The 65,305-nt window shown below is 58.9% G+C and overlaps 2 protein-coding genes, 1 non-coding gene and 1 pseudogene across 3 annotated transcripts; 3 read left to right on the plus strand and 1 right to left on the minus strand.

The window, feature by feature from the left end:
• Window positions 1-1,725: 1,725 nt before the first annotated feature.
• Window positions 1,726-1,827, plus strand: LOC122199087 (annotated as a pseudogene).
• A 12,446-nt stretch (window positions 1,828-14,273) lies between these two features.
• DNMT3L (DNA methyltransferase 3 like) lies at window positions 14,274-27,758 on the plus strand. The gene is made up of 12 exons (XM_042902943.1): window positions 14,274-14,352; window positions 14,797-14,895; window positions 15,070-15,114; window positions 15,648-15,727; window positions 15,961-16,073; window positions 16,708-16,879; window positions 19,004-19,091; window positions 20,187-20,275; window positions 22,760-22,835; window positions 23,189-23,328; window positions 25,587-25,678; window positions 27,552-27,758. Exons 1-12 carry the CDS (start codon window positions 14,274-14,276, stop codon window positions 27,715-27,717), a joined length of 1,239 nt encoding a protein of 412 aa, XP_042758877.1. The 3' UTR covers window positions 27,718-27,758.
• On the minus strand, window positions 24,370-24,454 carry TRNAR-UCG. Its single transcript has one exon. It is a non-coding gene; the product is annotated as a tRNA-Arg (tRNA).
• Window positions 27,759-32,713: 4,955 nt separating the features above from the next.
• On the plus strand, window positions 32,714-41,215 carry ICOSLG (inducible T cell costimulator ligand). Its single transcript, XM_042903281.1, has 7 exons — window positions 32,714-32,854; window positions 34,857-34,897; window positions 35,765-36,127; window positions 36,778-37,074; window positions 39,174-39,339; window positions 40,194-40,230; window positions 41,133-41,215. Exons 1-7 carry the CDS (start codon window positions 32,841-32,843, stop codon window positions 41,181-41,183), a joined length of 969 nt encoding a protein of 322 aa, XP_042759215.1. The 5' UTR covers window positions 32,714-32,840; the 3' UTR covers window positions 41,184-41,215.
• Window positions 41,216-65,305: the final 24,090 nt, after the last annotated feature.

Here is a 65,305-nt window from a genome sequence, read left to right on the forward strand (position 1 = left end):
TGGGCCCATGCTCTCAGCACGCAGGACACTCCTCACGTGCCCAGGCCATGTTGGGTATGTCAGCTGCAGAGAGGGGGGAACGCTTCCTGTGTGAAGTGCCCACAGATTGGGGATGAGCGAGGTCCCTGCGGCAGGGTAGGGTGGGGCCTGGAGGGACCTGCTCCTTGGCCGCTTGGCCTCGGCTCCCTCAAAGAAGCCCGGACACAGTGATCTTCTCTCCTGCCGCAGAGGGACGCTTCAGTCCAAGTGGTTCCCTGGAAAGGGCTAGGCTCCCAGCGGTAAGGAGGTATGAGGTCCCTCAGGAGCCTTAGAACACCAGCCCAGGCCTCGGCTCGGGGACCAGGGCAGGAGGGGCCCTGGGACCTGTCCCCTGGGGACTTCCCAGCTGGTGGGGTATCAGGGCAGGTTCAGTCTCCTGGTGACACTCTGTCTCTCGGCCACCAGCTAGCTGTGTGACCCTTTCTGGGTCTCAGTTTGCCCATGAAAGATGCTCCACATCATTACTCATTAGGGGGTGCAAATTAAAGCCAAATGAGATACCACCGCACCCCCAGTAGGAGAGCCATTATCAAAAAAAAGACAGAAAAGAAAGTGTTGGCGAAACCCTGGAGAAATCAGAGTGCTCCTGTACTGATGGCAGAATGCAAAATGGTGCCTCCACTGAGAAGAAGGTTGGCTGATTCAAGAAGTTTCTTAATAAGTTAATTTTTTTTAAGATTTGATTTTATATTATTTTTAATTAATTAATTTGTTTTATTTTTAGAGAAAGAGAGAGAGAGAGAGAGAGGCAGAGAGAGAGGGAGACACAGAATCTGAAGCAGGTCCAGGCTCTGAGCTGTCAGCACAGAGCCCGACGTGGGGCTCGAACCCACAAAATGAGAGATCATGACCTGAGCCAAAGTCGGATGCTTAACCAACTGAGCCACCCAAGAGCCCCTTAAGATTTTATTTTTAAGTAATCACATCCAGTGTGAGGCTGGAACCCACAACCCCGAGATCAAGAGTTGCATGCTCCATTGACTGAGCCAGCTGGGGGCCCCAATATGCTAAGTTCTTAAATAAGAATTACCATATGACCCAACCGGCCCCCTCCCAGATATACCCCCCAAGAACGGAAAGGAGTTGTTCAAACAAAAATGGGTACACAAATGCTCACAGCAGCATTACTCACCACAGCTAAAGGGTGGAAATAACCCAGATATTCATCTACAGAAGAATGGATCAATCAAATGTGGTCTGTCCACAACAGAATTATTCAGCCATGAAAAAAGATGAAGTGTTGACATGCATTACAATGTGGATACACCTCAAAAACATTATGCTAAGTGAAATAAGGCAGACATCAAAGGCCACTTATTGTATGATTTCATTTATATGAAATACCCAGAGGAGGCAAATCCACAGAGGGGATTGGGGCTGGGGGGAAGGGGTAAGGAGATTGCTGATGGGTATGGAGTTACCATCTGGAGTGACGGAAAGTTCTGCAAATAGACAGTGACGGTTACACAACATTACAAGATACTAATCACCGTTGCATTATCAACTTCCATAAAAATTATTAATTTTATGCGTATCTTACTACAAATAAAAATGCTAAAAATCAATCAGACATATTTGTGTGGGTCTATTCCTGGGTTCTCTACTCTGTTGCATTGATCTGTGTGTCTATCCCTCCACCAGTACCACACGGTCTTGACTACTGTAACTATATAATAAATCCAGTAGATTGCTTCTCGGCCTTTTGGCTAAGATCAAGTGTAGTATGATAAATCCAGTAGACCATCTCCTCCCATTTTATCCTTTGTTTTCAAAATTGTTTCAGTTTCTCTAGTTCCTTTGATTTACCATATACATTTTAGAATAATTCTATTTATAAAAGATCTTTCCAGGATTTTGATAGGAATTGCATTAAATCTATACATCAATTTGAAAAAACAGGAAAAAAGGGGGTGCCGGGGTGGCTCAGTAGGTTAAGTGTCTGACTTCAGCTCAGTTCATGATCTCACAGTTTGTGGGTTCGAGCCCCGTGTCAGGCTCTGTGCTGACAGCTCGGAGTCTAGAGCCTCCCTCCCATTCTGTCTCCCTCTCTGCAGCCCTCCACACTCTGTCTCTCTCTCAAAAATAAATAAACATTAAGAAATTAAAAAAAAACTCTATATATCAATTTGAGGGCAATTGACATCTGGGTATTGCAATCCATGAACATGGTATGTCTCTCCATTTATACAGAGCTTCATTGATTTCTTTCATCAGGGTTTTGTAGTTTTCAGCAAACAAGTCTTAAACATGTTTTGTTAGACTTACACCTAAGCACTTACTTTTGAGCAAGTGTAAATAGTTTTGTGATTCTACTTCTGGTGTCCACCTGTTTGCTCATTATTAGCATACAAATGCTTTTTTTGCATATTCATCTTGTATCCTACAACCTTGCCGAACTCCCTCTATTGGTTCTAGAAGTTTTAGGGTTTTGTTTTGTTTTGTTATAGAATCTTTGGGATTTTCTACAAACAAAATCGTGTCATCTGGAAACAGAACACTTTTACCTCTTCCTTCCCAATCTATATGCCTGTTAAATTCCTTGCCTTGCCTTACTGCACTGCCTAGAACTTCCAGCACTATGTTGAATAAAAAATGGTGAGAGGGGCGCCTGGGTGGCTCAGTCAGTTAGGCATCTGACTCTTGATTTCGGCTCAGGTCATGATCTCATAGTTCATGAGTTCGACCGTAGCATTGGGTTCTCTGCAGTCAGCACAGAAACCACTTCGGATCTTCTGTCCCCTTCTCTCTCTGCCCTTCCCTCCTTTGCTCATGCTTTTTCTCTCTAAAATAAGTAAACATTAAAACAAAACAAACAGACAAAAAAGTGGTGAGAATGGACATCCTTGCCTTGTTCCTGATCTCAGAGAGAATGTCCCCAGTCTAGCACATTAAGTATAATGTTAGCTGCAGGTTTTTTGGTAAGTTTTCTTTATCAATTTTAGAAAGCCCCTTTCTATTCCTATATTTATGAGAGTTTTTATCATGAATGTGTGTCAAAATTGTCAGATGCTTTTTCTGCATTGATCAATATGATCATGTGATTTTTCTCTTTTTTTTAGGACTTTTAAAAAAGATTAATTTATTTTTGAGAGAGAGGGAAATAAACAGAGCATAAGCAGAGGAGGGGCAGAGAGAGAGAAACAGAGAGAGAGAGAATCCAAAGCAGGCTCCAGGCTCTGAGCTGTCAGCACAGAGCCCAACGAGAGGCTCAAACTCACAAGTTGTGAGTTCATGACCTGAGCCAAAGTTGGATGTTCAACTGACTGAGCCACCCAGGCACCCCTTCTCCCTTTTTTGTCTTTGTCAGTCTTGCTAGATGTGTATTGATTTTTCAAAAAAATTTCTCAGAGAATCAGCTCTATTTCATGGATTTTTTTCTATTATTTTCTGTTTTCACTTTTATTGATTTTTGCTCTTATTTTGACTATTTCTTTTTTTCTGCTTGCTTTGGTTTTATTTTTCTCTTTTCCTTATTATTTTTAGAGAGAGAGAGAGCACACAAGTGTGGGAGAGGGACAGAGGGAGAGAGAGAATCTTAAGCAGGCTCCACACTCAGCACAGAGCCCGATGTGGGGCTCGATCCCTCCCACAACCCTGGGATCGTGACTTGAATTGAAATCAAGAGTCAGGCATTCAACCAACTGAGCCACCCAGGCACCCCTGCTCCTTTTCTTCTAAGTCCTTGATGTGGGTGCATAGACTTTTGGTTTGAGAGGTTTCCTCTTTCCGAGGTCTGCATGAGTGCCACAACATTCTCTTAGCTCTGTTTACCTGCATCTCACAATACTGGGTATGTTGCTGTGTTCGTTTTCATTCAGTTCAATGTGTTTCTCTTTAGCTCAGGGATTATTTAGAAGCGTGGTGTTTAGTTTTCACGTGATTGGCGACTTTTCTGTCAGCCCTCTGCTATTAATTTCTAGTTTGACTCCAGTGTGATCGGAAAACACATTTTATACGATTCCACTTTTTTTTAAGTTTGTTGGGGTTTGTTTTATGACCCAGGATACAGTCTGTCTTGGTACACAACTGTGGACACTTGAAAAGAAAGTGTGTGTGCTGCTGTTGGGTGGAGTGTTCTGTAAATGTTGATTAGATGTTGGCTATTAGCTGATGGTGATGTAGGGTTTCTCTACGCCTTTGCTGAGAGAGGGATGCTGATGTCTCCAGTTACCTTGTGGATTTCTCTCTTCCTTTCAGTTCTATTTGGGTTGCCATATATGTTTTTCAGCTCCATTGTTTGTTGCATACATGTCTAGGCTTTCATGAATTCCTGCTGGATTAACTGTTTCATCACTATAAATGGTGAAAGGGTCCATTTTCATTGTTCTGGTCATTTTCTTTGCTTTGAAATGTACTTTAATATAAGATGGCCATGCTGTTTTCTTCTGATCAATGTTTGCATGATACATCTTTTCCCATCCATCCTGTGACTTCCCATCTACCTACATTGTTATAGTTGAGGTGAAGTTCTTGTACACAGCATATAGTTGGTCATTTAAAAAACTCTACTCTGCCAAACCAGGCTTTTAACTGGTATACTTAGAAAATCGACATTTAATGTAATTATTGATGCATTGGGACTTAAATCCTCTGCTTTACGTTTGTTTTCTGTGCCTTCTCTCTGCTTTTTATTTCACTGTTTTCTTTTTCCTGCCTTCCTGTAGGTCATCTGAACTTTTTGGAGTCCCATTGTGATTTGTCTATTGTATCTTCTTGTATAGATTGTTTGTGGTTGCTTCAGGTATGATATTCTCTATACATAAATTATCACAGTCTACCGGTGTCGACATTTTACCAATTTGAGTAAAGTGTAGAAACCTCACCTGACTCTATCCTTTTAGTATCCCCATTTATAATGTAATTGTCTTAAATATTTCTTCTGAGTACATTTAGAACCAGTGTGATAATCTTTGCTTCCACTGTCAGACATAAATCTGTAAAACTCAAAAGAAGAAGGAAAATGGATTTACCCACATTTTTACTCTCTTCATTGTTCCTCTTTCCTTATTGATGTCCAGAATTCCTTCTTTAATCATTTCCTTACTGGTTGGGTGGGTTTTGTTTTTTTTGGTTTTGTTTTGTTTTTTCCTGTTTGGGTATTCTTTTAGGGTCAGTCTGCTGGTGACAAATCCTTTTCGTTTTCCTTTATCGGAGAACGTCTTGGCTCCTCCTTCATTTCTGAAGGAACTTGTCGCCGGATACAGAACTCTGGGTTAGCAGTTCTCCTTTCTCAACGCCTGAAAAATGGTTCTGAAATTTGGTGTCATTTGAACTGTTTTTCCTATTATAGGTATGATGTCAGATCTCACTGCTTTCAAGACTTCCTCATCTTCAGTTTTCACAAGTTTTACTGTGATGTGTCTCGGTGTGAATTTCTTTGGGTTTGTCCTATTTGGGATTTGTTCGGCTTCCTGAATCTCTAGGGCTTTTTGACTTTTGCCAAAATTTGAGACCTTTCCAGACATCGTTTCTTCAAGCACTTTTCAGGCCCGTGCTCTTTCTCTCCTCCTTCTGGGGTGGCAATGATGAATCCTGTGCAGGTCCCTTGAGCTCCATTCACTCTCCTCAATATATTGTGTCTGTGTTGTTCAGACTGGGTACCTCTGTTCTGTCTTCCAGTTCACCGATTCTTTCCTCCAATCCCTCCATGGAGTTATACATTTTTTTTAAATTTTTAGTTATTTAGTTGTTATATATGTAGCTATTATATTTTCATTTCATTTTCACTGGTCTCTTCTTTGTATTTTCTGTTTCTTGTCAAGACTTTTTCTCGACTGAAACTTGCTATTTTTCCATTTGTTTCTCACGTGTTTGTAATTGTTCACTGAAGCATTAAAATTTTTTTTAATGTTTATTTATTTTTGAGAGAGACAGAATGCAAGTGGGGGAGGGGCGGTGAGAGAAGGAAACACAGAATCCGGAGCAGGATCCAGGTTCCGAGCTGTCAGCACAGAGCCTGACATGGGGCTCGAACTCACGAACCTCGAGATCATGACCTGAGCCGAAGTCGGACGCTTAACCGGCTGAGCCACCCAGGTGCCCCAACATTGCTATTTTAAAAGCATGTATTAAATACACACTCGTCCGTCCTGTGCGTGGCTGCCTAGGTGGCGTTTGCTTTGACAGAAGGTTCTGAGCTTTCTTCGCTTCCATTTTCGAGCAAGAGGCATCGGTGGGGGGACACCAGCGTGCTCCCTGCTGCAGACCCCAGGTGAGCCAGGTGCGCGTGCAGCGTGAAGTGCATGAGCATTTCTTTAGCACCTGCTCTGTGCCAGGCAGTGGTCCAGGAGAGCAAAACTGACCAAACTCCCTGCCCAGGAAGCTCCTACTCTGGCAGGAGACTATAAGCAAGTGACCCACACTGCACCCGGGGGTGGTGGGTGCAGAGGAGGAAAACAGAGCAGGACAGAAGAGACAAAGGGGCCCGGGGCAGGCGGGGCCAGTGTCTACAGAAGTGAAGCAGCCTGAGCAGACAACTCTGAATAAAGATCCTGAGTAGGGGTGCCTGGGCGGGGGCGGGGGGGGGTCCGAGTGGGGAGTTCTCTCTGTGGCTCCCCACTCACAGCCCCCCACCACCTCCGCCCCTCCCTGACATTCCACTCCCAGGACCAAGGTCAAGCTTGGGCGTCCATCGAACACGCCGGGAGCAGGAGCCCACCGCTTTGAGGCCCCTCAGCCCCTGGAGGGAACCCAGCGTGGGTGTGGGTTTCCAAGGGTTTAGCGAGCAGAGCCCCCCTGTCCCCTCGGCACCTTCCCTGTGCCAGGCCAGTGGAGGCGCAGGACTTTCCCGTGTAGCCCCGGCCCTCGGCGGCCTCCCCTCTGCCAGGCCTTCTACCCAGAGCCGAGGGGTGGGCGGTGGGGCATCAGAAGGATCCCGGCTCTGAGCCTCGCCCCTGGACGTGGACCCGGTCAGCCGCGGGTGTGTACCCGGAGCCCTCACTCCTGGGGGGTGGAAAGCACACCACAAGCGGCTGGCACCACAGAAAAGCCCAGAAGGAGACACGCCGGGCGCTGAACAAAGGGGGAAGCACGTTGGGGCAGCTGGGGTCTCGGCAGGGGCTTCCCACGGACAGCCCCACATGGCGGGGCCGTGACAGACGACGGCACGGCAGGACCCCTGATGTGGACTCAGATGGGAAGTGATGCCTGAGCCCTGACGGCAGATGGGGCCAGTGGAGCCGGCACAGGGGGCCCCGGAGAAACGTGTCGTCCTGACCCAGTGGGGGTCATGGTCTCTCATGTGAAGATTCCCCTTTGCCAAGACGCGCCTTCCCTGCTGGCCGCCCCGGGCAGCCCTCATGGCCCTTCCTCTGAGCCCCGGCTCAGCCTAACCTCCCCTCGCCCCCCACCCCTGTCCTCGGGCCCCTGCCCGCCTGGCCACCGGCTCCCGCCCTCCCGGCCTCTGCCAGGGCCCGTCCCGGAGCAGGGCCACGCCGTGCTCGCCGAGAGGACAAGGGGATGAGCCTCCCACCCAGCCAGGTATGGGGGATGGGGGAGCCAGCCCAGGAAGTGCTTGTGGCCCAGTGCTGGGGAGAGCGGAACCCTTCTGGAAGGAGGGGGGCAGGGTGCTCCACAGCATGAACGGGAAAACACAGAAGGCGCCCCCGAACCAGCGTCCCAGCCTCCCCCCACCCCCGCCCCCCAGGGCAGACCCTGGCCACTCGCTGGCCCTGCCAGGTGTCTGGTGGCGGGGACCCTGAGCCACGCAGTTGTGGACACACTGAGACCAGTGTCCCCCGGGGACATCACTCCCAAAGCACATGTCGGGAGCTGGCCCGTCCCTACCTGCCTCTGTCCTGCCGAGTCTGCGGAGAACAAAGGACAGATGTGACCCGCTTCACGGTTGCAGGGGAGGCCCCTGCTGATTATGAGGAGGAAGGGTCGGAAACCACCAAAGTGTCCCTCGACAGAAGCAGGTTAGCGGCCAGAGCTCTCCACAGACGCTGGACAAGCCGGCAGGGGAGACAGGGCGTGAGCACCTGCCCGTGAGCATTAACTAACTGCTGTGCGTGGTGACCCAGCATGTGCGGGGCGACTGATGATTGTGGAGAACACAGAAGGAAGGACGCTTCTGCATCTGGAAGGATCCATAGCCCATGTGAGCCCTGGGTCACTGGTGGGGTGGGGTTCACTGTGCAATCAGGATACTTCAGTATGGCTGGAGCTTTGTAACATGCATCTATATTCATTTTTCTGTAAAAGGTAGAGGATAAAAGGTAATGGAAAATATTCACAAGACCAATCAAAACATCAAACAATTAGAAATAAAGATAAGAAACGTGCAGCACCCACTTTATTTAAAACGCAGCAAGAGGGGCCCCTGGGTGGCTCAGCTGGTTGAGCGTCTGACCCTTGATTTCAGCTCAGGTCATGGTCCCAGGGTCGTGGGATTGAGCCCCAAGCTGGGCTCCATGCTGAGTGTGGAGTCTGCTTAAGATTCTCTGTCCCTCTGCCCCTTCCTTGTGCACGCGCGCGCACACACACACACACACACACACGCTGTCTGTCAAATAAAAAATTAAATAAAATAAAAAGAAGAAAGAAACAGAAAGGTAGACCATTTTCCTGGATTTAATTTCTTTAAATATTTTTTTAACGTTTCATTTTTTTCTTGAGAGAGAGAGAACATGAGTGGGGAGGGGCAGAGAGAGAGGGAGACATAGAATCAGAAACAGGCTCCAGGCCCTGAGCTGTCAGCCTGGAGCCCGACGCGGGGCTCGAACTCACGGACCGCGAGATCAGACCGGAGCCGAAGTCGGACGCTCAACCGCCTGAGCCACCCAGGCGTCCCCTTAATTTTCTTGACTGTGGATCCACAGCCCAGCGAACCCAGGACCAGCACGTGGCACCGGGATTCCGAGGTCCCCTTTGGGATTCCTGAACACTGGACGGTGCAGATACATCGCCTGTGCACAGGTAGCAGGCGCCTCGCACTTGATGCCCGTAAATGTGCCGTAAGGACGCTGCCTCTGCATAATGCAGGTTAGCAGAGTGAGTGGAGGTGTCATCGTGGCGCGTGTCCCCCCCAGTCGCCCGGCAGCCCCATTCCCAAGGCCCCCACCCCCCGCGGCAGCCCCGGATGGGGTGCTGTTGAGAAGGGGCGCAGTTCTGGGGCTGGCTGTCTCCAGGAACCTCATCCGCAGGCGGGGGCTGGGGGGCGGCCAGTGGAATCCCCACTTCAGCCAGGAGAGGGGGATGTCTGGTCACTTTTGCGGGTGGCGTGTGCTTACGCTTACGCACAGCTTGGAAGGGCATTTTTCACTCCCAGTCACAGAGTGGCCTTGTCTGGGGTCGTCGGTGTGCAGCAGGAGCACACGGGGCCCGGCCAGCTCTAAGGTGTCCGGGCCGCCTTCTCTCCCTTACGCGCATCCGTCACTGAAGCTCTGAACCCACAGTTGTTCGTCCCGGTGGCCGCCGTGCCCAGCCTGGGGCCAGCGGCCAGCAGCTTCTCCCTGCTTTCGGAAATACGGTCACACGGAGCCTTGGGAACAAGGTCTGGTGGCCAGATTGGCCCAGGACATGCTTGTGCCTGTCCTCTGCTTGGGGATTCGTGACTCCCTGCAATGTATAAAGTCTCTGAGAAGTCCTGCGGGAGACGTGCCAAGCCCTCCATCTGCCCAAACGTACTTAGCAGAGAATGTTCCCCTCACAGTGCATTTAAAAGCACTACACGTGAAATTGTGTTCACAGAGCTCCGGGGAATCAGCTCCAGAGCGTCGGGTGGTGACTGGGCTCAGCCTCTCCCCCGCCCCCCAACCCCACTTGCCATCTAGGGAGGTGTCAAGTCTGCGAGCTCCCGTACCCAGGGGCCGTTTCTGTGTCGCCTCCTTCTGAATGATCTGCAGGCAGCCAGGAGTTCCCCACTGACATCTGGAGAAAAAGTTGGACACTCACACCCTGTTGCTTCCCAGACGCTGCTTCAGGGGACTCCTGCCACCACCTGCCCCCGGCCCCCGGCCAACAGGCGAATCAGGTGAGTCTCATGCCAGGCCCCCCTCTCTCGGCTTCATTCGCCCCAGGTTCCCCTCCGGTTGCCTGGCGTGGGGCCCCGAGCCCCTCCTGCTACTCCCAAGGCCACGGCAGCAACACAGGACAGCGTGAAGGCTGGTGTGGGGTGGGGGCGTCTCTCACCGTTGCCAGGATCCAAGTGTCAAACCTGGTCGGCGCCCTGGAACCGGGGTGGGATCCACCCCCAGACCCAGCTGGGCCGGGGGCCACCTGGAGTCTGCTGGAGGCCCCCAGGCCCCAAAGCATCTGAACCCACTGAGGATCAAGCGGCGGGTGACCCTGCCAGGCCGGAAGAGGGTGTCAGCGGCCATGTGAGAGTCACCATCCGGCCAAGCGGGGCCTAATCACATAGCTCCTGTGGCTCAGAGGGTGGAGGGGCTCCCAACAAGAGTGTCAGTGGGCACCAAACCTGTGGGTGCCCTGGCCATGGAAAGGCAGGGGTAGCAGGCAGCCTGGTCTGGGTTGGGCGGGGCTAGAGAGGTTCGGGCTCAGCGAGTAATTCCCGTGGAGCTGGAGAAGGCCTGTGTTAGGTCCTGCCCTTTGCTCCCACATGGAACCTTCCACATGTGGGATCCTAGGCTTCCTGGGGTTTCCCTGGGTGAGCACAGGTGTCCGGAGGTCCACCCAGGCCTGGCACCCGTGGCCAGCAGAATGAGCCTGCGCACCTCAGGGTCTGATCTCAGGGGGTGGCCTTGGGGACTGAGCCGGTCACCAAGAAGCCAGCACCTCTGAGGCCTGTTTCCATTCCAGCAGGGTGTCCTCTCTCTGTTCCCCGCTCCGGACAGCCACCACGGGGCACACGGGGACCCCAAGACTGACAGGAAGGCACCTGCCGTGGGGGCATCCCGGGCCACATCCGTGCTTGTCCTCCCACCCCGGGCAGAACCTTCCGTGAGCCTCTGCCTCACTGCTGCCCCTGCCTGCCAGGGTGCTCCTCCTGCTGGTTGGGCCCAACAGTGAGCACACCGTCCCTCCATGGAGCCCCCAGCCCCTTCTGGGAGCAGGAACAGTGTGGACGGGTCAGGGGCTCAGGCGCGATGCTGGGCCAGGCGGTAACTGCTCCTGGCCCTGTGATGATTTTCACTCTGGCATCTTTGTTAAAAAACGAAACTACGGTAAATAAAAGGAGGGAAAAGCGACAAAGACAATTTCCATTTAAAAAACTTAGAATTATATAAGTTATAATGTCTGTATTGCCCAAAGCAACCTACAGGCTCAAAGTAATCTCTAGCAAAACTCTGACGGCCTCTTTCACAGAAATAGAGAAAATGATCTAAAATGTGAATGGAATCACAAAGGACCCCAAACAGCCAAAGCAATCTTGAAGAACAAAGCTGGAGGCATCACCCGTCTTGATTTTAAACTATATCACAGAGCTGTAGTCGTTAAAACAGCTTGATATCGGCCTAAAAACAAATACACAGATCAGTAGACAGACACAGAAAAGAGAACGCAGAAATAAAGCCACACATACATGGCCAATTAGCTTATGACAAAGGAGCCAAGAATACACACTGGGGAAGGGACGGTCTTCAATCAGCGGTGCTGGGAAAACCCGGCTGCCACATGCAGAAGAATGAAACCGGACCCCTATCTTATACCATCCACAAAAATCAAGTCAAAATGGATTAAAGACTTGAATGTGGGGCGCCTGGGTGGCTCAGTTGGTTAAGCATCCGGCTTGCTCAGGTCATGATCTCACGGTTCGTGGGTTCAAGCCCCGTGTCGGGCTGTGTGCTGACAGCTCGGAGCCTGGAGCCAGCTTCTGATTCTGTGTCTCCCTCTCTCCCTGCCCCTCCCCTGCTCATGCTCGGTCTTTCTCTCTCAAAAATAAATAAACATTTAAAAAAGTTAAAAAATATCTTTTAAAAGACTTAAATTTAAGACCTGAAACCATAAAACCCCACATTTGTGAATTCCGTGTCGATAAGGTGTTAATATTCCAAATATATAAGGAACGCATATAATTCAATAGCAATAAAACAATCTTATTTTAAAAATGGGCAGCAGATCTGAACAGTACATCTTTTTTCACCGAAAACCTACAGATGTCCAACAGGTACATAAAAAGATGCTCAACATCACTCATCAGGGAAACGCAAACCAAAACCACAACGAGCTCACCCTACATCTTCAGAATGGCTAGAATCAAAAAGACAAGAGACGTAGGTGTCGGTGAGGATGTGGAGAAAAGGGAACCCTTGTGCACTTCTGACGGGAACGCAAACTGGTGCAGCCGCTGTGGAGAACAGTGTGGAGGTTCCTCAAAAAGTTAAAGACAGAACCCTACGAGCCAGCAGTCCCACTTCTGGAGGTGCATCCAAAGAAAACGAAAATTCGAAAACATATCCGCACCGTCCCCACCCCCGTGCTCACCGCAGCTTTGGTTGCAACAGCCAAGACATGGAAACACCCTAAGTGCCCAGCGATGGATGAATGGATAGAGAAAACATTGTGTAGATGCACCGTGGAATATTACCGTAAAAAAGAAGGAAATCTTGTCATTTGCAGCAATGTGGATGGACCTTGAGGACGTTATGCTCACTGAAATAAGACAGAGAAAGACAGGTACCATACGATCTCTCTTCTCTATGTGGAATCTGAAACACACACACACACACACACACACACACACACACACCCTGAGCACGTAGATACAGAGAACAGGTTAAAGGTTGTCAAAAGGCACAAACTTACAAAGTAAGCAAGTCATGGGAATGTAACACGCAGCATGACGGCTATAGTTAACGACACTATATTGCAAAAAAAAAAAAAGTCATAATTTTAGAACAGTTTTATATTTACAGAAAATTCGCAGACCTGGTGATACACGGTTCCCATAAACCCCGGAGCTTCCGCATTAACTCCTTGTGTTTGTGTTCGTGCGACAGCTTGGTTACAATTAATGAGCCAATACTGATAGAGTGTTAACTAAACGAATACACCACAGTTTAGTCCCATTTTCTTAGTTTTCCCCCCGATTCCCTTCTCTGTCCCGAGATCCCGCGTGACATTTCCCCATCAGGTCCCCTGAGGCTCCTCTCGGCCGTGATGGTGTTTTGGACTTTCTTTGCTTTTGATGACTATGACAGTTTTCGGAACTTCTAGGCAGGTATTTTTTTAATACATAATTTTCTTTTTTTTTTAAGTTTATTTATTTTGAGAGACACAGAGAGAGAGAGAGAGAGAGAATCCCAAGCAGGCTCTACACCATCAGCAGAACCCCATGTGGGGCTCAGACTCACAAACTGTGAGATCATGACCTGAGCTGAAATCAAGAATGGGACGCTTAACTGACAGAGCCCCCCAGGCGCCCCCGTGGGCAGGTATTTTGTAGGGTGTCCCTCAACTGGAATCTTCCGGTGATTTTCTCATGGGTAGAGGTAGGGGTCATGGGCTGTTGGCAGGAAGGCCACGGAGGTCACGTCGTGTCCAGGGGACATGCAGTCAAGGCAGGCCGTCACTGTTGAAGTCAACCCTGGGCACCCGGCAGAGCCCTGCAGAGTTACACCCCAGCCTCCCTGATTCTGCGACTTTTCACGGGGAAGTCGTCACCAGGCCCACACCCAAACTGGGAGAAAGGGAGTTATGCCCCCTCCCCAGGTGTTTCCCCAACTTCTGCCCAGCACCATAACCGTCCCGAGGGGCAGCCGCTGCCGGGTGGTCCCCTGCCTCTGGGCACAGCCCCTGCGCAATCCCCAGAAGGGCCCAAATGAGCCCCTCCGACCACGGCCTCCCATCGGGTGTCCCCGGGCCTGTCCCACCTGCAGTAAATGCCCTCTGCCTCCTTTTGCCTCACCCCTACTCTGGATGCCACTCCGCCCACGGGCTACATAGCCTCCACAGATCTTCCTCGCCCTGAGCTTTGCCTGTCCTGCATCCTCCTGCTGGAGCCCTGCCTCCACCCCGGCCTGGGAGCACCAAGCCCTCTAAACCCCGCCCCTGAGTCCCTCCCCCCACCCTCCCCCCCTGGGCCCCCAACCCCCATCCATCAGGAACAACCCCACTGTCCCCCCCATGAGCCCGCACCCTTCACCCCCTGACAATGAGGGTTTTCTCGCCCCTCCCCCGCGCCTCCCCGCCCCCGCACGTCACGTCACGTGGCAACCTTGCGCGCCCCCGCTCCCCCCGACAGTGCTCCTCTGCGGGTCCTGTACCTGTGGCCCCCAGTCCTTCCACCCCACCTGTCTCCTGCTGCTTTCTGGGGAGCCCCTTTCCCTGCGTTCATGGCCCTGTCCCCGCAAGGGACCGTGAGCGTGGAGACCCTGGACGTCTCAGACCCTGACCCGCCAGAGGCGAGCTCCTGTAAGCCCTCTCTGCTCCTCCCAGCCTCAGGCCGGGTGGCCTCCGGGGAGACCACCAGCTGTGGTCTGGGGGACTCCGTGGGAGGAGAGAGCATGGGGGTGTCCAAGGGACCCACGGGGGGCCTCCATCGCCCCACCCCTCCCAAGGCCCCCTGTCCTCCCCTTTGTGGGGAGAAGCCCACCTAGCCCACACTGTGGCGGGGGCCTGGGCAGGGAGGGACGCCGCGGGGAACACACTGAGCCCCCGTCCAGATCGGCGCTCACCGTAGGTCCTCCTGGCCCTGTGTCCTGGGTCTCCTGGGTCCAGAGGGAAAGGTGTCACCAAAGGAGGCGGGCGGGGCCTGAGCTGGGGCCAGGGGCTCCCAGGCAGCAGCCGACAGGCCGTTTTCCCCCTCTGTTTGTACGCGTCCCGTTTGCCCATGGGTCTCCACGGCGGTGGCCCCAGTCCCGGAGCCAGAGGCAGAGCACCACACGGACATCATCCTGCTGGGCTCCAGCGAGCCTTCAGAGCTGTCATCCCCCGCTTCCCCAGGGCCCAGCAGAGGTGAGGTGTCTTCCCTTAGGAGGTCAGCCCCAGGCCTGGTGGCGTCTGAGGCCCCAGGCTTCTGGAATAGTCACACCTCATTCACGAGCCCCCTCCACTCCTCTGACATCACATCTGGGCCAGGTTTACATTAGAAAAAGGAGAGGGAAGGATCCCCTTTTGTTTCCTTTTCAGAGCTCATTGCATATGAAGTCAAGGTCAACGAGAGGAACATAGAAGGTGAGCCCTTGCCCAGCCGAGGGGGAGCAGCTCTGGAAAGACTCAGGCGCGGGGAGCCCACCCTGGTGTCTCCCAGATACTTAGAGTTGTGCAGCCAGTTTTAGGGCCTTTTCAACACCCTTGAGAGAGACACTGTTCCCATTAACAGTCCCTCCCCGCCCCTGCTGCTGCCTCCCCTTTTCAACCACTTTCTTTCCCTATGGATTTGCCTGTTGTGGATTCCTTGGGTTTCCACACGCAGTTCAGGATCAGTTCGTCAATTTTTGCCAAAAAAACACACAAAACATTGGGGATTTTGAGAGGGGTCTGGGGGCCCTCTGGGGAGGCCTGGCCTTCAACTGCGGTGTCTTCTGACCCGTTACCCAAGGTACCCAAGGTACCTGCCCACGTCTTTAGATCTTTCAATTCTGTCCACGGCGTTCTGTGGTTTTCATTGTACGGGGCCTGCTCTCCCCTTGTTACATTTATTCCTAAACCTGTTGCTCTGCTTGCTGGTGTCGTGACACATGTTGCACTGTGGGTGCCCACCTTAGACATCTGCATCTGCTGTGGAAGTTTCCAGGTGCACACGCAGCACCCTTTGTTTGAGGGAGGGATGTGCGCTCCGTGCAAGGTAAGCGGGGTGGTGGGGCGGCTGGGAGGCAGGGAGCCTGGGGAGGCTGGGGTGGCAGGACAGGGGGGAGGCCGGGAGGCAGGGAGCCTGGGGAGGTGGGGAGGCTGGGAGGCTGGGCAGCAGGGAGGTGGGGAGGGGGGAGGCTGGGGCAGGGGGGAGGCAGGCAGGGAGGCTGGGAGGCGGGGAGCCCGGGGAACCGAGGAGGCACCGGCCAGGCTCTGCCCCTTGCCAAGGACAAGTTCCTGGGCCGCCTGTTCCTGTATGACGATGACGGGTACCAGTCCTACTGCTCTGTCTGCTGCTCCGGGGACACGCTGCTCATCTGTGAGAACCCCGACTGTACCCGGTGAGCCTGGGGGCAGCCCCGGGGCAGGTGCCACCACCCACCGCCCCGGCATCTCCGTCCTCGGGCTCCTCGTCCCAGAGTGTGGAGGACGTCCCCTCAAGACGAGTTCCCCCCGAGCTTCCCGTTTCCATCCCAAATATTTTGTTCGGTGTAGAGCCTTCACACGCGGGAGGCGGGGCATCGAGAGATTTGTGTTCCTGAGTTTTCTCTTTATTATCGTCACCGCCAGGATGGGCGGCACCCTCAGCGGGGACGGGGAAGCGAGGGCTGGTGGTCACAGGCAGGGGCCGGGCAGGGCCAGTTCCCCGTGGAGCTCCAGCACCCGTGGTACTTAATCTCCCTCCTCCCAAATCTGTCCCCCCCCCCCCCCGGCCCCCAGCTGGCGTCCTTGACCCCGACTTCCTGCAGGCTCTGGAGGTGGGGAAGACGGGCGGCCCCCCACCTCACCGACGGCAGATGGCTCCTTCCTGCCCCTCGAGGTCCCTGAGACGGACTGGACCCCCTTTCGGGGTGACGGCTCCCCCTCGCCCCCGCCCGGTGCCCGTCAGCCTGAGGGCGGCTCCCGCCCCTCGTCCCCCTGCCTGGCGGCCAGCGGATGCCCCTTCGGTCGCTGTGATGTTCTGTTTGGCTCCAGGTGCTACTGCTTCGAGTGCGTGGACACCCTGGTGGGCCCCGGGACCTCGGGGAGAGTCCAGGCCGTGAGCAACTGGGTGTGCTTCCTGTGTCTGCCCTTTCCCCGCAGCGGCCTCCTGCGGCGGCGCAAGAAGTGGCGGGGCTGGCTGAAGGCCTTCTGCGACGGCGAGTCGGTGAGGGGCGGCGGGGGGGGGGGGGGGGTTGGCGACCGTCAATTTCCTCACGACGCCCACCTGCGCTGACACCGGCGATGACGGAGCCCAGGCTTCCAAGCAGACGTGCTCTTCTCGGTTTCCTCTCCGGTCCCGGCTCCGCGGGGTCTAGTTTGTGGAAACGACTCTGGCCTGGCAGTTTTGCTGCTTCCGAGCAGGGGACGGGGGACCTGGCAGGAGACGGACCCAGCACGGGTTGCCTCCAGGTCCGGCACGTGGGGACAAACACCCAGTCAGAGGGCAGGATGGGCGTGGAGTTGAGGCACAGATGTGGGGCACGGGCTCGGGGCACAGGTGTGGAGCTCAGACTTGGGGCACAGACTCAGGGCACAGGTGTGGAGCTCAGACTCGGGGCACAGACTCGGGGCACAGGCTCGGGGCACAGGCTCGGGGCATGGAACGGAGCACAGCTGCGGGACCTCCTGTGGGAGGCCAGGAGCCGTGAGCCAGGCGGGACCTATGGGCTCATCAAAGCAGGTTGCAGTATGTCCCCCAAGACCTAACACCTGGTACCCGTGAATGTGGCTGATGCTGGAACCAGGGTCTTTGCAGATGAGGTCTTCCTGGATGGGGTGAGGCAGGAGGACAGGTGTCAGAGGGAAAGCGGAGGGGGATGGAGACATCCGGGGGGAGGCTGGCCACACGACACTGCGAGAGGGGCTGGAGTCCAGCCCAGGACTGCGGCCAGTACAGGGGATGCTCAGGGGAGGCAGGAGGACCCTCCCTGCGAGCCCCCAGAGGGAGCCAGACCCGCCACACCTGGACCTGGGACTTCTGGTGTCCACATAGAAATGCGGTAGTGGTTTTGTGCCACTGTTTATATTCACTGTTAGGGCAGCTCCGGGAAACTAAGGCTCGAGAGGGACCACCCCGGGTAAGCGGGTGCCGCGTGGGGCCCACACATAGGTCTGCAGAACTAGGGATCCCCCTGGGCCTCTCAGCCTCCTGCCCCCGCCTCTGCCTCTCCCTCCCCCTCAGCCTCACTCTCTCCCTCAGCCTCTGGCTGCTGTTTGGTGGGAGCAGGTCGGGGGAGAGGGCCGTCCAGGCCCTGGGTGTGCCCGTGCCGGCTCTCACTGGAGGGGCGGGGGGCGCTGGAAGGGGGTGTGTGCTGACCCTGGGGCACCTCCCCACCTCCATGGGCGCCCCTCTCTCCTGGAGCCAGGACTGCCCTCCCACCCCCCCGACCCTTCCCGGGTTCTCTGCCACCAGAGTTCTGGGGACTTGCTGGCCTCCAGGCACAGGCCCTGAGGCTGGACGGCGTGGGCCCCGTGGCTGAAGTGTGTTTATAGTGCTTTTCAGAAAAGGAGACGCAGCCCGGTAGTGCTTTTTTTCCGCTCTATGGGTGGGGTGCGTCCCAGGAGGGGCCATGCTCCCCAGTTGTAGGAAGTTTCCTTTCATGTTCACAAGTGTCCTTAATGCCCCAGTGCTGGGGGGAGAGAGGGAGGAAGGAGCCCCCCGCCGACAGTCACAGCAGAGGGGACCGGGACGCCCCCCCGGCGCCCATCAGAGCCGCGCCTGTGCTGGACCAGCTGCCCTCCTCACGCCCACCTGCAAACTCACCAGCCCCCCAGCCCGTGGGCTCTAGCCACAGACAGGCCCTTCCCCACGTGGCTCGGGGTCTCCCACTCCGGCCCGGCCAGCGCACGCTCCTGGGGGCGGGGAGTCTGGGGTGCTTGTTTTACAAGTGGGCGTCCTGGGAGGGGTGGGGGGGTTTACCCATGGGCTTTCGGGTCCTTTGTCCTCAGCGGGCAGCCGTGAGGGCCACCAGGCGCCTCGGGGCCCACACTGAGGAAGGACAGTCGGGCGATCCCCCTGCTGTCCATATGCAGGATCCCCCAAGAGATCCAGAGGAAGTGCTTCCTCTTGGGATAGAATTTTCTTCCTCTGCGATCAGGAAAAGCCCCTTGCACCTGCCTTCCCTGTGTTAGAAATGGCCCGGCCTGGGGGGGCCAGCCTGCCCTGAAGGCGCGTTCAGGGGTGTCTCCCCTGGTGGGGAATTGCCTCTGCTGGGGCAGAAAGAATTTTCCCTGGGCCTCACGGGCTCTGCAACCGGGCCACGGTGAGAACTGCGTTTTCTTTCGATAGGAGAACACGCTGGAGACCTACAAAACGGTGCCCGTGTGGAAGAGGGAGCCGGTCCGGGTGCTGTCCCTGTTTGGGGACATCAGGAACGGTGAGTGCAGTGAGGTCACGCCGGACCGCGACGGTCTGCCCCCAGGGAGGTCCGCGGGGGACCCGGTGTGTTCAGGCGGCTGGCAGGAAGGGAAGGGCACCAGAGAGAGCAGCGGGAGCTCACTCCTTCAGAATTGCCGACAGGACAGAAAATGCAGGAAGCAAGTATGGATGCGAGATGCCCCCAAGCAGAGCTGCGGGGCCCAGGCTTTGTGCAGAGGGCAGCAGTCCAGGCCAGGCCCTGCCCGTGGCCACCCCACACACCTGACCACCCGCAGGGCTCCCTGCCCCTCCCTCTACCCAAATGTCCCAGCCTGTGCAGGCCGGCCACGTGATGCGTCCCAGCCTTGTCCTGCCCATCCCCAACCCCCGGGGCCCTTCGCGGACCCCCACCTGCTGGTGCCTTGGAAATCCTGTGGATGCTTCCGGGCCCAGCAGACCTAAGAATCCATGAAAACACTCCTTAGTCTCTGGCCAGATAGAATCAGGACGTGCCCCACTTCCTGCACTGTGCCACCGCGAGCCTCGCGAACCGTGGTCACAGCGGCCCCGCGTGCACCTGTGCTGCCGACGGGGTGTCCGCGAGACATGGGGGGCGAAGCCTGCCGGCTGAAGGGGCGCAGGAGTCACGACCCCAGGCCACCCCGGCCTGCGTCTCCCCACCCAGACCGCGCGTCCCTTGCTCCCGTTTGTAAGGTCCTTTCTGAACTCGCCTTCCCGTCCCCAGGCCGAGGACTCTCCGAGGCTGTGACGGGGAGCCTGCAGGTCACGCCCGCCGGGTCACACAGCCAGGCTGGGTGACCTCAGCGTGGACACCACGGCCTGGCGGATTTCCTAACCCAGAGACGACACAGCAGCCCACGAAGGCCTGGTTTTGCAACCAATTGCCTGACTTTCTTAAATCCATACTCGGCGGAGTTGGCTGCTTAGCGGGTAGCGAACGGGACCTTCATCCTTCCTGCCGGTGCCCTGTCCTTGAAAAGACAGAGTTGGCTCATTAAGACAGAGACATGTTGTCTAATCAACCCTTGGCCTTTGGGTCCGTGTGGGGCCAACGTCGACGCCACCCTTCTGAGCCCTATTTCTCCCCGCGCAGAACTAACGAGTTTGGGCTTCTTGGAACCTGGTTCTGACCCAGGAAGACTGAAACACTTAGAGGACGCCACCGATGTAGTGAGGAGGGACGTAAGTACCGTGGGGTGCCTCCAGATGCCAAGACGAGGGCACACGTGCAAGACCCCCACGGGTGCTGCGGGGGTCGGGGTCCCCGAGCCAGGGTGTGCGTGGGGGGCCCGCAGGCAGTGGGGGAGGCGAGAGGGGTGTTTTCGCGGCCCCCACGCCGCCCACGGCCCAGAGCGATGGGCCAGAACTCTGGTTCTTGTGGTTGTCATCCAGGGGCCCGATCCCAACACAGACGGGATGAAACGCCACCTGCCCCTTCAGATAAAATCGTGAACTGAACGGTCACTGTTTGGGGGCATTCTCCAAACACAGCCTGGAATGTTCTGGTTCCCTTGAAGGCTGTTTCCTGCTGTCCCGGACAGTGACCTTGGAGGAAGTGCCTAAAAAGTGACTCACTGGCATCCAGCTGGGCCAGGAGCCCTTGGCGACGGATGGCAAGGGTCTGGGAAGCCTCCTCGTGGTGGTCCCGGGACAGGAGGACCCGGTCCTTCGGTCTCTGGGCCCAGGAGAGAGGATTAGAGCCCATCGTCCTGAGAGCCACTAACCGTGGGCAGAGGGTCTGGGGCCAGGAGTGCTGGCCGTGGAAGGGGCCACAAGGAGGGGGCCGACGTGGGGGTTCTGTTCTGCCAGGGGCCGGCCAGGTCCTCACCTCTCTGCTCCCCGTGGGGCCTGGGAGCCTGTGGTCCAGGGGGCTAGCGCCCCGCTCTGGCCACGCCTGGAGAAGCCCCACAGCCTCATCCCACCGAGGGCTCCCCTGCCCGGAGGCCCCGAGGACAGGTCTCTCCGTGGGACAGGGCACACCTGAACCTCATGACCTTAAACTTCATCACCATGGGCCTCATCCAAGATCCCACACGCTGCCCTCACCCCGACCCCTTGAGAGGACTGACCATTTCGAGAATCTGTCCTGCAGGCACGCCCATCCTGCCTCCTTTCCCGCCCCCGGGACCAGAGTCCGCCCTCACGGGGCAAGGCAGGGTGTGGAACGTGACGGTGACACAGGCCTCCCCTTAGGCGGGGCTGCAGGGGACACCAGGGCACCGCCCTGCATGCCAGCTGTGGCTCCCAGACACCCCGTCTTCCTTAGAGAGGCCCACTGCCAACAGCAATGGGCACCCCCTGTCATCCGCAGCAAAACGGGGCCCCTGTTTTCTCAGCGATAACCTGGCCTCTATTAGCAATAGGAACGTGTCACACCCCCTATGACAGCAATGTGGGACCTCTATTTCTGATCGTGACACTGGAAACCTGTTTATTGTAGCCGTGTGTGACACCCGTGAGTGACACCTGTTACCACAGTAATCACGACTCAGGTGCGTGCAGCATCTCTGAGCGCCCCCACACCACGCCTCCTGACCTCACCTCTTTCCACGAGGCCTGTGACACGGGCTGTGCCCTTGCAGCCCCTCCTAGAGACGGGGGGTGGCCGGCTCCCACCTCCTCCTGGCCGTGGGTTTCTGTTCCAGCCCGGAGTGGGGGGCAGACAGCTTGGGAGGGGGGGACCGCGTGTTCCCTCCAAGACTCCGGTGTCTTCTCCGTGAGCTGCTTCGCGGCAGCACGTACTGGGGGCCAGCGGGTGGGTGACTGCGGGGGTGCTGGTCTGGGACCGCCCGCCCGTGCTCGCCTCCTTGCCCCCCTCCCCGACCACCCTGCCTGGACAGCACCTTCGCGCCTTTGCTCCGGTCACTAGGCCGTGACGGAGGCCGGTGCCCAGACGCCCCCAGTAGCTCTCGGGGACACGGGAAGGTGCCGGAGGAGGCACAGGCTCGGGGGCTCACCGAGGGATGGGGGCTTTGGTTACGCGGTCTGGGGGACGGCCCGGGGAAGGGGGTCTGCCCTGGGGCAGGACCCGTCGGAAAACCAGCGATCCAGCACCTGGGTCTCTGTTAATGTTCCTTTAGTAGAAAGACGGGGACTACGGTTGTCATTAACGGGAGTCCCTCGGGTCCTGCAGGAGAGGGGCACGTGGGTCACTGTGGTTCCGGAGCATCCTCGTTGGCTCAGGCACGGTTGGAGGGGTGGCTTCCTCCCCCCGCCCGCAGTGACCGGCTGACTGTGGCCGGTCAGGGAAGGCTGTGGCCCCGCTGTCCGCTCCCGGCTGTCACGTCAGGCGCACGTCATACGCTTTCCGGCAAAGCACAGGAAATGCGTGTGAATCCCGGGGTCCGCGTGCCAGCCTTCCCGGGGGCGGGTCTATGAGGCCAGCGCCTGGCACGAAGGGCTCGCCTCACGTTCCAAGTGCCCTGCGGGGGGCTGGCCTCCCCTCGGGTGACGGAGGCCGGGCTCCGTGCGTCCCTGAGGCCAGTGGCGGCTGTGACCTGGGGGGGTGTCACTGCTCCCGCCAGGGCGCTGTGGGGGCTCGGCCTCATCGCGAGCCACTCACCTGGGCGCACAGGTGCCTGCTGCGGTGGGGGCCGCTCGGTGCCCGGGAGCCACCTGCCAGAACAGGCCGTCCCCACCTGCCTTCTGTGTGCCCGTGTCCTGCAGGTGGAAGGATGGGGCCCGTTCGACCTCGTGTACGGCTCCACGCCCCCCGTCGGCCACGCCTGTGACCATCCTCCGGGTAAGAGACCGCGGTCTGCGCGCGTTCCCTGGCCGTCTGGTCCCCAAACCCTTTTGCACGCCCCGCCCTTGGTGCTCTGCGTCCCTGTAGCAGGTGCTCCGAGTGGGGTCGTTGGCGGGAGGACGCGCACGTGCGCTCCCCACGCCGTTTTCACTGCCCTGTCCCCTCATAATGGGGGGGGGGGCGGTCTGCGCTCAGGCCACGGCGACCGGGGCCCTTGAGGCTCAGCTGCTCTGGCGGGGACAGGCCTGCCCCGGGGAGAGGCGGGCGCCGGGTCCGGGCAGTCACCGCCGCGCCCCTCTGCCGCGACCCCACGGGCAGAGCCCACACGCACCCGGACGCCCCTCCCCCAGTGTGGTACCTGCTCCAGTTCCACCGCGTCCTGCAGTACGCGAGGCCCCGGCCGGCCCGCCAGCAGCCCTTCTTCTGGATGTTCGTGGACAATCTGGTGCTGACCCAAGAGGACCGGACCGTAGCCACTCGCTTCCTGGAGGTACGTGCCGCGCTGCGGTCCGGGGGCCGGTCCGGGGGCCTCCCCGGGACAGGCCGGCTTCCTCGGAGCCCGGCCCCTGAGCCTCCTTTTCACCCGGTTCGCGGGGGTCACCGCGCTCCCGGGGCACAGACCCTTCAAGGTGGCCTTGGTCGGCGTGCCCTGCACGCTGCTCCCGCACTTCAGGACAGGCCAGCGTGGGGCTCTTCCTTTGAGCACACGCACGTCTCGCACACCGCACACACATCGCACGCACTGTCCCTCTGGGGCGCCGACAGCCTCGTGTCTTCTCTCCGCCGACCCGAATCCTGACCACGAGAGCAGCCGCCCTGGGCTGACTGGCTCAGGGCCCCGGCTGCAGGGCCCCCCCCCCCCATGGGACAGCCCCCGGTGGGGCCTGACGCCCCCCTCTCGGGAAGTCTCCCTCATGCTGAGATGCTCACAGAGTCACGGCAGAAAGTCTCCTCGCTGCCCGCCCCGCCCCGTCCCCCTCGCCAGTCCTGTCGCCGGGGACGGTGCTTGCCCCTGCACGCAGGTGTGCAGACGCCCGCCCCGCCTCGGGCTTGAGTCACTTAGCGACCACCCTGGACGGGCCTGTTCTGGGCGGTTTTACTTTGGACGTAAAAAACGTATTTGATCTGTTCCCTAGTGGGAATGGGGTCGCTGTAGTCTTGAGGTCTAACAGACAAGCCCGCGCTGCGGGGCGTGTATGGGGACACTCGTGGGACGGTTCCAGAAGTGACACTGCTGGGCCAAGTTGTGGCGTATTCGCTGCTGCACCCACCTGCCCGGTCGGGCTGTCCCAGCCCCTAGACCCCTGCAGGGACACAGGGCCCACAGGGTCAGGCTGTCCCATGCAGTCTCGCTGTGTTTCTGCCCGTGCGTCACCGCACCTTACGTTCTCCTAGAGTACAATCTGTGAATTATAGTTGTTTTTATTAAAAAAATTTTTTTTAATGTTTATTTATTTTGGGGGGGGAGGGGCAGAGAGAGAGGGGGAGACAGAATCCAAAACAGGCTCCAGGCCCCGAGCTGTCAGTACAGAGCCCGACGTGGGGCTCGAACCCACGGACCGTGAGATCGTGACCCGAGCCGAAGTCGGACGCTCAACCGACTGAGCCACCCAGGCGCCCCCTGTGACTTACGGTTTTAAAAGTCATTTTCACAGGGCTGAGCAAAACGTTCCCATGATTCTTCCGCTTCCCTCCGCGTCTGTGGTTATTCTCCTCGTTAGGAAGTCTGGAATTTTTAAAATAGCAACATGCCCCCCTAGAAGCTGCCAGGACCAGGTTTGAATCCTGAATCATTTATCAAAAAAAACAAAAAAAAAAAATCTAAGAGTAAGTGATAGCGGGTCCAGCCACAAGGTTCAGGTTCCAAGCCTGGACGCCAGTGATCCGCACACGTAGAGCCCATCAAAAATCCTGCCTTTGGATGGTTTTGCACACACGTTTGGGAGGTCACAACTGGTCCCAGATCAGGATGGCCAGAAAGGGAGCGTCCCGCATTTCCTGTGACGGCTCCCGTCTCGCTGTGGAACATCGCTCCTGCTGAAGGCAGGGAAGATCTAGACATTCGGTCTCCTTCGGCTCTGGCGAGTGCCGGGCTGTCTGGTGTCTCTCTCCCGGCGAGGTGTCTGGGTCCAGGAGGAGGCTGGGGTGTCCACGGGCGGGGTGGGGGGGCCCGGGAACGGTGCACATGGGGCTCTGTAGGCTCCCTGAGTCCGTGTGAGTGGGGTCAGCCTACCTTGCGTTAGGCGTCAGGGGCCAGGGGGCTTCTTGTCTCAGTTTCTCCTCTAGCCTCTCCCCCTCCCACTGGCGGAAGGCCCGTCTCCCTCCCGCCCCCTCCCCTTCCAGGGCCCTCTAGGGTCCAGGCAGCCCGCTTGGCTCCTGAAACACCGGCACTTTAGAAAACCCTTCGTTGCCAGCAAAGCCTCTTATCTTCCTGAGGCAGAAAGGCTGTTGGCTCAAAGATAAAGGACCCCTTTATCCTTCAGGGAAGTTCACCTCCGAGCTGGAGCCCGTGGGGAAGCCCTGCCCACGTGACCTCTGGGACTGGAAGGTCTGCTGGTAAAGGTTTCCCAGCGATGTCTCAGCCTCCTTCCCGCAGAGGATTTCTAGGAAATCAGATGCGAGACGTCAGCAACGGTGACTGACAGCCACAGTCTGTCTAGAAAGGTGGCCGAGGCCTGTGGGCACCGTGAGGGGCAGAGGTCGTTGCCCGGGTCACGCCGAGCCGCAGCCCAAGTCTCCCTCCCCCAGGCCGACCCCGTGACCATCCAGGACATCTGTGGCAGAACCATCCAGAACGTGAACGCCGTGCACGTGTGGAGCAACATCCCGGCCGTGAGAAGGTGCTCCCGGCGCGCCCCAGGGCCTCGGGGCGCTTGCAGTGGGGGTGGGGACGCCGGCCCAGCATAAGTCTGGGAACGTGGAGTTTTCTAGACGGAGCCACGCCCGGGCAGCCTCCATGCCCCGGTCGGGGGCTGTGTCCGGTGTGCCTCTTTTCCGCCAGATTCTGGGCTTGATCCAGGTCAGGAATGCCCGCTCCCACTTTGGGGACCTTTCCCCAGCCTCTTGCATCAAGGCTGCCTGAGGCTGTCCCCTCAGGACTTTGCAGGGCCTCCCTGGGTCCTGAGAAGAAAGTCAACTCCCGGACACCCGTCACCTGGCCCTGGAAACCACCCAGCCTTCTGGAGCTCTGCCCTGCCCTGCCCTGCCCTGCCCTGCACACGTGCACACCCACTCCCACCCACCTGCTCACACTCATTCACACACACAGCCTCACACACACTGTCACACTCACACAAGCTCACTCACGGTGCATTTCTGGCCTGTACGAACCACTCAAACACACCAGGCCTTGGGCCCTTCTCTGTTGCCAGAACATGCCTGGGACCATTCATTCTCGTGAGCATCCAGCGCCCCCCCCACGCCCCCTGCCCCCTCCCCTGGATAGCTTTCTGCTCCTCGGACACCCGCCCTCGCTCATCCGTCCTCAACCACACAATGTGCCCCAGAGCCCCTGACGACACGGCCGCCTCCCTCCCCCACAGCCCACACCGCGCGGCACCTGCCCTGTGGTGAGCCAGTGTTGACGGCATCTGAGCTAAGCCACGCCTTCTGCTTCTGACAGAGAGTTTCTGGAAACTTCTATGCCCCCCCCCCCACCATGTCCAGCATTCCCCACATTGCAGTGTGGCGTGTGCTCGTGGCAGGAAGTGCCAAGGCTTGGCGGGTGCCAGGCCCACACCCAGGCTCCGTGTTCGGTGGAGTGGAGCGAAGCAGCTTTCCCCATGTCTTCGGAAGCGTTGAGCGTCAGGCCGCCTCCTCTCCCTGCCCTCCTCCCTCTCCCCCCCCCCCCCCCCCGGAGTTCTGCCGGTGCAGGCGCCTGGTTCCCAGAATAAAGCTGGAAGCAGCGTCTTCACGTGGGCCTTTGCCTCCAGGCTCATGTCTCAGTAGCGAGGACAGAGCCTCACGCTCGCTGAGAGTGGAAGCATTGAGCTGAGACGGTTGGCAGCTGCCTGTGGATGGCCACGGCCACGGCCACGGTCATCCCTCAGGCAGTAGGCCTGTCCCCGGGGAGGCATTTGGGGAGGGTGCTGGGATGGGCGCCGTGTGTTTCTGCCGCCTCACCTGTGGCCTTCATCCCCAACGTAAACCCAGTGATGTCCCCCGACCCTAGTGTGGGTGCTGGGCACCAAGTCCGTGAAGACTTGAGTCCTACGGGCGACATCAAATCGCAGGCCAGGGTGCACGTGATCTCCCCATGCACCTGCCCCACACACAGGGCCCCCAGCACCGGGGGCCACGGCACCCTCAGGGGACATGCGTGGTACCGTCCTGGGTCTCGGGTATAGGAAGTCCTTGGGAGTGATACACGGCGCAGTCTGGCCAACCTTGGCCGCGCAGTCCCGCCCCTTCTTGTGCACGGGTTTTCTCCATGGTGGCTCTTCACACTGAAAGTGGACTGCCGAGCTGGGCCCGGGGCTCCGGCTGCTCCCCAGAGGAGCCATCTGGTCCCCTGCTGTCCAAGGACTGCTTGTCATTCTACGCTGGCTGGAAAGCTTACGGAAGATGGGTGGGGGCTTCCAAGGATGTCTATTTCCGAGGCCTCTGGATAATCCGGTGGGAGCCCGTGCGCCCACTCACGGCGCCACCACCCCCACCCCTGGGGAGCCTGTGCGGGGCCCGGGTTGGTAATGAGCCTCCTTCTCTCCTTTGCAGCAAGCATTCCGCCCTGGTTTCCCAAGAGGCATTGTCCTCGCTGGCTCAGGACAGGCGGAGAATGAAGCCCCCCGCCCAGGGGCCAGCCAAGCTGGTGAAGAATTGTTTTCTCCCCCTGAGAGAATATTTTAAGTGTTTTTCAACAGGGCTCACTTCCTCTTTATAAATGATTCATTTTACCATGAAAAAAAAAAAAAGTCTTCCTAGAACCGGGCAACTTTCCTTGCATTGTTTCTTTTTTTTCTCTCTTCAAACTATTATTTTATTTGGCTGACTTTGGATTTCCCAAGGTGGCCTCAGACAGAGGCACCTCCTGCTCGGTGCGGTGATGCAGGGCCCGGCCCGGCCGGCCCCGCCCTTTCTCATGGGGGCGACATTCTCAGCCTCTAACCTTGGACAAGACCCTGACGTTATGAAGCATATTTGTTGCTGAAAACGTTTGTGTGTGCCGGTTGAGACGTTACAAATATATTCATTGTGGTTGTTACTGGTCATATTCTGGTGTTTTTATGTGCAAGGATAGCCTTTCTTTTATCCCGTAGGACGTGGGAGTGTGTGTGAGGAAGATAGGCAGGACAGGTTGTCACGGTGGGTGTGGCCCGTGTCCCCTGTGCACATGTGGCCCCTGTGGGTGCGTGACTGCCGCCGGCTGAGAGTGAACCCCGCTCCCCCCGATTATAGCCGCACCAAACATCCCAAACCCTTGCAAAGCGTAGACTAGGACGGTTGGTAAACAAAGGGAGAAAGAGCTGAGTGGACAGCACAGAGGCCAAGGTCCGATCCCCGTTCGAGGCCTGCAGCCCACGGGTGCTCCTTAAACCAGAGGCAATTGCCCGTAGGAAGTGGGATTCCCGCTCGCCACGGGCCCCGGTGAGGACAGACGTGTTACAGGGCATCGACTCAAGCTGGCTTCAAATCACATGTAATGAATCCCAAAGGGACCTTTCCAGATTAGCCAGAAACTCCCCCAAAGTGAGGTAGACTTAATGAAACAGACCCAACTTATCCTGGGCGTCGCAACTGGGGTGAGGGGAGCCTCGGGGCCCACGCTTTGCAGAAGAAAAGTGGGGTTAAAATTGGGCCTTCTCAAGATAAAAAAAAAAAAAAAATACCTGGAAGGAGAATAGAAGTTGTAATGGTTAATTTTATGTTTCGACTTGGCTGGGCCACGGGGCCCAGATACTTGCTCAAACGTTATTCCGGATGCTTCTGTGAAGGTGTTTTTTGGATGAAATTGACATTTAAATTGGTGGGCTTGGAGTAAAGTAGACTGCCCTCCATAATGCGGGTGGGTGCTACCGGCTGAAGGTCTGTGTCTCCCCAAGATTTACATGTTGAAATCCTAACCCCCAAGATGGTGGTGTTGGGACATGGGGCCTTCAGGAGGGGACTCCAAAATGGGACCAGCGCCCTCATCCACGAGGCCCCAGAGGGCCCCCTCGCCCCTTCTGCCACTCGAGGCTGCACTGAAAGTGTGTGATGAGGAAGAGGGTTCTCACGTGACCCTGCAGGCCTCCTGACCTCAGACTTCCCTTCTCCAGAACCGTGAGCCACACGTTCGGGCCCTTTAGAAGCCATTCGGCGTACGATAGCGTGTTATGGCAGCCCAATCAGACTGACACGCGGGCCTCTACTGGTCCACCGAAGGCCGACTAGAGCCAGCTGACCTCCTCGGAGCAGGGGATTCTTCAGCAGGCCGCCCGCGGGCTCCCCTCCTCCCCGGGTCTCTGGACAGCCAGCGCACCCCCAAACTGTGGAATTACCAAGCCTCCATGATCCCATGAGCCCCTTCCTTGAAGTAAGTTTCCCTCTGTATATATAGGCACATCCCGTGGGTTCCGTTTCTCTAGAGTCCTGATTAATTCAGAGGCCTTCACGGAGTCCCTAGGAACCTTCTCTCCTGGGTGGACAGGAGGACAATGCTGGGCTTTGATGTCACAGGTCTTGGGTCCAGGGGCTCATTTAGCATGATCTGTAATGGAACAGAGGCCACAGGAGCCCCAGAAAAGGTGGGGAGTGGAGACCACATCATACAAGCACAGATAGGACCTTCCCGGTAGGTCAAGTTCTGGGGCCAGTCTGACAAAAATGCGAGCTCATCACAACTGTCTGGACAGGGTGAGGTGACGGGGGTGGGGGGGATAGGAGGGTGGGGAGGGGCTGACTCCAGGCTGCTTCCACCCCAGGGAACCAGTGCTGTGGGGCCAATGTGTTAGTGTCCACTTTCTTTTTCTTTTCTTTTTAATTTTTTAATGTGTATTTATTTTTGAGAGAGAGAGAGAGACAGAGTGTGAGTGGGGGAGTTGCAGGGAGAGAGGGAGACACAGAATCGGAAGCAGGCTCCAGGCTCCGAGCTGTCGGCACAGAGCCAGACGCGGGGCTCGAACCCCCAACCCGGAGGTCATGACCTGAGCTGAAGTGGGACGCTCAACCCACCAAGCCCCCCAGGCGCCCCTGGTGTGTGCTTTCTATCAGACTGCTCCCAAGTAGGGGCCCAGAGCTGCTCAAACAGCAGAACACTGTCGATCCTCAAATACCCCAAAATTCTCCAAGTATTTAATCCCACCCACAGATCCCAAAAGATGTCCCTGTCCTACTCCCTGCAGCCTGTGAATGTCACCTTATATGGCAAAAAAGATGTAGCTGACATTGTGAAATCGAGATGGGGAGCCTGTCGGGAATTACTGGTGGTGGGGGGGGGGGCTAAATGTGATCACAAAGGTTCTTATGGGGAGAGGCAGAGGGAGACTTGACCTCATACAGAGGAGAAGGTCATGACCCTGGAGACAGAGAAGCAGCTGCAAGCCGCGGGAGCCGGGGGCCACCAAGAGCAGAAGACATGGGAAGTAGCCTCATGTCAAGTCCCCAAAGGAGCTCTGATTCCAGACCTCCAGCCTCCAGAACTTTGAGAGAATACATTTCTGTTGTTTTAAGACGCCAAGTTTTGATGATTCGTTACGGCTCGCCCAGGAAACTGGCACACGCACCAGAAGGGTGGGCTCTCTGGGACCAGGGACACCCACATGTCAACAGCAAGGCGCTGTGCCAGACCCCAAGGGAGCTGCTCGGGACAGCTGACAGGAAGCCTGGGTCTCCAGCAGCAAAGTGCAGCCTGCTCCTTCCTCGTCTGTGCCAAGGACTTCCAATTCCCAGCACGAATACAACTGCTGCTTGGTGCCCAGGGAGGCCTGGATGTTCTCTCTCTCCACTCTCTGACCGCCTGAGAAACAGGGTCACTGTCAAGGGGAAGAAAGGGAAACCTTTCCTCCACGGCAGGAAGCCTTCAGAGGAATGTTCTGTTTTTCCACTTGTCTTAAAATCCTCTTGCCAGTATTGGTGTGAATGTTTTATGTGTATCCGCTCGCAATAGCCACGTATTAAGTCAGCTGCTTTTCTGAGGAAGGTGTTGTAACTGTCTCCGCTCCGCAGATGAGCAAAGGCAGGCACAGAGGAGTTAACTAACTTGTCTCAGGTCACACAGCTCCTGAATCCAACATGCATTCATCAGGCTGAGGTCCCTGAGACTGGTCTTGGGTGCGCCACTTCCCCCAGACCCGGGTCCTGCCCGGATGTCCCTTCCGACCCAGCTGCTGCTCTCCCTGCCACTCCTCTACCTGCTCAACAAACAGCGCTTCCTTGGTCCGAGTGCCCATTCTTGGCTGGCCTGGCAGCAGCACTTGACCTTCTGGGGTCTGCGGCGAGGGGTGGGGGCGCTGCTCAGAAAGCAGAACCTGGTGCCTCCCCACCAGCCACAGCACCCCTCAGCTCTGCAGATTAGCCCCTGCAAGCCCCCTCCCTCCCGCCTCCCCGCTGCCGTGGGGCACTGCCCGGGCTGCATCGAGGGCCTGCGTTTCCGGGGCCCACCCGACTGGGCACCTTCCTTGCCCTCGCCAGCGACTCCGGCGGCGATCGCACTGGGGGTGGGGGTGGGGCAACCAGACCCGCGGAGTGGGCTCCCCGGGGAGCTTCCGGAGGTGGAGCGCCACCCAGGCGTTGGCCAATCAGTGCAGCGTAGCCCGTTCCCCGCCCAATCAGAGGGAACCCCGGGGCTTGTGGGCGGGGCTGGACCCGCGAGGGCCGGGAGGTGGAGTTGCTCCCACCCGGCGCTCTCGCTCCTCACCCGCGGGCCCTCCGCTGCCAGTCGCTGCCAACCCAAGGGGCAGCAAGGCCACCCGCGTCGTGTCCCCTTCCGGACCCGCTGGGTCTGAGCCGGTGCCCTTCCCCCAAGCGTGCCCGGCTGCGCGCAGAATATGGTCCTGGCGTTCTGGTTCCGGGAATAGGAAGCGTCCTGAGACCTCTCTAGGATTTGATTCACGCCCACACCCTGCTCTCCCAGCCGTATCTTACCTTTCCTGCGGGCCCCCATCTCCCGCCCCCTTCACGACGCCGCCACACGCCGAGTTCGGACGGCCCGGCCCCTCTCCGGACACGTGAATGGAGCCCTGGCCTGGCCCCCTGGCCCTGGCTCCCCGGCTAAAACGGAGGGCGGCCCCGCTTGGCCTGGGTACGCCCTCCACCCAATTTCCCAGAGGCCCGGAAGGGGTGCAGCCCCAGAGCTTCGGGACTGCCGGCCCCGCCCCTGCCTGGCCACGGGTCTCACCTGCAGGCTCCGCCCCTCCCTGGCTGCCCTCCCCGGCGGTCGGCCCCAGTCTCCCGGGCCCCGCTTCCTCCCTTGTTTCCCCGGGAATGTTCACTTTCCCGGGACGGCCTGTCTGGTTTTAACAGTCGGTCCTTGGCGCTCACAAAGGACCTGGCCCGCGGTGGGTGTGCGCTACATCTTTGGTGAACGGAGGACGGGCTGCTGGAGGTGGCTGGGCTCAGGGGACCCCTCCTCGTTGGCCCTCACCTCCAAAGGCCGGCCTCTGCCTCCCCATCGGGGCGCGGACGTTCTGCGCGACACCGGGGGGCAGCACTTAGCCTCCCACGGCCCCGCCAGCCCCGCCAGCCTCCCGCAGAGCCCTCGGCCGCCCTCCTCCCCGGGACCACGCACCACCCTCCCAACTCGGCGCCCAGCGGCCGGGGAGGGCTTAACTTTGTGGAGCCTGTGACTGAGCTTCCGTTTTTCCGAGCCCCGCCTGCGGCCAAGGGCGTGGGAGGGACTGGGCAGGGGGTGGGAACAGGGGCGAGGCCCCGAGCGGGCGCCGGGGAAAGTCAGCTCTTGCGATTCACTTAGCGCGCAGAGCGGCGGAGGCGCGCAGTGAGACCTGGGCTCCCGCGCTCCGACGCCCCCGGCGGCCCGAGGTCTTTCTCGCTCCGACGGCTCCGGCGGCCCGAGGTCCCGCCCCCACCATGCGGCTGACAAGGTGAGCGTGCGGGGGCGGGGAGGACGGGTCCTGCGGGTGTACCGGAAGAAGAGAAGCTGGAGCAGGGAGCAGGATCCCCAGGGGGCCGGGTAGGACCCCCCCCCCCCCCCCCCCCGCCCACCTGGCGGCGCCGGCCGGATCCGCGGGCAGGGCCGGCCGCTGGGAGCGCCGCTGCGCCCGGAGCCCTACCTGCAGGAGGGTGGCCTCCGCCCAGCGGCGGGGCGCGCTGTGGGGGGCCGACGGCGGCGCGTGGGTGTGCCTGGGGGCGGGTGCCCGCCGCGAGAGGGCGAGAGCGAAAGCTAAAGGAGAGCAGCCGCGCGCCGCACTAAGGGGACGAGGGCACGGACTGCCCAGCGGTGGGGCGCGACCTCGCAGTGCCGTGGCCACTCCCTCCAAGGCCAGCTGGTGCCCACTGTTGGGTGACATGTCCTCCCGTCGGCAGAACCAACCCGGAGGAGGTGCGAAGCTGGCACCCCGGCTCAGCTCACCGCTCGCGGTGCCGGCGGGAGAGCTGGGGGACTCTGCCTTGCTCTCCGCTTTTGGCCAGAGCGCCCCCTTCAGGTCAGGTCGGGGGCGTGCCCGCCTTGATAAGCTGGCTGCCACCGGGTGTCCCCAGTTATAAATGCAGGTAGTTACAACCATTTTCTCAAGCGAAGAAAATACGTCCTCATGGTCACCCACACCCCAGAGTCTGGGGTGTAGGCTGGGGACCAGGTGGGCCAGCAGGGGGCCCAGGGCGCACCCAGGAAGCAGGCCGACCCAGCTCCCTCCCCAGAGCCAGTGCTTGTGACCCAGGTTGCCCCCAGATAACCAGAGGAGGCCCAGCAGGTGTATGCTCCCTGGATCCTCAGTGCAGAAGGGGGTCTGATGGGCACCACGGGAGCCACCAGGGTGTTCGCAGCTCTTGTGTTTTGGAAGGTTGCTCTGGCTCCAGGGAAGGGGGCTGCAGGTGGCGGTTATGGGAGATGTCCCCGCGAGCAGCATTGGTGGCCCCAACAGAGACAGGAGAGACGACAGGCCTGTCTGCAGGCTGTGGCCTCTGGCGTGAGGGAGCCCCTGGTGGCCTGGGCCCAGCTCGGCCGGACAGCCATGCAGACCTGAGTTTACTCGGCAAGGGACACGCGTCTGTGCACATTCAGATGACGGCTGTGGCGGGCAAGGCAGGGGTTTCTCTGGGTCCAGAGCTCAGCGGACACCGAAGCCTGGGAGGCCTTCAGGAGGGGGTGGCTGGGCTGAGCTGCACACGGTGTGGAGTCCCTGGGGTCGAAGGTCTGGGTCGAAGAGCCTCGGAAGTCCCCAGAGGGGTTTGCTGGCCCCGGGCAGCTGAGCCACCCGCCTGCTCTGGAAGAGACACCAGATGCAGCTTCAGCAATCGTGTCCTTTCAGAACGCCGCCCTGCGCTCAGTCGACCCTGCCGCGGGGCGTGTTACAGCCTCTCTGTCTCCCCAAACCTAAGTATAGCTCTGACTAGAAACACCCTGAAAGCGTATTCTCCTTTTTTCTTTCTTTTTTGTTTAAGGTTTATTTACTTTTGAGAGAGAGAGAGAGAGAGAGAGAGCGCACAAGTGGGGGGGGTGCAAAGAGAGAGAGGGGGGCACAGGATTGGAAGCAGGCTCCAGGCTCTGCGCTGACAGCAGTGAGCCCGACGCGGGGCTCGAACTCACAAACCGCAAGATAGTGACCTGAACCGAAGTCGGACACTTAACTGACCTAGCCACCCAGGTGTCCCTGAGAGTGTATTTTTCTGATTTCATGTAGTCTCTTGGAATCCATCCCCGGCAAAGGCCAGGCGGGCACAGGGTTGAAGGCAGTGGCTTGGGGGGTGGCTCCCTCCACCCTGTGAGCTGGCTGGTGGCTCCGGACTTGCTGTGCGTGGGGGGAGGGCGCGTCCGACGGGCTGGGCTGTGGGTGTGTTCACATTCCTCTGTGGGCATGAGCACCGCTGCCCACGAGGTCGGGGAGGAGCGGGAACTCACCTGCCTTTCCGGTCGTTTCTTTCCAGCGCTGGAATGTTCCTGCTCCTGTTCAGCGCCCTGCAAGCCAGTAAGTTCAGAGAGGCTCCTGCCGGGGCTGCGGATGTGGGTGCCACCTCACTGCGGCCCTTCTGGCCTTTGCAGGGGGCCCTACGGGAAAGCGGGGCTCGGGGCCAAGGGGAGCGTGCAGATTCAAGGCCACGAAGGGGCTGCTTGTGCAGCCCCTGCAGTTCTTGTCTTAGTTCGTGTTTAGCGACAGTCGTTTCCGTCCCTCCGCGTTCCAGATGAGCTGGGGCTTCCCACTTCTCTTGACCCCTTTGCCCCAGTCAGCCCCGGGGAGCCTCCAGAGCCACCACCTTCCAGAAGAGCAAGGAACAGGGATCTGGCACCACAGCCGAGGCTGAGACCTTGCGGAGCCTTCCAGCCCCGAGGGTGGCAGGACAGGGGACACGGGCATTGCCGTGGCCGCACCGGTGGTGCGGCAGCCCTAGACTCGGCACGTGGGCCTTTCTGATGCCCTGCGAGCAGCGTTTTAATACAATGCTGTTGCTGAGAAACGGCTTTCTTGTAAATGTCCTAATTAAAAAAAAAAAACTTTTTACTTTGAGTTAATTATAAACACCCAAGAGGTGGCCCAAACCGTGCAGAGCCGTCCTGGGTGCCCGCCCCTCCCCTGACTCCTCCCGATGCCGGCCTCTCCCACCGGGGCGGAAATCCACGCCAGAGAATATAGTGCTTTCCAAAACTGTTTGAATTTTAAACATGCCAGCACATTCCTATGTCTGTTTGATTAATGCATTAACATTTCTACTGAAATGAGTCAGAATAGGTGTCTGATTGACCCTTGCTACCCAAAAGCCTCCCTCCCCCTAGTTAGAGAACTTCGCGGGCTAGGAATCAACCGTAGCAAGTAAATTTCGTGCTTTCTGAACCACAGCAGATGTTCAAGAGAAAGAAGTCAGGGCGCTGGTGGGCAGCGACGTGGAGCTCAGCTGCGTTTTCCCCGAAAGACACAGTTTTGATTTAAATGACCTTTATGTGTACTGGCAAACCAGTGTCGTCGGCACACCGAAGACCGTGGTCACCTACTACCTCTCCGGGAACAGCTCCGCGGGCCACGAGGACAACCGCTACAGGGACAGGGCCCGGCTGTCGCTGGAGAGCATGAAGCGGGGTGACTTCTCTCTCCATCTGCACAACATCACCCCCCAGGACGAACAGAGGTTCAACTGCCTGGTGTTTAGGAAATCCCTGGAGTTAGAAAAGATTCTGGATGTTGTGGTGACGTTACACGTGGCAGGTAAGACCGTGGAAGCTGACGGGACAGACCCCACCCCAGCCTTGCGTCCCAGAGAAAGTATTAACGAGGCCCATTCTCGGGCTCAGTCACCTGTTTCTTCCGTAAAGAACGTCCTAGTCTCTGCCGGCGGGTTTCTGTCCAACCGAGCGGGAAGCTGAACTGGTTGAAAACTCATTCAGCTCGTGGGAAGTTTTCCGTAGCCTGAGGTCACCTGGTGTCACAGAAGAACTCCTAACCTTGCTGTCTGGGCCTTAAATTCTGCATCTCAAGTCCAACTAGGTGTTCTTAATGAAATTAGGGGAGAATGCTGTGACGCACCAAGGGAGATCCGAGTTTAGGAAGAAAATTAAAGTCGACCAAGGACCCCGGACCCTGTCCCCTCCGGAAGGCCTGCGAGCCTCCCGTGTCACCGGAGATCCACACGCGCCCCGCCTGCTCACATGGGGGAGGGGGTGCGGGCCCAGCAGCCCTGCTGGGGGGCGGCGGTGTGTGCGGGCTGCCTGGCCCGCAGCCCCGGTCCTGCCTCTCCCCCACGGTCAGGGCACGCTGGGCCACCTCCCCTCTACCCTGGCCCTGGGCACCAACCGTGTGCCCCTCTGTTTCTGACCTTCAGAACCTGCCTCCCTCACCACCCATCTCCCCCCCTGCAGCCAACTACAGCATGCCCGTGGTCAGGGCCCCAAGCGGCCCCTCCGAGAACGAGGAGCTGACGTTCATGTGCACGTCCGTGAATGGCTACCCGAGGCCTAACGTGTACTGGATCAACAGGACGGACAACAGCCTGCTGAACGAGACCTTGCAGAACAACACGGTCTCCTTGAATGCGCAGGGCTTGTACGACGTGGTCAGTGTCCTGACGATCCGGCAGACCCCCAGCGTGAACGTCGGCTGCTGCATAGAGAACGTGCTCTTGCACCAAAACCTGACGACGATCAGCACTCAGGCAGGTAAGGTCCCCCGGGGTCTGTCCCCTGACACCGACCCAAGACTGTGGGCCTGCGGTGACTCAGGAGGTCCTCTGAGCCAGAAGACCGAGCCCCTGCAAGGTGCCTGGGCAGTGGCTTCCGGAAGCTGGAAGGAAGGGGGAGGAGGTGACAGGCAGCACTCGACGACGAAATTCACCACGGCTGCCGAGGGCGGGAATGGGGCCGGGCGCTCAGTGCTTAAGTGGTTTCACTTAATCTTCGCTCTCAAGCTCAGGTTTGGTGACTCACTTCACAGACGAGGGGCTGAGGCCTGGAAGGTTGTGTAGGACCGGGCAGCGGTGGCATCAGGGTTGAAGGCATGGCTGAGCCTCTGCCGCTTAGAGGGCCAGAGCACCCATGCTGGGGTTCCAGCCGCTGGCAGCTGGCCTGGCTGCGGGCTCGGGGCTTCCCCGTGGGAGGGGTGCAGGCAGGCGACTCCACAGAGGCCACGGGTTCTCTCATTCTGCGTCCCTGTCACTAGTGTTGAGATGACAGGTCCCCTGGGTGGAGGCGGGAGAGCTCCAGGACGGACTCTGTGGGCCTGCCCGTGCCCTACAGGGCCGCGCACAGGTTGGAGAGAAAGCACAGCTCCTGGTTCGGGCCTTATGAGAGTCCCAGGGGGCCGTGGCAGCAGTCATGCCGAGCACAAGCCCCTGAGTGTGGGCCCGTGAGCCCGCGTGGGTCGCATGCTGTGAGACTGGCCCTGACCCCCAGGAATCCTTGCGGGCCCGACATCCTCCTCCCTGAAGTCAAGGCACGGCCTCGTGACCCAGTGGTCCTGGCCTCTCTGCCCAAATGGACCAAGACGAGGGCTGTACCAAAAAGCCTGCCTCTGATGGCCACCTCCCAGCAGTGGTCTCCCCGGCAAGGCGGCCCCGGCAGAAGGTGAAAGGGGAACCAGAAGGTTCTCTTAGGGCTGTGGTCTCGGCTCCTGTGCTGTGGGATGGCTGGGAAGCCCGTAAAAAAGTCCCCAAGCCCCGACCCATTGGATTTGCTCCCCTGGGCTAGCCGGGCACCAGGACACGTTTAAAGGCTTCCAGATGATTCCAAGGTGCATTCAAGGCCTAGCCACTGAGTGGTGTCTCCCATTTTGGAGACGTACGGGGCATTTATCACAAGCTTCCCTTCCTCGTGTGCCCGGGAGAGCCACTTTCCAAGGGGCTAAGCAATCACGTTAAGAGAGGAGGGATGAACCCTTCATGCACTGTGGGGGGTGGGGGGGTGGGGACGCAAAATGGTGCAGCCACTTTGGAAAACAGCCTGGCGGTGCCTCTGAAGGTCGTCGTAGCGTCTCCATGTGACCCAGCGATTCCGCTCCTGGGTTGTACACCCGGCAGAATTGCAGATGGACTCACATGTACGTGAATGTTCACAGCAGCATTACTCACAACGAGCAGCGAACGGATTAGCACTTCCGTCCAGGCACTGATACTCACTGCCACGCGGATGGAGCTGGAGAACGCCGTGGTCAGTGAGGAGCCAGAAAGCACACGCGCCGTGTGACCGCGTTTCTATGAAACGTCCAGAATAGGTCAATCCTTAGAGACAGAAAGTCCATGAGTGGGGGCGGGGGCAGGGGAAGGGCGGTGGCTGCCGATGGAGACGGCGTCTCCGGGAGCGACGCAGAAGCTCTGCACCCAGACGGTGGCGATGGCCGTGCCCCCCTGGAAACGTACAAAATGCTGCTGCTGTGTTCACTGCCTTATGTGACTTTTGCCTTTCTTTTTTTAAATCTGTCTATAAGACTAAATAATAATAATAAAAATAAAAATAAAATGATACATTAAATCACAGTAAACATTTTTTTGAAAGCCAGGAGGACTCTGTGCTTCCCACCATGCCCTGCCCAGGTGGCGGCAGCTAGAAAGGGCTGGGGTTCCAGGTCGCGAAAAGGTGGAGTTCCACCCCCCCCCCCCCCCCCCCCCCCCCGGAAGAGCCGCAGATTTTAAACATCACAAAGCAAAGCCAGGGAAGTTCTGAGGCCTCGGTGCCTCCCCCGGTTCTCTCCTGCTCAGGATGGAAGGGGTCCCTCCCCTTTCCTCCCCACCCTTTCAGTCTTGTGTTATTTTCCTCTCCCGTAGAAACGGTCACCGGAACTGAATATGGCATCACCGAGAGCCAAGCCGATGCCCCGAAGAAACAAGGGGCAGTCCTCAGCGCCCTCATCGTGCTGGGCGTGGTCGTGGCCGTGGCCATGGCTACAGGCTGGGTGTGCCGAAGCAGGTGCCCCCCGCGGGATCCACGCAGGTACCCGTTAAAAGTTCCGCAAGACGTTGCTTTCCTGCGAAGTGCGGCTTTAATAGCGTTCACGCTCACGAGTTCTAGCGGCTCTGAACTCTGGGACGTGGGTCCTGGGCGTGGCCCCTGATGTCGTGGGCTCCATAGTTCTGACACAGCCGAGCCGAGGGCGCCTTGTGAGGCTTTCTCCCAGTGTGGGGTGGGAGTGCCAGCTTCTGAATTTAGACGTCAGGACGGAGTCCTTTTCTATGGAGGCCAAGCCGCCTTTGGTCCTGACGAGGCTGTTGAACTCTGGCCAAACTCAAAGGGGTTTAGAAAGAGTGAGAAAGGCTGGGTGTTGACCCTACAAAACAAAGCAGCAGAACTCACAGAAGAGGCAGGAAAGCCCAGAACATGAACACGGTCACAACCATGTCAACCAGGGTCAGTAGGGAAGGCCCTGAGCGGGGGGCACAGGGAAGAGACGTCTCCCCAGCTCGGCCTGGCGGGCATCCCCCAAGATACTGACAGAGTTGGGGATCTCCCGGGTCTTCTGGGAGGGTCGGGGCACGGGGAGCGCTGGTTCCCTGATGCAAGTCTGCATGTGCTGCTGGAGTTTCTGGTTTGTTGCCAATGCCTTCATCCCAGAAACACTTCCCACGGCCCATGGCCCACTGCCGATCTGGCCAGGCCCTGGAGAGGCGCCTTGAGTCCGGAGCACAGACGTCTTACAAAGCATCTTCCCGGAAAACCAGGTGGCCCGAGGGACCCTCCCTTGTGAGTCTGTCCCTGCTGTGCGTGGCACCCAGGGCCACTGGGGACTCTAGAGCAACGCCTCTCTACCCCTGCTACCTGCCCTGAGTGTTTCCGGTTTGTTCCAACAGGAGCTGGGCTGCAAGGCCAGAGCAGACGTTCTCTTCGGTGAGTTTGCCAGGAGGGAAGGGGGCCCGTGGACAGCAGGTGCAGGTTCACGTGAGCGGATGGCTGGGCGGTGGCTTTGTCAGTGTTGGCCTCTGGCACGAGCTATCCTCGATGACGGGGAGCTGGATGTGGACGTTTTCAGAAACACGATGAGCCCCTAGAGAAGGCGTGTCACGCTTTCCCCTTCGGCATGCAATCCTATCCTTGTATACGCTTGCTGACTGACCTTGGGTTACAGAATTCTCCAGACATTCACGAAAGCAGTGAGCCTCTGATGATGACCCCCAGGCACGTCTGCCAAACTTCATCCCTTCTCCCTGGGCCCCCTCCTCCCTACCCTTCCCACCCCACCCCCACGGGGGTCTCAAGGGAGTCCGGACGCTAAGCCCTTTGTCACAGAACAGTTACTCCGGGTCTCCTGGTAGAAGCAGGCAGCCCGCTGTCCCAGGAGCAAAGGTCGAGTGATTCCCACCCAGTTTGGGAAAAGCGTCCACACACAAGAGCCTCCAGTTTCCCAAGTGGCAGGTGCCTCGGGCTGCAAAGGGCAGTGGGGCTCGTAGGCGGGCTGGCCCGCACTGGATACTTTCGGCAGACGGCCACCCCTCTCTGAGCCCCGTCTGCACCCCTGTGAGCCACGCTTGTCCTGGGGAGGCTGGGCCGGGCTGAGCCTGGTCACACCGGTGCTCCTGAGGCCACGCAAGCCAGTTTCAGACAACTGCAGAACACAACTTGCCAAAACACCAGGGCCCGCCCGTCAGGCAAAGGACACTGTTTGTGGGTTTTCCGAGTTTCCGGTCCTTCGTTTCCACCATCCTATGTCCTGAGAAAGCAGCCGCCCGCCCGCGAGAGGAGGGAAGCAGTCACAGTGCTCCGTGACGCTCTCCCTTCTGTTTCTTTCCAAGACCGTGTCTGATGAGAACTCACCACCCGGAGCGTGGACAGGGTTTCTGTGAGATCCCACCAGGAGGGACGGCGGATGGCAGCTTGGGAGTTGACTCTGGTGGCCAAGAGGGGACCGTCTGCCCCCATCGGTGCCATTAACAAGGGGGCTTCACGGACACGGGGGCTCTCTGGCCTGGAAGGGACACGTAGGACCGTGCCTGATCCTAGGGAGAATGTTCCAGGTGCCGCCCGAATCCTGGAACGAGGACCTCTCACGAGGGCCAACAGCTCCGAACGCACATGCCCCCAAGTGAGCGGGCTCCCCGCCTTTGCTGCCAAATGCAGGAGGAAGGGGCCTCGTGATGGCTCCTCCCCCCGCCCCAGCCCCCCGGAGCCCACGGAACCCTTCTCAATCCCAAAAACGCGTGGGGGTTTTGGGGGATGGGGGCTTTCTGAGACCAGAGGAAGGGTGGCTCTTTTAGGAAGGAGTGAGGCGAGCTGGGTGTCCTCCAGGACCTCCCCTGCCGGCTGGAGGTCACTCAGGGCTGTTGGGAGAGGCACACGTGCGGGGCCCCCTCCCCTCCTGCACCCTGAGCTGCGTGTGCGTGTGTGTGTGAGTACGTGTGTCTGTGCATGTGTGAGTGTGTCCAGAATGCAGGAACCGGTCAACACTGGAAGGTCCCTGGGAGCTCCTTTTCTTCTGGGATCTTCACCGGGGAGAAAACCTGACCTTGTTTGTTTTAGTCAAAAGCTGGATGTCCCTCCTAAAAAGGCACAGTGGAGTTTTTTCGAGAAGACATTGTGCTGCTGGGGCCATCGTGACAGAAGCAGGGGAAAGAGCAGAACGCAGAAACTTGCTCAGGCAGGACTGGGGACCCGTGTTTCCAGTGGACACGGGCTTCACTGCGTGGCCATCGAGGTCCTTCAACTTGGTGCCGTGACGCGCACGGAGGGGGCGCTCTCCCCGCAGAGTGGCAGCCGTTCAAAATGTGGCACTAATTCCATGCCACCCTCCGCACCTGTCACCCCCGGCTTCCCCCGGGACCTGCACGGCTGCCGTGGAGCCCACGAGGCCCAGCGGGGGACGGGAGAGGCGCGGTGGCCCAAGTCCACCCAGGGGTGTGCGGCCCGTGGCCTCGACCCTCGCCGCGTGGTTTCCATGTTGTTGCCCCCACTGAATCTAGCAGCTGACGTTTCTGGAAGGTTCTGCACAGCCGGCTGCCCACTAACCCTGGTGTGCACGCCCCTGGGAAAGGTGGTGTCCCGCCCGCGGTCATTCAGCACTGGTGGCGGGCGTGATGGCAAAAACAAGGACCAGGCTCAGTGGGAATGCTGAGCCCAGTCCGTTACAAGAAGTGTTCACTGTCTGTGTTTGTACCCAAAACTCCTTGCCTGGCTGTCACAGCGTGCCGCGGACTGCACCCAGACTTTACCCGAAAGCATCAGGAGAGGCGTGTTCCCAAAGGGGGACGAGAAGGTCGCCGACTGGCATCCAGAGCAAAAAGCAGAAGGACCACTTGGGTGCAGGCAGGGGCTGCGGAGCCCGCCTATGGCCTCGGGCAGGGGTGCCGGCACAGCCGCCCTCCCCGGGGGCCCCCCGAGTCCAGGCTGAGGGTCCTGCACCTCCTGCAGCCCGCCCGTCCGCAGCAGACCCTGGTCACTGGGCGCCCACCCAGACGGGACGGAACGGGGTCTGTTTCCAGCGCTCCCCTGTCCGAGCGGGCTTCTCCCTGGGGGGGGCAAAGGGGACCAGGTGCCCAGACCCCCAGCCGCTCTCCCACCACCGCCTGTTTGTGGGTCTGCCTGGACCCGGGGCTCCCAAGGGATGCCAGCAGGACCCCCCCCACTCCCTCGGGCCTGGGAGGGTGCACAGTGACCCCTTGCCCTTCGGCCTGGACGTCACTGTCCACTCCTTACGCTGCACTGTGAACAGGCCGAAGGCCAGTGTTTTTACATCTGTTTCTGGAAACCTGATTTATAAGAATAACAAGATGGAAAGTGGTGTCTGTGTCCAGTGGTTTTGGTCAGCGTGACAGTCACCTGCACACTCAGCTCAGCTCGTCCTTACTGTCGGCCTCAGGGGTGCCTGCAGGGCTCAGCCGGTTAAGCATCTGACTTCGGCTCGGGTCATGATCTCGCGGTTCGTGGGTTCGAGCCCCGCGCCTGGTGTCGGGCTCTGTGCAGACAGCTCAGAGCCTGGAGCCCGCTTCGGATTTTGTGTCTCCCTCTCTCTCTGCCCCTCCCCCATTTGCAATCTCTCTCTCTCAAAAATAAACATTAAAACAAAACCTTACTGCCAGCCTAGGGACCCTGCCCCTGTCCCATTGGTTTTCACCCAGGAAAGGTCTGTCCCCCAGGGGACGCTGGACACGGTCTGGTGGCAGTTTTGGTCGTCACACTTGGGGTTGCCACTGGCCTTTAATGTGTAGAGGCACATGGGACGGCCCAGCACAGAGAAGTAGCCACGTTAGAGGTCAGTGGCCCGAGAGTCAGAACCTGTGCCCTCCGTCGTCGCCTTCCTGTGGGAGGCGGGGGGGGGGGGGGGGGGGCGCTTCCTGTCCCCATCCGCGCTGGGGCCCCTGCCCACGGCTGGCTGTGGCATAGGTGAGGGGTTCCCGGTTAACAGGTCCAGGCTGGGGGATGCCCTAGCTCAGGGTTGGGGGCCTCCCTCCCACTCAGCTCAGCCCGCTGCCTGTCTGACCCTCCGTGTGGGGCCCGGAAGCTGCCTGTCCCGTTGCTCTCGGAGCCTGGCCGGTGGGCGCCTGGCGGTGCTGTGGGCAGAGGCCCCGCCAGACACGCGAGCCTTCGGGAATCCCGCGACGCTGCCCACCTGCGCATAGCAGGTGCGGCGAAACCCATGGGGAGGCGGAGCCAAGGCCAACAAACAGGGTGGCCCATCACTAGGGCAGGGGACAGAGCAGGGTCAGCTGCCCGTGTGACCTGAGCATGTCACTTCTCCCTGCACCTCGGTTTCCCCTCCTGTGAGGCGAGGAGGCTGGAACTAGTCTCCGCGAACGGGCCCCTGCCGCTCAGATGCTTCCTACGACCGACCGTGGCCACTGCGGCCGTTCTGTTCGACCCGGGGGAGGGCAGCCGTGGCTTTGGAATGGCCGTTCAGGCCCGGACTCCTCGAGAGAAGGCCCCAGGAGCTGGTCAGGGCAGAAGCCAGCAGGCTGACTCCGGGCAGTGCTGAGGAACCCCCAGCCGCACATCTGGTTTTCACCCCCCTCCACGCCCAGCTTTCCCAAACAGAAGGCGGCTCTCCTGATTTAATCTGAGATAATTCTGTCCTTAGAGAAGGAGTCCACCCTGACGGCCCCTGGCCCGTCCGAACCCACACCCCAGCCCACGGGCCGCCGCTGCATTCCTGAGCGTTCTCTGGCCCTGGCACAGCCCGCCCCAGCCCCCTCCTTCCCCGGCATCGGGTCTGCTCACTCCCACTCTCCCAGTGAGGGTCCCCCCTCTCGGTGAATCCAGGGGGGTCCTGCCGGAACCGGGGCGAGGCAGGCAGCTGGGGGCAACTGTGAGGGGGGGCAGGGGCAGCCCAGCTCCCGACACGGGGGGCTGGATTCCGAGCCCCAGGGCCCAGGGGTGCTGTAGGCTGACAATCCGGGGGCCTCCCGTGCTGTCAGCCTGCCTTCCGTGTCCAGAAGCTGAGCTGGGGGGGGGGGGGGCTTCTCCTGCCACGGTCCCTGCTGGGAGGTGCTGGGGAGGACCCTGGGCCCCCATAACACGCACGAACAGAAGCTCTGATGTGCGGGTGTCCTGTCACATCCTGCCAGCCAGCTCCCTGTATGACCGGGCCGGGCTGGACACTGCAGCAAAGGCCCTGCACCCTGATCTGGGCCCTGGGGTGTGCAAGCCGAGACCGGTCCAGGGCCCTCCTTCCCTCCTGTGTGCTCCCTCCCTGTCCTCCTTCCTACTGTGTTCCTGCCCCCTGCCCTCCCTTCCCCACTACCTTCCCTCCCCCCATCCCCCCCACTGTGCTCCCTCCCCCACTGTCCTCCCCCCATTGAACTCCCCCCATTGTTCTCCCCTACTGTCCTCCCCCACTGTGCTCCCTCCCCCCTCGTCCTCCCTCTGACTTCCCCCCTTCATCCTCCCTCCCACTGTCCTCCCCCCCACCATCCCCTCTCAGGGTCTTGGCCTGAGCTCAGGGCTGCACCCCTCCACTGGGAGAGTGTGATTCATCTCCCTGCCCGCCCCCCACGACCCCAGGTCTGTCGGGGCACGTGCCACCAGGAAGGCAGAGGACACCTGTCCCATCAGAGTGGCGGCTCCTAGGCTGTGAGGGGGGGTCGCCCAAAGGGCCCCGTGGATCTGCACTCGAGGTGCCCGCACAGCGTAGTTTCTCAGAGAGTGTAGACGCCACAGGTGTGGTCCAAAGTGTGGCCAAGAACGGACCCGTGGTGGGGACAAGGGGACGGCGAAGACTCCTGCCCTCGGATCTGGGCTGAGTCCCTCCCTCACGCTGTCCTTGAGCCCAGAGAGTGACCAGAAGGTAACAAGAGCAAACGCCAGGATTCGGCAAAATACCAACCCGGGAGCTTCGGGGCCTGGATGGCGAGGGCCAGGCGGAGGCTGTGAGGCTGCAGCCCAAGAGCAAGGTGCTGGCGGGCCGGTCCTGTAGGCGCTCGGAGGGAGGACCCTCAACGCCCCCTCCAGCTGCTGGCGGCTCACAGCCATTCCTGGGCGAGCTGTGCCCCGTCTCTGCTGCTCCCCGCGTCGGTCTCCCCCGGAGCACCACACCCCGACCCAGGCTGACCTCAACTTGACTAAAACTGGGGTGGGGGGGACACCATTCGGCCCAACCCAGCGGCCAAGAGGAGGAGAGGAAGAGGGAGACAGCAGACAGGGGCCAGGGAGCAGGTGAGGAGAGGGGAGAGGGGCCCGGGTGGGGTTCCGCAGTCCGGCTGAGGTCCAGACGCGCTTGCGGGGTGCGGGGGCAGCACGACGCTCACCGGCCTGGGTCGCGGCTCCATGTGGCACGGACACCCGTGTTCACTCCTCTCCAGGGAGCATCTACCACGGGGCAGACCCAGCGGTGAGTCCCGGCCCTAACCCTGACCCTGCGCCGGCCAGGGTCCCGCCCTGCCGGCTCACCCGCTACACAGGCACTGGCCCTGGCACCGTGTCACCCTTCCGTGGCCCCACTCTTAGCCAGTCTCTAACGGTGGGGACCGGGGTCGGGCCGCAGTCCACAATGCAGCTGGCAAGGGAGGCTGACTGGGGAGCGGGGCATCCCAGCGCCCCCCAGGCCCCTGCCTTCCTTAGGGCCCATCCCCCTCCCTGCAGGGGCCTCCCCACCCAAGGACGTGCACTCTGGACACGGCTCTGCTGCAAGGGGTGCTGGGAAACAGGGCTGGGTGCGGCCTGGGCTGAGGCCGGAGGAAGCCATGGGGGTCTGGCGGCAGGGGTGGGGCAAGGCTGGTGGGGAGTCCTTAGAAAGAGAAGTGGCCGATCCCAGAGGTGTGATAGGGAAGATACAACACGTGGCAAAGGCCACCAGGGAGGGGTTTCAGGATCAGGAATCCCCAGGCTCTGGAGGACTGAGAGCCAGCAGAGCCCATTTAACCGCAAACATCAGGCTCTGTCCTCGGTGGCCCCACCCCCTGCCCTGCGAGGCCCCCACTGGCAAAGAGCGACGAGATCCACGGAGGCCAGCCTCTACCTGGCCAAAAGGAGGCCGGTGGCCCGACTCTGGCCGGGGTGCAGAAGTCCCTGATGAGATTTCACTCCAGACTCCAGGAGCAAGAGGCTAGAGCCACACTGTAGTCTTTAGGGGGCAGAAAAGTTACTTTTTAAAAAAGTCACTTCCTAGAAAAGCAAGGGTGGGGAATGGATCGCAAACCTGGGATGTAACGGCTTTTCTCTCTTGGCTGTAGGTGAGGCGCAGCGATCACGGCAGAGCCACGGCCCCGTCAGATGTCTCAGGGCCGTGCTGACCATGCAGGGCGCATTCAGGGTCTAGTGCAGTCTGTGTAGGGGCCCCCGGACTCTGCCGCACGGTGTCAGGGGCGTGTCGGGCAGGAGGGCCGTGGAGCCCGCCACCCGGGGAAGGCGTGGGCTCTCCCACGTGGCCCGGCTGCTGCCTGGTAGCCCGGCACCCGGGCTCGCCATGGACTCTGCACGCTGCCCTCGACCCCGGACGGGCCACGGCTGGGGCTGTTTGCACAAAGGGGTTCAGCATCTCAGGCTTCCGGGCAAGTTTCCACTTGCTCCTGTGCCTGTAATCGAGATCCCGGAGCCCTCCACGTGTGTTTTAACCACTGACTGGGTTTCTGTTCGTCCTCCAACAAAACCTCCAAATTTGAAAAAGAAAATTGGTTCCTGTGAGTCTCAGCAGACCTGGTGGGGAAGGAAGAGAACTCCGGTCACCACCTAAAAGTGACCTGTCCCCTCCGGGGCCAGGTGGAAATGAGACAGAGGGTCAGGCTGGCGGGAACCTGCGCAGAGGAGCCGGCACTGTGTCCTTCCGAGGACAGGAAAGCCCACCGGGGCGGGTTGTTTATAAAACAGACTTAATGACGAACACGCTCGGGATTCCTTTTCCCACTGGAATAAAACAAGCATCAAGCAAAGGCTGGGAGTAACATATGCCAATAAAGGGCACAATGCAAGATCGTTCATTACGAGGGCCCGAGTCTGGGAAAGGCTACTGGCTGCAGACGGGGGACCCCCAGTAGAGGGGAGACCCAGAGTCAGAAGGGGACCCACAGTCGGGGTGGAGCCCACAGTCAGAGGGGGGACCCACGGTCAGAGGGGGAGACCCATAGTCGGGGGAGACCCAAGGTCAGAAGGAGACCCGTGGCCGGGGGGTACCCACAGTTGGGGGGGGACCAAGGTCAGAGAGGGGACCCACCATGCCCTGAGGAAGGGATTGTGCTGGGTTGTTATGAACAATTGTGACACAAGATCAGAATTTGAGCTGCTCGTGAATAAGGTGTTCCAGCTGAGGACTTCCTGGCGACGGCTGCCAGCTGGTGTCCTGGCCTGTAAGCCCTTCTCGGGGGGCAGCGGGGCCTGGGCACCGGAGAGCGAGCGCGGGGAGCATTCGCTTCTGGGCTGAGTTCTGGGCTTTGGGAGAGTGGCTCCGAGCTGCCCAGGACACATGCTTTAACCAGCGAGCACGTTCCGCGTGGGCCAGAAGCGCCCTTGACAAACGTTGGCAACGGCCACAGGGAAAACTGCATAAAACCCAACCTGCTTAGAGGAAAAGGCAACAGACTTTTAGTTAAAATTACCTCCCTGAACTTCCTGTCTGCTCTTTGGGCCAGAAAGAGGAAGTGACACTTTCATAGCCCAAGATGCCAATTCGGAAAGGACCCTCTCGAACTTGTAGGCTTTCCCAGAGCCGGCCCTGGTGCTCCTTCCAGAGCAGGGAGAATTGAGGTGGGGGGGGGGGGCTCCCCAGTTCCCATGGAGGCACGGGGGCAGTTGGGCAGCCGCAGCTGGGAGCCAGGGCCCAAACCAGCCAGTCCTGACCACTATGCTGTGCACTCAGCCAAGTGACTCAGCCCCTCTGTGGGGACAAAGGAGAGGGCACGCTCTTCTGGCAGCCTCTTGACTGAACTCCTGGGGCTCCCCAGAGAGGCTGATGGTGTCCCATATGGAGGTGAGACTAGTAAGGTCAGGGGAGGGGGTCCCACATCCCTCCTGGACCCCTGCTGTGGGCCTTCAGAAGTGTGCCTGGGGCCACCCATGGTGCCCCACCCAAGGGAGGGCCTGTCCGGGGCCACAGCCGGTGGACGTGCAGCCACGCTCCAGGGTTGGTCCCTGCCAGACCACAGGGTGTCCCTGAGCCCTGAGATGTCAGCGGGTGCAGTTCACGGCATCGTGTGCAGACGCGAGCCCGGCAGCAGGCAGCCCAGGGAGGCAGAGGTGAGGCAGCCGTGTAGGAGGGGAAGGTTCAGACAGGAAACCATGGGCAACCGATGGACACGATTACATAAATATACAAACCAGTTTTCAAAGTTTTTGCATCAAATTCCACAACGCTTGCAATTTTTTTCCGGAAAAAAAAAAAAATCCAGAACAGCTGGATTCCCCCCTCTAGACCCTCAGGCCAACCTCCTGATCTCACTCCGCAAATGAGAGACTGGGCTCCTTCGTTCAGACACGAACATCTAAGAGATGGACCCCAATCCCTGGGGACCTCGGGTTCTGCTGGCGGAGGGGCGGGGGAGGGGGAGAGGACTGGCATCTCCCGGCAGCTCCCTCTGCAGGGGATCCATCCGGCTGCGCTGGGCTCAGGGCCCTGACGCAGGTGTGGCCACTGCAGGTGCCCACACACAGCCGGAGCAGTCACGCTCTGTGGCTTGCGTGTGTGTGTGTGTCGCTTGTGGGCGCTAACGCCCCCAGACGTGGAAACAAGCCTCTTGGCCCTATTGTGCCTTCCTCTGAAGCCACACCACCAGTGGGGAGCATTTGCATGGCAGGTTGTTAGAAGTCACGGCTCATTGATCTTCATAACATTGTTGAGCAGGCAGAGCAAGCAAGGTGGCTCCTTCCCAGTGGCAACAAAAGAAAAAAGAATCCCATCACAGAGCTAATGGCGGAATCTTCCAGTTCCACATTACGGCCTCCTTCTACGGTGCTAAAGAGTCCCCGCCGCACCAGCTGAGCTCCTCGGTGTCCTCCCGGCGGGTCCAAATGTTGGTACACATGCTGGGATCATGTTAGGACTTCTTGGGCCCTGCTAGCAAAATCTAGCAAAATTCCACCCCAGGCCAATGACATCACAAGGTCTGGAGCAGACCCCAGGCACCGGGTGTTTAAAGCTCCCCGGATGAAGAACCACCGTGAACGTTCCGGGAGCCAACCCAGCCTGGCTCTGGGGACCGGGGGAGCTTGTGACACCTACAACTGAAGGAAGTCCCACCTCCCAATTTTTCTGAAAGGTCAGGCCCCAGGGTCTGTGACCCAAGGCAGGAACTGAGTGGGGCCCAAGTCCAGGACGGCACCCGGGGGGAAAGTCGGAGGCAGTGTTCACCCACAGGGGCTCAAACCCACCAGCATGCCTCCCTATAGCTTGGAGCTCCGGGCACGGTGCCTCAGTGCCTCGTTCTGGCCCTGCTGACCCCAGGCAGCGGGAAACAGTGGTTGGGTGTTCAGAAATTCTGCAGCCGGTTGAAAGGGGCTGGTAGCGTGCAGACGGCTGCAGCAGGTAAGTCGCGCTCTGGCTGCAGAGATTGGCACGCGCCGCAGGGCTGCTGTGGGGCTCCACCCGGTCTTGGAAGGACACTTAGCCAGCACACACTGTTGCCGGGTCTCTGAGCCTAGGACCCTCCCCAATTATTCATCTGGACCTTTGCATTTCCCGTCCAAATGTCCTACCTTGTGGAGTGCTGTTTGTCGACACAAATTAGCCAAGGGCATTTTGTCTCAATGACTACCCCCTAGATGAGGCTCACAGTTTATGTGCAAAGCCCAGGAGTGAACGGTCAGTGTCTTTTTAAAATGTTGAATGGCTGCTTTCCGCAGGACCGCCCCCCACCCCAAAGGACTGCCAGCACATGCGCAGCTCTCCCCGGCAGCAGAGGTCACTTAGGCTCCCCCAGGGAAACCCCCAGAGATTACACTGTGGGCCCAAGAAACAGTCCTCAGCTCCTGGACACACCACGTTTGTGGCTTGATCTACAGTAGTTCCTTTGATAAGGGGAATTTCCATCAGTTCGTTACAAAACGTTTTTAACAGCCTCTATTTTTAACACTTTCAGCTAGGCCCCCTTTGTCTTTGTGAGTCCAGGATCCAAGTGTTTTCTCTTCTCAGAAACTGTCTTGCTATAGCAGTCTTGACACAGCACATGTGGTGGCTTTCAGTCATGCATGTATCCATCCACCCACCCATCCATCCATCCATCCATTCATCCATCCATCCACCCACCCATCTATACATCCACTCACCTACCCACCCACCCACCCACCCATCTATCCATCCACCCACCCATCTGTCCATTCATCCATCCATCCACCCACCTGTCTATACATCCGCTCACCTACCTACCCACCCATCTATCCATCCACCCACCCATGCACCCATGCACCCATCCATCGATCCATCGATCCATCCATCCATCCATCCATCCATCCATTCATCCATCCATCCACCCACCCATCTATACATCCACTCACCTACCCACCCACCCATCCATCCATCCATCTATCCATCCATCCATCCACCCATCTATACATCCACTCACCTACCCACCCACCCACCCACCCACCCATCTATCCATCCATTCATTCCATCCACCCACCCGTCTATACATCCGCTCACCTACCTACCCACCCATCTATCCATCCACCCACCCATGCACCCATGCACCCATCCATCGATCCATCGATCCATCCATCCATCCATCCATCCATCCATCCATCCATCTACCCATCTATACATCCACTCACCTACCCACCCACCTACCTATCCATCCATCCATCCATACCCACACAGCATCCATCCACCATCCACCCATCTACCTACCTATCCATCCATTCACCCATCCACCTATCCATCCATCCATCTACCCACCCATCTATACATCCACCCACCCACCCACCCACCCATCTATCCACCGATCCATCGACCCACCCATCTGCCTACCTATCCATCCATCCATCCATCCATCCATCCATCCATCCATCCACCTATCCATCCATCTCACCCACACAGCATCTATCCACCATCTAGCCATCTACCTACCTATCCATCCATCATCTACCCACCCACCTATTCGTCCATCTATCCATCCACCCATCCATCCATCCATCCATCCATCCATCCATCCACCCATCTATACATCCACCCACCCACCCACCCACCCATCTATCCACCGATCCATCGACCCACCCATCTGCCTACCTATCCATCCATCCATCCATCCATCCATCCATCCATCCATCCATCCACCTATCCATCCATCTCACCCACACAGCATCTATCCACCATCTAGCCATCTACCTACCTATCCATCCATCATCTACCCACCCACCTATTCATCCATCTATCCATCCACCCACCCATCCACCCATCCATCCATCCATCCATCCATCCATCCATCCATCCATCCACCCATCTATACATCCACCCACCCACCCACCCACCCATCTATCCACCGATCCATCGACCCACCCATCTGCCTACCTATCCATCCATCCATCCATCCATCCATCCATCCATCCATCCACCTATCCATCCATCTCACCCACACAGCATCTATCCACCATCTAGCCATCTACCTACCTATCCATCCATCATCTACCCACCCACCTATTCATCCATCTATCCATCCACCCACCCATCCACCCATCCATCCATCCATCCACCCATCTATACATCCACCCACCCACTCACCCACCCATCTATCCATCCATCCATCCACCTATCCATCTATCCCACCCACACAGCTTCTATCCACCATCTAGCCATCTACCTACCTATCCATCCATCATCTACCCATCTACCTATTCATCCATCTAGCCATCCACCCACTCATCCACTCATCCATCCATCCATCCATCCATCCATCCATCCATCCATCCTACCCATCTACCTACCATTCATCCATCCATCCACTCATCTATCCACTTATCTATCCATCCATCAATCCACCCACTCACCTACATATCCATCCATCCACCCACCATTCATCCACCCACCCACCCACCCAGCATCCACCCACTCAGCATCCATCCATCCACCGACCCACCCACAAAGCATCCACCCATCCATCTACCCACCATTCATTCACTTGATATTCACTCTGCCCCCCCAAGAGGGCTCAAATGTTCACTGAGTGCTGAGTTTGGGGCAGGAACTATTCTAGACATTGGGGATGTGGGTGTGCTACACGGAAATCAGGTGAGCGCCTGCCCTCTCCTGACATCACCACCTCCAGCTACACGGAAATCAGGTGAACAAGAGAGTATCGGAGTGATCGGGACTCTGGAAGAGAAAAAAGAGGGTAGCAGGGTTGAAGGACACCTTCTTGTGTTCTTTAGAAGGTTCTGAGGAGGTGATGTGTGTGCAGATGTAATCCCTGTATCCACCATGCATTCATTCCAGGCAGTGAGGAGCAGTGACCTGCTGGAGAGAGGACACATGCTCAGCTACCAACCCTTGCCCAGGGGTGAGCCTGAGCCAACACTCACCGATGGAGAAACCAGTAATGTTCCTCCCACAGTGGTTGGGGAGGCCAGTGGAGGAGGGGAGCTTTGCCTACAGGGGCAGGGCTCGCTCAGTGGTGAGTCAGGACTCGGGGCCCCGCAGACCCACTCCTTAAGACAGAGAATGGCTACGCTTATCTTGAAGCTGGTGGGTTTTTGAAGAGTTAGAACGTATGCTAAGTTGATAAGGATGTTCCCTCATGGAGACAATGAATGCTCCTTGTTCCCTCGCCTTTCCTTAGTTCTAGCTGTGTGTCATTTTGCCTGAATCCACAGCCCGCTGGCTTGGGAGGGCTCTTCCTGCCAGGGGGGCCCCAGTCATCCAGGGACCTGGCTGGGTGTGTCACGAGTGCCCGATAACTGCGTGGGGTTTGCCGCCCACAGCATGACGTGTCTGCACAGGCTCCAGATCCCCCGGGGTGTTTTGGCACTGGTGGGGGTGGGGCCGGGGGCTGGCACGCATGTCTGGAAGGGTGCTGGGTGAGCAGGGTGGGAGCGCCTGCCCTCTCCTGACATCACCACCTCCAGATGCTGGAAAGGCCCCAAATCTCAGCGTCTCAGCACTGTTAAGGGCCTGCCCACCGTGAGGGCTGGGGGGTTAATGGCTGTTGGCAGGGAAGGGCGGGGACGCAGACTCTGAGACAGCGGTCAATTTTCCCTTGGTGGGTGGAGGAAGGAGGGAGAGCTGAGCCTCTCTCTCATGTTGGATAGGAGTCTGGTGAACCTTCTTCCACAATCAGTCCCGAGACGACTTCTGACATTATCTGACATGGGTGATGCCTCTGTGCTTCAGCCACAAAAGACCTGAAAATGACCCACCAGTGCCCTTGGCTTTCAGGTCCCAGTGGTCTGTCAGATGTCACGTGATGGGGCCCTGCTCTGTGGTCCAGACCCCCATGGGGCCCACCTCTGTGGTCCCAACCCCCACGGAGATATGCTCTGCAGTTAATGGAACAAGCTATACGTTCATCTTCTGACCTGAAAACACAAAAAAGGAGTTCGAATGATATGCCCAGGAGAGTCCCTTAAGCATGTGCCTGTGCACCCAGGGGACGGCCTTCTGTGAGCAGGAGGAGGCACGGAAGTGGACACCGCTGAAGGGGACACCCTCCAGGTCAGCGTCCTGATGTTGAGCCTCTGCCCGTCTCCAGGACCAGCCTCACGGCTGTGTTACGGCCTCCCCGACCTCACAGAGCTCATGTGACCAGTAGACAAGACGGCCCGGGTCTGTGTGGCACGTCAGGGCCCGCTGCTCCGTTCGCCACCTCCGTGGGCTCACGCCGTCCCTGGCCTTCTGAGGGGCCTTGATTCCCCCCACGGTGTCCCCTCACCTGCCCTGCCTCTGCTTCCCTCCCGGGCCCACCCCACTCACACGGGCCTCAGGCCCCCCGGGGACCCCCACGTCCCGCACAAAGCCTTCCCCGTGGCTCCAGTGGTGACAGCAGGACAGGATGCCATCACCTCTGCAGGAGGCAGAGAGCAACAATGTGGGGCCCAACGGGTCACCCAGGCCTGGTATTCTTCACCTGCGGTGAGGAGCCGGAACCCAGTGACGCGGGTTTTAACACCACCACCCCCTGCGACTCATTCTGCCGTCGTGTGTCCCCGGAGAGAGGACAGCTTCTCCAGGCGAGGAGGAAGGACGCGGAGGGACAGGAGGACACAGATGCGGAAGGCACGCCCACCGCAGCCGGGGCTGAAGAGAGCAACGTGGGTTTGGGGGGATGTGCCGAGCAGGACGGGTCACGGGGCAGTGGGCACGGGCGACGTCAACATGCCAACGTCAACCCGAGGAGTTAAGCGCAGGTTTGTCTAGAGTGGGCTTCTCCCCAGGCTCCACGGACTCCGGGGCCACGTCACTCTCTGTCCCGGGCGCCGTGGGATGCGCGGCAGCCCGGCCGTCCCCACCCCTTGCCGGCAGCACCGGGCCCCGGCGGTGACAGCCCAGAATGCCTCCAGACTCTGAGTTTTGAGAACTCTTGTGTGGGCCAAGCTGTGCCCCTGGATAAGGACGGTATCCTAGCCCTGGAGGGTCCGAGTTACCCGGCCGGGCCAGGGCGGTGGTGACACTGGTCACTCTGTGTGTGCAGCAGACCCCCGTCTTCCCGGTGGCCGTGACAGTGTCGGGGACGAGCACACCACCGCGCGTAAGGATGAGTGGCAGGGGGTCCCGGGGGACAGCGGCCTGTGTGGATTTGAGCTTCTGCACCACAGCCCCCTTCCCCCCCACCCCTGCCCCGAAGGAGAATTCGCTGTCTAACTTCGGAAAACCCCTCCAGAAAAGCCTGATAAAAGCAGGTGTGTGGTTTACCGTGGGAGGAAATAAAACACAACAGAGCCGCGTCGAGCTTGGGCAGCCGTCGGTGAACAGCCGGGGCCCGGAACCCTTCCTGCGCGGGGTCAGGGGGCGAGGCCGGGCTCAGAGCTGGCCCGGTGCGCTTGCTGGTGGTCTGTCCCTCTGTGGCCAGTGCTGGGCGGCGGGGTCTCCCGGGAGGCGCCAGCAGTGTGAATGACCGCCCCCGGCCTCAAGTGATCTTGTGTGTAGCGCCTGTGGCCGGGCGGCCCTGCAGGTGCCGGGTGGGAGGGGCGGCCCCTGGACAGAGCGGAGGTCACAGACCAGGCGGGCGGTGAGGCCCAGCCCACCGACGCCCGCTAGGATCACCATCACTGCCTTTGTGGCCGGCAGCGGTGGTACTGGATTCTATGGCGTGGGAGCAGGACGCGGCAGGAGCCACGTGAGCGGTCGGGCGAAGAGGGGCCGCTTGAGAAGCGGCTGCGGCCCGCTGGGCACTCCAGCCACCTGGAGAGGGGCCAGGGCTGAGCAGGTGCCAGAGGCCTTGCTCACGGCCCAGGCCCCCAGTGGCGCCTTCTCTGCACGGCCACGGAGGAGGCCCCGGGGGTGCAGGGCCCCGGCTGCCCCGGTGTCGGGGGCCCCACTCGGGACCTCACTGGTGCACAAGGAGAGCGGGCCGCGTCCCCCTAGACGACATCCTGACTGCCGGAACCAGCCGTTTCCTGAGGCCCCACCAGACCTGAACAGGCCTGCTCTCAGGGGCTCATTTCCTCTGGTTTCAAAGCTGATTATGCCTCCTGGGATTACAGCCATTTCCCCCATGAGCACTTTGACTTATTTATTTTCTTGAATCATGAGTAAGTAGTTGGCACAGGTGTTTGGATCGGCAGCCAAGAGGCCGACTTTATATCCAGAAGTTTCTATTTCACAGTCCGGACATCACACAAGCTCCAAGATAATCTTCGCCAAGAGGTAAAATCATGTCTCATACAGACATAAAAAGAATGCGTGTTAGAGATTTCACGTAACTTATTGTTAGCGAGGGACCCGTTAAGCCCTTCCAGAGAGTTCGGAGCAGAAGTGAGAAGGCACAAATTCGAGGGGAGCAAGGGAATGGCAACAGGAGTTCAGGGGCAGGTGGGTGGCTTTCCCAGGGGTGGGCGGAGGAAGCTGACCGCAGGGCAGAATTGACCTGCAGGCCGAGTTAGCCTGGGCGGTGGGGGGGAGGCTGGCACAGCCTGGGTAGCTGCAGCCGAGCAGACACTGGCACTCTCGGGCTCTCAAGGTCTGGAGGCCAGGAGTCTTAAGTCACGGATGCCTCCCGCCTCCTCCCCAGCTGCTGTTGGCAGCCATCCCCGGCTGTTCCTCCTGTGAATGTCCCGTCTCACGCCTCCTTTCCCTTTCTCTGACAAGCACACCAGCCTTGGGTTTTAGGGCCAGCCTAATTCAGGATGATCTCATCCCAAGGTCCTTACGTTGGTTAACATCTGCAAATACTACTTCCGTTCATCCGCGCTGGGGGCAGGGGGCAGGCGGCAAGCAGATCTCTTTGGGGCCAAGGTTCAACCTCGTCCATAAGTAAGAATTACCCGCTTCAGGCTATCGGTTGTGTATAACGTACAGAGAGCAGAACTGCTCAAAGGCAGCAGAAGCCTAGTACTGGAGACCCCGGGAGGAGTTCTTGTTCCTGCAGGACACCAGCTTTGAATCTCTGTGGCTCGTCCGAATTTCCTTACACTCAGTTGCTAGAAACCGAATTAGGCCCCTAGAATGACAGACGTGCCCTTCACACCCACTGGTCGCTGGTCAGCAGGGGCTGCAGGCACACCTCCCGGGGACCTGGTAAGCTCTGTCTTGGACACGGGGCCTGAGGGTCCCACGGTAGGTGTCCCAAGAACCCGCAGGCCTGAGTCACAGGCTGAGACTCGGGAGTTTGCGTTCAGGGTGGGGAGGGGCACAGATGAAACCTTAAAAAAGACCCACCCCGAGAGTCCCTGCTCTCCCCTTCAGCTTTCCCTTTCTCTCTTACCCTTCGCTTTCTCTTCCCCGAATCTGTCCCCTCAGCACCCAAGCACAGACATCATTCCCATCCCGAAAAGCCCAAACTCCCACCAGGAAACACCAATCTTCTGCCCTCCCCTCCCTTCCCCCGCCCCATTCCTTCAGAGCTTGCAGAGGGCCAGCCTGCCTCCCGGCCTTTGCATCTGCTGGTCTCTCCTCATGTGCCCCTTCCTAGGCATCTGGAGGAAATTCCTCACTCCAGTTGGTCTCTGCTCCAGGAGGCCCCACGGACCCTGCTCCCGTCCCATCCCCACAGAGTCATGGCCAAGCTGCACTGCAGTCCTGGGGAACTTTGTCTTCTCCACTTCAGGGCCCCAGAGCCTGGACCAGTGCCTGTCCTGTAGCTGTCATGGACAATGCCCTCGGTGCTCAGCAGACACCATGTCCGCGGATGAGCGAGGAGCCCTTGCTCCTCTGGCCTGGGGGAGGTGGCTTCCTCTTTGCCTCCCTCTCTTCCCACCCAGGTCCACCTCCAGTGCAGCCTTCCCCCACACCCTCCTGGGCTGGCCTTAGGTTGACTGGTGTCTGGGTCCCCTCTGCCTCCTCTCTGGGGACAAAGAGCCTGAAGGGTCATGGGAGGTGGGGTGTTCACAGGGAACACGGCTGGGTGGGAAGTGCTGGGCCAGGGGGGGAAGTGCTGGGCTGGGGGGGAAGTGCTGGGCTGGGGGGGGAAGTGCTGGGCAGCAGTGGGGGGACTGCTGGGCTGGGGGGGAAGTGCTGGGCAATGGGGGGGAAGTGTTGGGGAGGGCGGAGTGCTGGGCTGGGGGGGAAAGTGCTGGGCTGGGGGGGAAGTGCTGGGCAGCAGTGGGGGGACTGCTGGGCTGGGGGGGAAGTGCTGGGCAGCAGGGGAAGTGTTGGGGGGGGCGGAGTGCTGGGCGGGGGGGGGGAAGTGCTGGGCAATGGGGGGAAGTGTTGGGGAGGGCGGAGTGCTGGGCTGGGGGGGGAAGTGCTGGGCTGGGGGGAAAGTGCTGGGCGGGGGGAAGTGCTGGGCTGGTGGAGTGCTGGGCGGGGGGGGGGGTACTGCTGGGCTGGGGGGGGAAGTGCTGGGCAGCAGGGGAAGTGTTGGGAGGGCGGGTAGAGTGCTGGGCTGGGGGGGGAAGTGCTGGGCTGGGGGGGGAAGTGCTGGGCAGTGGGGGGAAGTGTTGGGGGGGCGGAGTACTGGGCTGGGGGGGAAGTGCTGGGCTGGGGGGGAAGTGCTGGGCAGCAGGGTGGGGGTGGACTGCTGGGCTAGGGGGGAAGTGCTGGGCTGGGGGGGAAGTGCTGGGCAGCTGGGGGAAGTTTTGGGCTGGGGGGGAAGTGCGGGGTTGCGGGGGGGAAGTGCTGGGCTGGCGGGGGAGTGCTGGGCTAGGGGGAAGTGCTGGGCAGAGGGGGGACTGCTGGGTTGGGGGGGAAGTGCTGGGCTGGGGGGGGAAGTGCTGGGCAGGGGGGGAAATGCTGGGCAGAGGGGGGAGTGCTGGGCAGAGGGAGGAGTGCTGGGTAGAGGGGGGAGTGCTGGGCAGTGTGGGAAGTGCTGGGCTGGGGGGGAAGTGCTGGGTTGGGGGGAAGTGCTGGGCTGAGGGGGAAGTGTTGGGGGGGCGGAGTGCTGGGCTGGGGGGGGAAACGTTGGGGAGGGGGGGAAGTACTGGGCTGGGGGGGAAGTGCGGGGTTGGTGGGGGAAGTGCTGGGCAGGGGGTAGTGCTGTGCTGAATGGGAAGTGCTGGGCTGGGGGAGGGAGTGCTGGGCAGGGGGGGAAGTGCTATGCTGGGTTGGGGGGGAAGTGCTGGGCTGGGCAGGGAGTGCTAGGCTGGGGGGGAAGCTGGGCAGAGGGGGATAGTGCTGGGCTGGGGGGGAAGTGCTGGGCTGGGGGGAAGTGTGGGGTTGGGGGGGGAAATGCTGGGCTGGCGGGGGTGTGCTGGGCTGGGGGGAAGTGCTGGGCAGGGGGGGAGTGCTGGGCTGGGGGGGAAGTGCTGGGCAGGGGGGGAGTGCTGGGCAGGGGGGGAAGTGCTGGGCGGGGGGGGAGTGCTGGGCTGGGGGAGAAGCGCTGGGCTGGGGGGGAAGTGTGGGGTTGGGGGGGGGAAATGCTGGGCTGGCGGGGGTGTGCTGGGCTGGGGGGAAGTGTGGGGTTGGGGGGGAAGTGCTGGGCAGGGGGGGAGTGCTGGGCTGGGGGGGAAATGCTGGGCTGGGGGGAAGTGTGGGGTTGGGGGGGGGAAGTGCTGGGCAGGGGGGGAGTGCTGGGCTGGGGGGAAGTGCTGGGCAGGGGGGGAGTGTGGGCTGGGGGGGAGTGCTGGGCTGGGGGGAAGTGTGGGGTTGGGGGGGGGAAATGCTGGGCTGGCGGGGGTGTGCTGGGCTGGGGGGAAGTGCTGGACAGGGGGGGAGTGCTGGGCTGGGGGGGAAGTGCTGGGCAGGGGGGGAAGTGCTGGGCTGGGGGGGAAGTGCTGGGCAGGGGGAAAGTGCTGGGCAGGGGGGGAGTGCTGGGCTGGGGGAGAAGCGCTGGGCTGGGTGGATCAGGCACCTGGGGAGACAGCAGGGTCACAGGAGAGGAAAGTGGGGGGAAGGGCATGCTACCACCAGGTGTGATGGACTCACCGCGGTCCTGGCACACCTTCCATCCCACATGGGCTGAGCCAACCTCCAACAGGCTGCTCTGCAGCTGGCTCAGGTGGTGTCAGTTCCTAGGTGAGGGGCACCAGGCCTCTGCAGGGGTAACTGGAGGGAATCAGGCGCAGCCTGGAGCTACCAGCTCTGGGGGTGTGGCAGGCAGTGCTCTGGGTCATGGCCTTATCCCTGGAGACCCACCTCGAGCCACCTGCTCCTCCCTCTGTGGAAGCCACCCCAAGAGACTCTTCCAAGGTCAGGGTGAGTCTGGGGGCTCCGAAAGAAACCTGGACAGTGTCCCCAGTGACCATGGACCGAGTAGACTGGAATCTCGGAGGAAATTCTAGGGATTTTCAGGAGACCAATGGATGTTTCTCTTCCCCAAACACTCACAGGGAACTCAGAAAGCCCCAAAGATGAGGGCCACTGGGATTTATTTTCCAGAGAAGCACATTCCAAGTCTGCACTCTGCCTGCAATTAATGGGGTCCAGTCCCTCCGTGTCCACGGGTCCCGGGACAGCAAACAGAACCCACATGGCAGGGTATCTACCCAGCCCTAACCTGAGGCCCCTCCGGGCAGCACGTGCCTTGTTGGTCAATTCACTGTTCTGGCCACCCCTCTGCAAGCATTTACTGAGTGCCCACTCCAATCTCGGCACCAGGAACTCAAGAGGCAGGATGGTGACACAGACAGTATCTGTCCTGGGTGACTTCTACCTGGCCCCCTCTCCTTCAAGGAAGCCCCTCATTCTGCGGGGTTCCGTGAGAGGAAGCAGGGTGCGTGTAATAAACAGGAAAGAGCCCCCTGCTTCATCAGGGTCAACCCCACTGGGCGTCAACAGGAGGAAGGGCGTCGCATCATGGAGCATCTATTTGCACAAACTGATATTCAGGGGCTGAGGTCACCTGGGGGAGGTGTCATGACCAGCTCCCAGGGAGAGAGTGGAGAGGTGGGGAGGAAGAGGGGTGTGTAAGAAAAAAGAAAAGCAAAGCATGTAGAAAGACCGGGAAAAACATAAGGCAGTATCAGAAAGGCAATCATAACGTACCCCTGGTCTTTGCTGTAAGCGATATTTACTTAGTCAAAATAATACAAAACATCATCACTGTGGACTAAAAATCCTGACATCGAATGAGGAGCTAACATCAAATTACTCATAGCAAAAGGCCACTAAATAAGGTCTGAAAATGGTATCGCCCAGGTGGCAGGCTATGTGGGTTGTGGTTATGGGTGATGCCCCGGTGCACTCATAGCAGTGTCTACAGGGCGCACACACCTCCCCGGGGCCCCTGGGAACCCCCCAACCCATCAGAGGGGTGCCACAGTGGACCACTGGCAGAGTCCCTGACTGTCCATCCTTTTAGAACACACAGGAGCCATCCTCCACCACGTAGGGCGCTTAGCAGTATCCCCAGCCTTGACCTGCTAGGTGCCGACGGCAGATACGTCCTCAGGCACAGACGCGTGTTCCCTGCCAAGTGCCCCCGGTTGAAAACCGTTACGGATCTGATATTCACTAGCCTGTGACCACCAAAGCGGAAAGAGTTGAAGTATGAACAAACAGCGGGCTTGAAATTCTGAACGGATGACGTCAGCCGGCAACGTTGTAAGCAACGGAGGTGTAGTAATTACACGTTTATACCTAGTGCGCAGGAGGAAGCCCACCCAGCAGGCGCTCAGATCCCACAGAAAGCCGAAAACGCTCTCTGCCGATCAGGCTTTACCTAACCAGAGTTCAGCATCTGCACGGAATGCAGCGGTGCTTGGTACATTTGTAGACCAGACCTCTTCTTATTAATGGAAACGCTGCTTCTAAAATTTTCTCTCAGGAGTTGGCTCTTCCCTTGCATCTACTTTTGGAAAACTCACTCTTTTGATCCTGTAAGGGAAGTTTTGTGTTGTCCAAATTTTTTATAAACTGACACCGAGACTCGAAAGGTGGTTACCAGGGGCTGGGGCTGGGGAAACAGGCAGATGTTGGTCAAAGGGAACAAACTTCCAGTTACAAAATGAGTAAATTCTGGGGATCTAATTACAGCACGGTGGCCATAGTTAATAATACTGTGCTATACGCACGAAGTTGCCTAGAGACTCGCTCTTAAATGTCCTCACCACAAAAGAAAGGGTAATCACGTGAGCTGGCGGAGGTGTTAGCCAGCATGACAGTGGTCCTTGTTTTGCAGTAAGCGTGTCACATCAACACGCCATATGCCTTTTAAAGAAAAAAAAGTTTTTTTTTAATGTTTATTCATTTTTGAGAGACAGAGCAAGAGAGCGTGAGCAGGGGAGGGGCGAGAGAGAGGGAGACACAGAATCCCAAGCGGGCTCCAGGCTCCGAGCGGTCAGCACAGAGCCTGACGCGGGGCTCGAACCCACGAACTGTGAGATGGTGACCTGAGTCGAAGTCGGACGCTTAACCGACTGAGCCCCCCAGGCGCCCCACGCACTGTTCACCTTAAACGTATGAAATGTTACCTGTCAATTCTACCTCAAGAAAAGTGGGGAAAGATGAAAAGTCACACGATGAGGAAAAGGACAGTGAGGGTCTCGGACTGAAGTAGGGCAGTTATGCTGCTTCTCCGGTGAACTGTGCAGGAGCGCCCGGCCAAGTTTTATTTCTATTTGGCCAGCAGGACAATCAGTCCCACATAAAGTCTGTAAATGGACTCTTGTTGGCAAAGACGTTTCACAGAAGAGAGGAAAAGACGGCTGGATGGTCACCGTCGGCCTCCATGAGAAAGACAGAAGCCTCCCACAAGGGTCCTCGGGTTCCCCGCAGCCGGCGTCCCGGCTGGAGAGGACCTGGCCGCCCTGGAACCTGCCGCGGTGCCGTGTGCGGGTGCCAGGCTCTCCCCTCCAAGGGCTCTAACGGGCACCGCGCAAAACCTGGTCTGAGCACAGCTTTTCTCAGTCGTCAATGGGGGGTTTTCATACCTGTTTTCTGGGCCGTCACGGGTTAATCCGGTTTTCTCGGGAGGAGCCCAGTGTCCAAGAACGATGGGCTCCAGCCGGCCAGCTTCCAGGACGGCGGGTGGTCACTCCAGGAAAGCCAATTTCACCACAAAGAACGGCATTCCTGGGGAGTTTCACATTCTGGAATCCAGCGAGTGGGGCTCTGGCTTGCTTCGCTCCATCTGTCAACCAGCCCCTGCTCTTGGTGCTGAGTAACTGCTCCCAGCTGGGAGCGGGGCGCTGGTCTCGGGGGGCGCACTCCTGACATTGAGAGAGTGAGGTCACTGCAGATCTGGGTGCTCCTCGTCAAGGGTCCCCAGCAGCCCACGGTCTGGACCAGGCCGCAGAGCACCCTGCATCCCGGTGGTTTCGTTTCTGGGGGTCTCTCTGAACCCCCGCCATGTGGGGAAGCTGGGAAGGAAGGTGGGGTCGGGCCTCTCCTTCCTCTGTCCCCGCCTTCCCGGCTGCCGGGGCCGCATCTTGTCCTGGAGTGACCATCCGCCGTCCTGGAAGCTGGCCGGCTGGAGCCCATCGTTCTTGGACACTGGGCCGCCAGCCCCCGGGGCTTGGCCGGCTGCGCTTGTGTGGAAACATCTCCAGTGATGCAACCGGGAGGCCGTCTTACTCTCCTAAGTGGCGAAATAAGTATCAGAGTCAAGGTCCCGGCTCGAGGCCACCCCGTTTGTGAAGATGCGTGTGCAGCAGTCGGTTAGAAAGCTGCTTGACTAATTACTTCTCGTTCTCCCTTGGCTTCTCCCTAGTATGGTCTTCGGACGTGAGCCGTATAACCACGACCCAGATGTCTGCCCTCTCCTGCCGCTCAGGAGCCTTGTAGGGAAATTTGACTACGGCAGGCTGTTCGTCCCCTACTGCTGCCGTAATAAATCATCACATTTAGTGGCTTACAGCAAATGCCCCCGTCGCCCTACCGTCCTGGAGATCGAGTCCAAAATCAGTCTCGGTCTCAGTGCGCTCAAATGAAGGCATCGGCAGGGCATGATCCTTCCGTAGGGTCCAGGGCAGGACCCATTTCCTGCCTCTTCTGGTTTCTCGAGGCCACCCTCGTGGCCACTCCCGCTGGCATCTCCCTCTCTGTCCCCTGCTTCCGCCGTCACACCTCCTCTCTCTGACTCTGAGCCTCCTGCGTCCTTTATAAGACGCCTCTGGTGACGCCGGGCGCCAGGTAACCCAGGATCACCTCCCTGCTCAAGCGCCCCAATTTAATCCCATCTGCAAAGCGCCTTTCTCCCGTAAGGTGACTCACTCACAGGCTCCTGGGATTAGTCTGCGGGCGTCTCTGAGGGGCCATCATTCCACCCACTACACCGAGGCTGTGTGAGTGTTCACCAAAGCCTTCCAGTTAAATAGGAAAATATCTGAAGATTAAAAAGAAAATACAAAGAGGGGCCCCCCCCGGGTGGCTCAGTCGGTTAAGCATCCGGCTCTTGATTGCAGCTCAGGACACGATCCCAGGGTTGTGGGTTCAAGCCCTGCATCAGGCTCTGTGCGGACAGTGCGGAGCCTGCTTGGGATTCTCTCTCTCCCTCTTTCTCTGCCCCTCCCCTGCTTGCTCTCTGCTCCTCCCCTCTTTAGAATGAATAAACAAACTTTAAAAAAACACAAAGAGTAGCAGAGATGACCCTCAGAACCAACAGCAAAAAGGGTCAGAAGTAGTCCTTTTAGGGGCCAGCCCCAGACGTAGGCATCATGGGGACACAAGCCCTCCTCTTTACAGACTTTTCAGACTTGAAGTTTTTTGGGTGGCGGCGGGGTGTGTGTGTGTGTGTGTGTGTGTGGATTTTTGTTTTACTAAATGCAGCTATTACATAGTAACCTATTTTCAATGACAAAAACAAAACAAAACGACTCCACCAGGAACAATGGCAGGTCTCCTGTCCCCAGGACACTGGCAGTCGGAGGAGGAGACCCACCTGTGCCTCACGTACAGGTGGAGGACGCCAGACCAGGCGAGGCAGGGGGACAAGGGGCCAGAGCAGCGGGGGCTCTCTCGGCTGCTGACCTTCATACCGAGGGCACAGAAATACCCCTTCCCCAGGGGCACACGCAGGGGACCAGCTGCCAGAGCTTCAACTTCCGTACGTTCCTTTCTGGAGACGTGGGGACATTCTGGTGGCCAGGGAGTCAG

Source organism: Panthera leo, chromosome C2 (assembly GCF_018350215.1).
Source record: "Panthera leo isolate Ple1 chromosome C2, P.leo_Ple1_pat1.1, whole genome shotgun sequence".
Taxonomy (NCBI): domain Eukaryota; kingdom Metazoa; phylum Chordata; class Mammalia; order Carnivora; family Felidae; genus Panthera; species Panthera leo.

What these genes read in the sequence shown, in the direction of transcription:
- DNMT3L (XM_042902943.1), top strand. Translation starts at nt 14,274, where the DNA reads ATGGCCCTGTCCCCGCAAGGGACCGTGAGCGTGGAGACCCTGGACGTC. An exon ending in CCCGCCAGAGGCGAGCTCCT is followed by an intron (nt 14,353 to 14,796) that starts GTAAGCCCTCTC and finishes CGGTGGCCCCAG; the next exon opens with TCCCGGAGCCAGAGGCAGAG. An exon ending in CGCCTGTGACCATCCTCCGG is followed by an intron (nt 22,836 to 23,188) that starts GTAAGAGACCGC and finishes CCCCTCCCCCAG; the next exon opens with TGTGGTACCTGCTCCAGTTC.
- ICOSLG (XM_042903281.1), top strand. An exon ending in GTTCAGCGCCCTGCAAGCCA is followed by an intron (nt 34,898 to 35,764) that starts GTAAGTTCAGAG and finishes TCTGAACCACAG; the next exon opens with CAGATGTTCAAGAGAAAGAA. An exon ending in CCCCCGCGGGATCCACGCAG is followed by an intron (nt 39,340 to 40,193) that starts GTACCCGTTAAA and finishes TTGTTCCAACAG; the next exon opens with GAGCTGGGCTGCAAGGCCAG.